A 57667-nucleotide genomic window follows, 5' to 3' on the forward strand; every position below is an offset into this window, starting at 1 on the left:
TTCCATTTAGTTGGTTGTGCTTGGTTGTACTTTCCATTTGTAGGCAAAATGGCAAAAAAAAGTGTCCATATAGAATACTGTATACTTCTCTAAAAAGTGAATGCAGTTTTTTATAAACTTGTATGCTGTTGCCATCTTAAATTGTATCAGAAGTGAAATAAGAAAATGAATACTTGATCTCACAGATAAAAATGTTGGTTTGAGATTTCATCTGGTAGACATTGTTGGGTTGCTCTGGCTTGCTGCTTCTATCACTTTTGTTTGTTGCTTGAGATGCTTTCACATTTGTTGGTTTTAATATTAAGTAGAAATTAGCAACAGGATGCCTCTCCACTGAGAGACTGTCTCAGGAAGGAGATGTAAACTGAGGAGACAAATATTTTGAAGCTTTTTAGTCAAAAAGAAGGATTTGTTGGCAGCTGATACAAGAAGACACTGAGGAAAATAACAAAGTTTGCTTGCGGTTTCCTTTTAAATCTAAAAATTAGTTGTCTTCGCCTGTTGATTCATGTTTTCCCCATTACAAACAGTGGCACCAAATGGTTTGTTTTGATGAATTAGTGGACAATGGCAAAAATTACTTGTACAGCAATTCTGCAGTGCGCTACCAGTGAGAATTTGAAGGGGAAAAATGGCAGGGATATATGTGTGTGTGTGTGTGTGTGTATGTACACATACCTTATTTTTAAATTTAAGTTTTAATACCATATTGGTATTTTTATGATTATTACATTTCTAGAGATTTATAATTCCACAGTGCACAAAATTCAGGATTGAGTACAAGTTGAAAACACCCCATGAGGTGATTATTTATTTTTGCTTTATGATCTAACTAGCATTTGTGGCAAAACTTGTGCAAAATGGGAGTTGCATATTTCCTGAAACTCCAGCACAATTCCCTGTGTCATCTTGACGAGGGAAATGCTAGAAACAAAAAAATCATCGGTTTCAACAGGATATGTTATTCTGGATGACTGTGTTTTTGTCATGTATAAACATGTCTTGTTGAAGGAGAACATTAGTGGTGGTGGTTTTTTTTCCAGAGCTCAGAAAGACTTTGCTAGTTTACCTTGTTATTGTAATTTCTCTCTGTTCTTCGCAGTAAATCCTTTGCATTCCCTTTCCTTTGTTAACTGGAGGACTCATCAAATGGCTGAAGAACAAGTAGAGTTATTTCTGAAACACCGAGTTTTCTTTTCATGATACAAGATAATGAGGAGAAGCTTGCAGCTGAGGAGGGAATTGGTGAGACAGCGCAAGGGGGTTCCCTCTTCAGTGGTAATTACTCTTGTCTCAACACATCCTAACTACTGAGTCTCCAAACCTAGTTTAGGTCTTGCACTATCCTGTGTCTAATGCTTGCACAGCATGGGGCTTACTGTTTCAAAACCAACAGTTATTTCTTCTGGAAAATGGCAATCTGGCTAAAAATCAACCACTTCGGAACTGAAATATTGTTTAATTGCAGTAGCAGGAACATCAAAAGTTATCCAAAAACGTCGTATCCAAAAACGCACCATGTCTCAATGGCGGCTCAGATAAGTCTAACTTTCATAGAGATGTCAGTCACTGTTCTTATCCAGAGCTCCTTTCTTCATAAAGGTATTTTGTCTTTTGGCACTACTGCCTGGAGAGCAGTTCCGTATGGATGTTGAGCAGAGTTTTAGACCTAGGAGTATTTGCCTTTAGCCAGTTTCAATGCTCAAGTGTTTTGAGAAGCACTTAAGCTATTCTTTCATCCTGCTTGCTCACTGTACAGCAGCTGTACAGTGAAATAGCCATGTGAGAAGATGGAATCTTCAGTGGCAGTATTATGCATTCCTGTCTGAGTGCTGGGGTGTGCTGTCTCCAGATTGTTATCCTGCTACTGGTTTTGTGGCTGTGCTATTAGTCATATTGAGAGAACTAATGCTGTTTTTTCATACGTTTTGCTTTCTGGTCTGACGCACGGGATAGCCACCTAAGCAGTTCTGCTGGCAGAGATGAGGGGGCAGTAGCTAGCTGGGGGAAAGAAAAAGAGGAAAGCAGGGAGGATGGGAATAGCGTAAGCTGTCCCTGAATACTTGTTTTATGAAACCATACTTTAAAACAATGCATCTCCATACAGAAATAATCTGAGAGATAACTCTCTGTTCTGCCAGAAACCAACTGAAACAAGCTACTTCTTTTTACCCTGAACAAGAAATAAGATACCATCTCCCAGTGAACTTGAAGGGAATTTGGTTTGAATAATCCTATAAGCTCTTAAATAGCTTTTAATGACTCAGCAGTTTTATTATATTTATCTTCACTTCTCTCCTGGAATGATCTGTACTCTATGCTGAACTGTGCCTCTAGTTCAGCTTCCTCTTGGACCTGGGAGGATTGGATGACCTGCAATGGTCTGCATTTGGGTAACATTTAAAGGTCCCAGTTGACACAGGGCCACTGTGTACTGAACTTACATACTGAGACATGACTTGCTCAAGAGCTTTTCAGAGTTATTTTGTACACCTTCTCCTTAGCCCCAACCTGTCTAACCAGTTAGTTCCAATCTATGTTACTGTATTGGATAAGTATTTTTTGCTTTTTCAAAAATTGTTAAATTTTATAAAAATCTTTGAAGTTGGTTTACTTGAAGTTTTGCTTCAAGTAGAATACTTTTATTGATACAATTTTTTTCTTGTGTATGGGGTCTTTAACTGGTGTTTTCCTCAGCTTCTGTACTCTGAAGACTTTTGAAAACCATGGAAACCTATTCCACACATAGCAGACCAATTCAAAGTGAAGTTATCCTACCTTGTTATTTTATTACTTCTAATTTTAATATGGTACAGGTATCCATATGTCATGAATATGGGAGTAAGAGAGTTTTTGCAAATAATTTGTCTCAAAGAATAATGATTGTCCATTATGATATACTGCATGTGGAACGAAGGTACATTATTTACCTTATTTACTGGGATGAAGTGCAATTTTACTCTATCACCTGCAGGTTTAAATTATAAGTAATTTTGTTTATATTAATGCAATTACTGTAGAGTAAAACTAATGAGTGTGGAAGGAACCAGTTAATGGATATTCTATATGTGAAGAGCCCTTTATTTTAGCTGAAAGAGTGGAGTATCAAAATATATACAATAATTTTAAGAGAGAAGTGCAGAGTAATGCTCAGAAATTGTATGTGATTTTTTTTTTTTTTCAGTGAAATTAATGATCTTTCTGGCACCCCTTTGTTTATATGTCTTTTAACCTGGCAAGTTTATTTTCAGATTGGGTTTGGGTTTGGGCAGTTTAGTTTTTTTAATAAAAATAATATATAGATACAGATGTAGAAAGTGTGTGGCATTCTTACCTTTCAGCAATACTTTGGAATATTTGAGTGAAAGAAAAAAATATTTTATAGTTTCTTATGAAAATATTTCTATTGTGTGAGCTTTACTTAAACGATATCAGATTGAGTTTACAGAATCGTGGCTATGCATAGCTCATTGCAGAGCGTGTTGACATGTCCATATTAGCTTTAACTGGCTAGCTTAAGGATCAATAGTGACAGCACAGGCAGTGTTACTCGTCTGAGCTACTCAAGGAGGCAGGCCACCAAAGAAGAATGTGCTGTTGTGGCATTGCTATTGAATTAGCTCCACTAAGTCTAATTCATATGTATCTGTTAATCAGACCTATTGCTATATAGGGAAACATACTGAGAAAAAAAAAAGGAAGCCAGTTACTGAGGCAGTGTTTTGTCAGCTGATTTTAATCTAACAATTTTAACACAGCCACTTCAAGAGAGTAGCTATCTAATCTTGTGGCTGAGCATCCATAAGCCCAACTCAAATGAATACAACTAAAATGGATGGAAAGAATGGATGATCAGAAATGAGCCTGTAAAGTGATGCATTGGTAAATGTCATACTCCTGCAGAAGTTACAATGAAAGATGTGTGAAGTGATGCTGTAGTTTCTTGTCAAGTAGAAAAATACTAGGATGTAGAAAGTAGAGTAATAAGAATTTGAGATGATATGGACCATATTTGGGGACATAATGTATGTATGAATAATGTTTGCTTATAGTAACATTTGTTTATTATTTCAGTGACAGATTCCGAGTATACTCAAAAATGTTTGCAGCAGCTCTGAGTGTGATTGATTAATTTGTGTATTTCCTCTTTATTAGTTGCTCATTTTCTACTTTAAAACATTTTGCTACTTTTTTATTTATGTATTTATTTATGTACTATTTATGTACTGCTTTATTTACAAGCAGGTTGCAATAGGTTGCAAGGTAACTCGTGTTGTTTTAACTGCTTAAGTGTCTGAAATGCTTTAATTGCTCTTTTTCCTTTTATAAGTGAATTTTTAAAAGATTGAGTTCACTAAAGCTAACTCAAAGCTGTGCCATAAAACAAGGCAGCAACTTGCAATGGAGTATAAGTTATTTTTTAATTAAGAAGTATTAAAAAGCTTTGATTAAAGCAAACCATATTTTAGCACTAGAGGCATCAGCTTAGCAGCTCTTTGAATAGTGTCATATTTTAAAATTGTAAGTTTTTTTAACCATACCTTCAGAGAGTTTAGAAGTTGTTGGGCTTGCAGGCTGTTTGATTTTGATTTTCTTTTTTTTTCAGTTACACTGTAAAGTGTAAATTTATTCAGCCACTGTGTCCTACAAAGTACTGTTAACCTAAGATTAGTATTTAATATTTTTTAAATAATTCTAAACCATCTAAAATCTTGAAAAGGTTTCTTTATTTTTTTTTATTCACATTTCAGTGAGGGGAAGACTGAGCAGATTACCTCTGTGTACTGTTTAGAGCAGCAACTCTCAGCCAAGACAAAACCTGTTTTTATCATGAAATTGAATTAAATAATAAAATGGTTTTTCTATCTATCTTCTGGGCTGTAAAATGAAATTAATGTCATTAACGTCTGTACTTTGTTCTTACGGGATGAAAAACAATTCATAAGTGGAATAAGTATTCACCTGCATCAAAGAGCTGGTGCTTTTAACACTAATTTCGAGCATCCATCTGCTGTAATGCCCCAGCATGTTCTAGATGATAATGCACCATAAGCTTGTTCCCAGCAGTACAGCTTTACAAAGTATTAGAATAAGGGTAGCATTTGTTTTGTTCTGCAAGCATGCATGAACTTAACTTTTCAATAATCAAGATAGACAAATGGGAAGAAATGGCAACTATTGTCACCAAAGTCTATCTGCGTAACAAAATGAAGATGTAATTGCATCCAGTACTGAATTTTTACCACTAGCTTGAAGAAAGTTAGCATGACTAACAGTAGTGGTGAAAATGAATGAAAAGATACAATATTTTAACGGTGTGACTGACTCATTGGAAAAGGCTTTTTTTTCCCCCCTACATACTACATTGATTATTAAAGCAGTTGAGAAGACAGGATGACTATTTGTGTGTGATCTTTATACTATACTTTGGAGAAAGTATTGATATGTAATTCTTTATTCGCTACTTTTTCTGTATTTCATGGCCTTTACTTGTATTACACAATGTGTCTTGTACAAGGTGGAATAAACTGATTTTGTCAGAAGCGTTTGCTGGTTTTGTTTCAGAGAGCTGGGAGATTTTATAAGGTACATTCACAGCAAGTACTTTGGTAATTGAATGTTATGACATCTTTACCTCATAGAAATTAGCAGGAAAGATCCTATGAGTTAATAAGGATTGAATTGTTAGAAAGACAGTAATTCTGAATTCATAGGGCAACAGCATATGTTAGAAATGAGAAATGTGATTTTGGAGTTATAAGAGCTGTAGAGCTATCATTTGAATTATTTTTAAGAGGCATAAATATGTACGTCGTCTAGACAGTGCTACTTTTGCGCTGGCAAGGACAGCTGCAAGTAAATGCTAATACAAGAGCCAATTCCAAAACAGAGAGGGGGAAAAATGGAAAAAGCCAAAGATGAAGAATATGCTGGAGGCCTCAAATGTTAGTTCACAGAGTGTTTTGGAAGAGTCATCCAGAGGTCTTTCTACAGGGGAAAAAATGAGTATTGAAGTAATCCAGAACTACTTTTTAAATAACATTATAGTGCTTGCCTGTCTTCTCAAATTTTTCCTACCTAACAATCGGATTATCTGTGTATACCTTACAGTTCCTGCTATGAGACTCAGCTTGGGTTTGGAAATGTAGCCTGAGTGTTACATCCTCATCTTTGTATATGAGCTGGGAATAACTACATGTTTAAATTCTGGAATGCAAAATCCTCCTTTTGTTTGTTGCTTTAATTCCTTTTCCTTGAACTATTTTTACTCATCTGTCCATTACTATAAAACTTTTTGATCTTACTCTTTGCTCACTTGTACTTGCCCCTTTTCCCCTCTTTTCGTTTTCTTATACTTTCTCCATTTTTTTCCTCTTCGTTATTGTTGCTTCTCTCGCTCTTTTTCTCCATGTATATACAATAAAATCAGACATCGGATTTTTGGTGCTTCTCATATAACTTTATGTTGTTTGTCCTGTTAATATACCTCAAATAATTATAGATTCATTAATTGCTGCTTGAATTAGAATGCTGGACATATCTGCACTGTTGCTTATATTGAAATGGTATGATAAAATGAAATCTTTTAAAATATTGCTCTTACGTTGTGTGGAAATTTGAAATTTTGAGTACCCAGTTAGTCTGTGGCATTTATTAATAAAATTCATAATCAATCATATGCTTATGCAATTAGCAGTTCATCTGTGTAGGCCATCAGGTCAAAGCCTGAAGGGCATGCCCCTTTCACTGAGCTGCTAATACTATAGAAAAAAGAGAAATACCCCTGACATCAGTTGTACCTTCCTAAACTGACTTTACTAATAACCCAAATGATTGTGGAATTGTGGCTGAGCATGCCATTTTGAATCAAAGCAATGCGTTGCTGTATGCCATGTATTACTTAGTCCCTTTGCAAAGCACGAGGAATTCCAACAGTCCTGAAGTCATTCCGTAATCCAGATCCATGATCATTCCATCCGGAGTCGCCAGTAGCTCAGGCCAAACAGTGGCATTTGCCACTGGTCTGTGTGGAAAACAGTTGGTAGCTGCGGGGAGAGTTTGCGGAGGAATTTGGGATGAGTGCAGACAGGGACTAGAGGGCTTGAAGGCTTCTTGTGCTTCCTCAAATCCAATGGTGTAAAAGCACGTTCTGGCAAGGGCTGGTGCTCCACTGCAAACGTGCATTATTCTACAGCTTTATGTTGTTGAGTTAGGACTAATCATCTTGTTCGTATACAGCTGCGAAAAGGAAAGCTTTAAACATACACTAGGTTTATATGCATGAATGTCTGTGTTCCTTTAATTCCTTAGAGCTTTAAAAACACAAGAGAATTAAACTGATTGTTTGAAAAACTGAAGAAGAAAAAAAGAGAAAGTTAAGTTTTAATATTAGATAATTTTCTTTCAACTGGACTTCTGCAAGAACAAAATTTATTGTTGTTGTTTGAAATGTTTCTGCGATGCCAGCCATTTAAATTCAAATTAAAAAATGCCTCGGGGTTGCATTGGAAGTGAATGAATTACACTGGCAGCTAGTATTAGTATTACTATTACTTCTTTGTGTTGTAGCAGTACCTAGCAATAAACCAAATATTTATACACATACATCACAGTACATTCTTGGTGACTGCAACTTTGGCATTTAAAAACCAAATAAGGTGGAGCATAAGAATATGTGTTTGCCTGGCAGCTGCATGTGATTTCTCCTGGTGGATACACTAAAGAATTCTCATCGCTGCCCTGAATTCTTTTGTACTTGGCAGTATACAAATATTTGAGTCAAAATCATCCTTGTTCTGAGAGAGTTAGTCTAAGGTATACTACAGAGTTGCAGAGTGCATAGCGTTACAGTTTTTCGGTGTTCCTTATTTTTACTTTTATTTCGTTATTTGGGGTTTTGCTGCTTTCTTATTAAAGTAATTTAGTAGATCAAAGTTGAGGATAGTTGACCATCTTACGAGCCTATGATTTATCAGTGGATTGACAACTTTACACCCTTGTAGATGCTTGGGTCTCCTCAAGAATATTTCCACTCTTGTTTATGCGAAGAATGTGTTTGATAAACTGAAATGTCATGCTTTTGACAGCCAGATTTAAAGAATTATATTTGGGTATTACATGAAAGGAATTCAGTGGGTTTAAAGCTTTCAGGGTCTTTTCAACTGGACTGGCTCCTTCTCTTGTTGATAGCATGTTAGCATTTCATGTTAATATTTATTTTCACATAAACAGAACATTTGAGGCAACTGATAATTGTTAATAACCAGACAAATGAAACCTACCAGGTGGCAAATTTTTGTTGAGACTGTCCTAAATGTAATGCTTTGTAGAACCATGTTTTGTGGCCAAGATTTTAACCTATCCACAGCATATGTTTTTATAGAAAGCTTCACTTTTCACCTAATGCAGATTTTAAACCTTTTACTGATGCTCAGTAGTAGTAATAATAATAATAATAATAATACAATGGTATTTGTGAAAATATGCACTAATGTATATGAGAATGCATTTTACATACATGTCTGCATATCTTTAAGGAAAAATCTGTCCTTGTGGCAGCTAGATAAATGAATATTATTGTACTACATGCAGTAGGGAATTATGCTGTGGACATTGTCATTCCTGCACTGATATCAAATCTGGGTGGAACTAAAAAAGGAGCATATCTTTATTCTTGAGTGCAAGTCACTCAAGAAGTTTTTGTTTGGTTTTGTGCAGAGATTGCACCTTTGTCACTGGTGGCCGGTAAAGATTACAGTACAGCTACTACTTTCTTAAGATATCAAGGTGAATAGTACAAGCAGATTAGACAGCTACTAATTGACCAAAGCCCTCTCTGCTGTTGGACAGTTTGCTGTAAGTGACAAGAGGTTGATCTCTTAAAGAGCTTATATCTCTCGGCAAGAAATGAAAACTGATCTTCTAGATGTTCCAGGTGGGTCTATGGACATATGTGTCTTTACCAGGTAAGGTAAATGTTTGCCCACATAGAAGCAAATAACTCGTCAGACTTTCAGAAAGGCAGTTCTCAAAGCTTCATTTGAACAAGGCTCCAAATACTTTTCCTATACCTGATCTATTAACTGGCAGGCAGTGTTAGTAAGTAAGTAATAATGACTGAAGTTTATTAGATTATTTTATTCTGTCCTCTACTGTGTGCCATCCTTCTTTGAGTTTCTCTCTGCAGAGTCTGTAGTACAAAAAAACTTGGGGGAGGGATGAAAGAGCTGATGCAACACAACAATTGGTAATACGTATTTTGAGTATATTGTATTTATGATAATTACTGGCTGGTTACATGAACTGACTCGCTGGCTAATGAAGTCAAGGGAAAAATTCTCTCATCTGAGGCAGGTACGTTATCTTTATAGGGATAACATATCTCAAAGAACTCCAGTTACCGTACCAGTGGGCAGCTGTTCTTCTAATTGTAGAAATTAATAGAGTTTTGTTGATTAACAGTAGTTGACTGACTCTTGTCCTTAACTGTGCACTTTTGTCTTCTATCTGATTCACAGTCAAGATGAAATAACCACAACAGTAAATGATCAACACAAGCTGAATAACTTGTCTAAAAACTTCTTTTAATCATGCTTTTAAGAAAGTAAATGCCTAACATTGAGCTTATTTAGATGAACTAGATGTTCTTCGTTGTGTCCTATGATTTTTTTTTTTTTTTTAAATTAATCAGGGTGCTTGGGAAAAAAACTAACACAGCTTCAGAGCCAAGTCATTAACTAAATTCAGATGCTTTTATTTATATTATGTTTAAAATCTGCTGTCTGGACAAGCTTGATAATGTAAACTGTACAAAAGCAAGTTGGGTCACACGTAATCATCAACTTTTCTGTGGTATTTCAAATCCAAGTTGCTTTATGCAATCCTGGTCCCATTTACTAAGCCATCAAAAAGGCTTAGAGAGAATCTTGCAGCATCTTCTATACAGAAAAATATTTAAAGATCTATAAAGTATCTTGCTTCTATGGTAATGGAAGAAAATACAAACTTAGCTTAATTTCTCTCCTAAAAGTATCTTTCCTCCTGACTGTTTCCTTCAAATTATTGAAAAATTGGCTCACGATTATTTCTTCCCAAATTGTTGATTCTTCATGCTGTTCTGTAATATGGCATCTTTTTTCCTTTCATAATTTTTTGTCTTTGTACTGTCCTTGACTGCTTAGTATCTCTTTTGCTAAATTAGACATATCTGCTGATTTCCACACAGTGCCTTATATTAAGTTTATCATCAAGACTTGTTTAATTATACTTAACTGCAGAGGTGGGGTAGAGGTTTCAAAATACAATATAATGAAAACTACTGTGTCAGTAAACTTGCGGAGGAAGAACAGAACTGCTGAGCTCTGCTGGTTTACTGTGGGTTTCCACCGAAAGAAATGCCCAGATGCAGTGTTAATGCTCTCCCACAAAAAACAAATCACTTGGAACTGTGCAGATAACTATGCAGAGGATGGCTCTACAGCCATCTTAGCATTAAGACAGTGTATTTTAAAAGTTAAACAAAATAACAAATAAGCCCTAAAATTTTAATCTGGAAAAATAGTGTTATTGAAACTTAAAAAGGCAAAGAGGAAGCCAGAGCTAATTCAGAGGATATGATTCTTCAGTTTAAGTAGATATTCAATAATATCCGATACAGGAGTAAACGATAGGGAGTGTGTTCCCCCTGAGTAACAGACGGCAAGCTTGTTCTGTGTATATTCTTACACTGATCAATAGGCCGGGTAGACTTGTTTCCAGGAGGAGGACAGGCTTTTGTGAGCCACGCAACACCCAGGCAGCCATTTCCAGATGACACATCTGGCAGGATTGCACTGAAGTTGATCTGGTAGCAGCAAAAGCATTCTTGGTTTCTGAACTCCTTTCTTGCCTCTTGCCCGTGGCCCACTGTAATCTTCAGGTTTGCCAGTGTCTGTGTCCGAGAGAGCAGCGTTCATAGGTGAAGATCATTTTGGAACCTAGGGGTAGCGCAGGGTGTCCAGTGGGGAAATGCGACGTCTCTGAAGGCAGAGCGGGCGAGCCTGCAAGTCTTTTCAGCTGTTCTGGAGAAGTGTATTCAAATTTCCAATATGCCTGTTTACTATAGAAACAAACACGGAATAAAGTACCTTCGTGCTTTTGCTTTTAGAAACATTGGTTTGTAAATGTGCACACATCATTGGTCAGGAGTATAATTTTTTGTAAACTAGTGGAAATCTTTTGCCTCGACAATTTTAAAGAGAAATCATGGAGGGAAGACTTGTCTCTTCCTCAGCAAGAAAAAAAGTAAAGAAAAAACATCTGCAACTTCTGTGTTCGCTAAGTGTTTATTATGTACCCTTTCCTGTTCTTTCTGAGGTTTCATTTTCATTTAGTTCCATTTTTCCTCACATTTTAAAAATAAACCTCTAGTATGTATTTAATTTATTCCCAGTCTGCTGTAATTAAGTTGCAGATAAACATATGGTTACCATAGGGCAAAATGGTATTGAAAGGAAATGCTTTGTAAGAGAGACAACAGTACATGTACTTGGGCCTCGGTAATGCTGGTTTAGCTCTTCTGTAGACATACAGCCTAGATCCAATTATGAAAATACCGATGGTTTGGTAAATTAATAGTGACATAGCAAATAGTGACAAACTGAATCACGTACTGCAGAATCATGGTTGAATCAAGCATGAAAAATAATATTATGGAAATGTTAAAGAAGGAAAATAAATGGCAATGGAAATAGAGTAGGGGCCAAGAGAAGCGATAATAAACTGAAGGATAAAAAGAAAAAAAGAACAAAGCAAAGAAACTTCATCGGCAATTTGCTAACGCTACGTGGGTTTTGAGCTGGCGATGAGTAAGGCTTCCTCCCAGTCCGTTTCAGGTACTGGTGTAGAGCATTGGCTTAACTTTAAGAGGTAGTTGTAAGATTGAATCTTAGCGAAGTGATCCATAACTTTTGAGTTACAGATCTGGTCTGCTAAAAAACACAAGTCTGAAACTAGGTGGATGCAGAGCAATTTTCATTCAAGTCGCCAGTTGTACGTATACTACTGGAGGAAACCAGGCATACCCTGAGTTTGGAAGGAAATTTTGGTAAAGATTTTCTGCAAAGATTTCCCCTGTTCAGAGTGACGTTCATACTGTTATTCCTCAAGTCTGCCCCCAAAATTCTCCTTTCCTCTACTTTCCTCTACTAAAAAGGAAACATGCGTGTTGGTAGTGTCACCTGTGGTTTTAGTTCTAAACGAAGGGAACCGAGCAGTGTGTAAGATGTAATAGGACTGCCACATGGACAAAACTACTTTTTCATTGTGCACTTCTTTTTGTAAACTTGTTCTTTGGTTCTGAGGACACTTGTAGTTTTGTGTAATTTGCATAACACAGATCACCAGCAGGACTGTTTTACTTGAGTAAAATGTTTACTTAGATGGGAAGATGGAAGATGTGTTTATTCTGAGACATAATTACGAGTGGTGAAGTTTCATAAATCCATTTTGCAAATGCAGTGTTTTTATGCCATGTAATTTAGTTGAAGAGGAAAAGTGCATTATCTTTTTTTGGTTTCAGTTCCTTTAATTGCACAAAATGAGAAACTTCATGGTGACTTTTGAGATCCTTTATGCTTTGAACTTTCAGTGTTACTTGAAGATATTATGATTCTAGCCCTTGCAAAGCATTTTAGGCAGTTTTCAGTGTAGACATTAAAAAATATATAGCATGCAAGAAGACATTTATAAAATGCTTCTCTTTTATAATTCTATAATTCATATTTTCTTGTTTAAAAACAGGTTTTGTCGAAGTTTTTCTCCTGCAGTAGTAGATACAGCTTATTTTCATAGCTATAATTTGTTACATATCCCGATTGCTTCAAATTGATATTTATGCTTATCCAAAAATAAAAGCATGCTGCTATCTTCCTAAGCATATGATAATGATCTGATGAAAGTTGACCTCTGATGTGCTAATAATTTTTGTAGCTTTCTGCTTTAACTGAGATTTAGTGAAACACACTGTCTGTTTCCTGAAAAGATTGCCATATTTTACTCTAATTTAAATCATTGACCTTAGGTAACAACACACTTATCTTTCAGGCACAAACCAAACCGTCTTTGTTTGTCTTCACAAAGCCATACAAAGTGGTGATGCAGAAGCTAATAGAACACCCCACTCGAGCATCTTGCCATTAGAACATGTTGGTTTGGACACAGAACTTCGTTTGGTGCTGAGGCTTCAGCAGTACCTGTTTCCTAGCATGGATATTTGGGGTTAGTCCTGAAAGACAATAAATCTGGTCAAGTAGAGCTTGTGCTGATGCTGGGTTTCCTCGTGTTTCTATGTCTGTTACTCAAGTCTGAATCTCATTCTATCAAAGGGCCAATAGGAAAATATTATTTAAGCACACACAGCCCTCCCCAGTGTTGTTAATCCAACAGCTATTGGACTCAGCCATACTTTTTCTTTAAAGCCAAGTATAAAAGTGAATAGAATTTATACATCATTATTTGTTTTTAAAACATCTCTAACATCTTAAGTATGAATACATCTCTGCATGAGAAAAGGCAATAAATGGAGATTTGCATCTTGTGGAATTACTGTAAAATCATACTAGAGTGCAGAAGGTGGAGTTGATCGAGTGGGTTTTGTGCAGTGCTAGCTACTGTTTGAGAAATACAGAAACATTTTGTGTTACGTTAAGTATTTCTAATGTTCCATATGTTATAGTATAGAGGGAAGTTAGAATGAGAGATTTTTTCCTTGGACCTAGGTATTCAAATTATTTGTAGAATGCTACCTCAGCAATTATGTATTGTATTTCTTAGTCTAATTGCACAATTTTGTGGCACTTAGGGACATGGTTTAATGGTGGACTTGGCAGTGTTAGGTTTACGGTTGGACTTGATGACCTTAAAGGATTTTTCCAAAGGATTTTTAAATGATTCTATGAAGATCTATCACAAACTCGTATGATGCACAGAGGCAGATCAAGCAAGGAGTGGAACACTGATTCCCGAAGTATGCTATTATGAGATACTACCATAACTGGGATGCTGATAAACTTTCTTGCTCTAGAAACGAAAATTTTTAAAAATACTGATTTTTAGTGAGATCCCAGTTCTGCGTTGCTCTGAGTTAGGGAATAGCCACAGCATTGCTCCAAATATCAGTAGACAATAATGGTTTAGCTCTGCATAAATGGCTTTCTAAATGTTCCTCTATTGCTGTAGTGGAATTTATTTTAAAAAAAATTACAAAAATAGTTTAAAACTATGAATCATACATATACATAGTAAATGGCTGTACAAGGGAAAAACAGCGGATTGAGGAGTCACTGCATCTTCTAATTCTTGTCCTGTTGGCTCATTATATACTTTAAAGCAAAAGTCCATGTATAAATGTTGAGTGTAATGTCATCAATACTCTACACACCAAATACAGATTTTAGATAATACTGAACTTGTTTCCACAGAAAGATACCAAAGAGAATATGAAATGGCATATAAAGAATACTTTCTTTTTCAACCAAAAAATATATGGCATGGGATAAATTGTTTTTTCTTTCAAAATGTAAATGTTTAAGCCTTACAAATACTGCAGTAGCTTCAAAAGACCTTTGTTTCCAGTATTAAGCTACTGAAGAAACAAAGATTTAAACATGTCATCCTGTAAGATAAACATACTCAGTTAGATTCTGAGGTGTATCACATGAAAGTAAATTCGAAGTAGTTCTCTCAAAGTAAGTTATATAGCGTTCTATATTCACTGTTTTTTTGATATTTTACGAGTCTATACTTTACCTGTGCAACTGGTGCTTCTGAAAAATAAGAAGAAATTCAGTCACTTTACATTTGCATCATTTTGTATATACAAGAATGAATCTTGGCAGACAAAGCTAGTCAATTTAACAATAATTTAATAATTTATGTTGATGTAGGGTAGTTATTTAATGGACTGGTGCTTGTTTATTTGGCCAGATTTAAAGCAGCGGAGGGTGCTCGGTTTGCCCAGAGCTGACATTGTCTTTATAACACTGGAATCATTTAAGTTGGTATGGCAGTCATAACGCTGAGTTTCTTTGGAAAAAATTAAACATTTGTATCCCTCCTGTTCATGTAATGCTTTCTGTTTGGTGGATACTAAACAAACCCCTAAGGAGACACAGTGTAGATTCACTGATTATGCTCATACATTTAAATTTTAATTACTGTCTTTCTTTTTTTACATACTTTTTAAAAGCTCCTTTAAATGAAACTTGAGGTGAAATCTAACATGTAGCATATTGAAAACAAAAAGTCTTTCTGTAGAAATTTTCCCTTTGTGAACCGTTTGTCTTTCTGACTCAGTAATTCCAGTTCATCAGACTGGAAGTCGGTTACTGAATCTTGTGGTACGGCGCTTTCCATAGTCAAACTTCAGACCCTTCAGGCTTTGAGCATAATATTTAATGACACTGGTAGTATTTACAGTATTCTATTAAAAATACTCCAACGCTGCCATTGTGCAGCAAAAACTTCTACATAAAGAACATCAACTTAAGCATGTGACAAACTTGCAGCTTCTGCAGGCAACGGGTTTCTCTTCTCCTTGTATATTCTGAAGGTTCCAGACTTTTCCTGTTGATTTTCAGTTCAAAAGAAGCCTCAAAAAAATGCAAGTTTGAGACGAAACCCTCTCAGAACCGTGGCTATCTTGCACATCTTCATCTGCCTACATTACAGGTTCATCCTTGTATTCAGATTTTTAATGTACATCAATTTATACAGTGCTGCTCTTGGGAGTCGAGCAGTGGAGAGGAAGGAAAGAAGGAAAAATAGGATGCATTTCTTTTTAGATGCAGTAACATTTCTCAGTTAGTTTGTATTGGCAGACTGTTTTGTCTTATCTGTTGAAGTCTGAGGTGCATGTTGGTACCAGAAAAGCTAAATGTCATGGAGAAGTTTTTCATTGACTTAGGGCTTGCCACCGTGCTTTAAAAATGCAGGAAAGTATAAATCCTTGTTATATTTTCATGTTGGTGACAGCTCTCTTACAGGATAAAATATTTTAGTTAATTGAAATGCATTAACAAATATATTGTCCGATATCTAAAAATGCAATTCATCAAAGCAACTTAAAATACATTTCTAGAAAGATAATTGATTGAAAATGTATATGTGACGTTCAGTTTATGGCAGGTTAACGTAGTTTGTGACTCAAGGATAAGTGTTCTTGGTGAAGTTAGCACCAAATATTTTAGCAATGTGCATAAAGACAGATAAATTGTAAGACCAGAGCTAATTTCCAAAAATGAAATTGCTGCATTTAATTTCATTTTGTAGCCTGGTGATTGCTGGTTTTAAGTGTCTGTAGGACTTGATCCTACAGTAATAGTAGAATTATTATTTACGGTAATAGTAAAATTATTCCTTTTGTTGTTATCTGAGTTAGACTACTGTAATTTAAAAATCCGATTGCTGCTGAAACCAGAGAGTGCGGCTGTTGGAGAACACAGCTGCTTCGAGTTCAGACTCTCTCCGGGAGCGCCTGGGGCAGCACGCTGCCATGGCTTCCCGCTTGGTGGCTGCTTAAGGGATTGACCTAAATTTTTGCAGTGGGTAGCAGACTGGTGGCAGTGGGTTTGATTGTTTAATGCTTCTGGAATTTAATCATGTTGTTATGGGTTTTCTACAGTATCTAGAATTTTCACCATTTTTGCAAAGAATTTGTATTTGAATCCCTGAAGTTATGATGGTGGTGTTATTTAAGACCTTGATGCTATACCACCATGTGTATGACTTCAGTGGATGATACTGTGGCCTTAGCTGACCAAAACATACATATAAATCACCCCGAATCAGAGCCTAAACGTAGCATCTTTACTAAATTTAGAAGTAGCTTACACCTGTGGAGGGACCCATAGCAGCATGACTGGCTTTATATACTCTTTATATACAGGCCTTCTTACAGAATGCAAAGTTCAAAATGAGTAGTAAGTGTGAACTATTGTTCCATCTAAGAGCAGAGTAGCCTATTTGCTTCGTAAGTGGGTTAGAAGCAAATTTGTCTGCTTTTAGCATAGCTTCTGCCTTGCCAATTTTGCTTTGCATTCTTAGTCAGGGCCCTTAAGCCGAATAACTTGAAACGTTTTCTTTAGAAGAGTTTTAGTATGCAGAAAATTGCAATGCAGTTTTGAACAGCTGAAGAATAATATATTTTGTTTAAAAATAGACACTCCAAGTGTATTCACTTGTTTGGCTGTGTGTGTGTGTGTAAAATCTGTGATGGGAGAAAGGGAAGACTGTCATGATGGTCATCCCCTTGTGATTTGAGACTATTTCTGTTTTAGACAGAAGTTCCCATAAGATTCCTTGCTTGGACTCCTGAAGGAGCTGGAAAAACAATTTCCGTCCAGAAGTAATAATAGCATGGGCTTTTGGTTTTGATCATGAACTGACATTTAAAAGTCATCTGAGGAAAGATATTTCTTGATTAAAGTCAGGTTTTGCTTAATGCAGTTGTGGCTGATCTTTCCCATCTGGTATCGCGCTACTTGATGCGATACCTTTCAGTTGCCTGGCGTCCGCTTTACGAGATCCCGTAGGAGTTACTGACTTTCCCAAGGGACCTTTCAGTGGATCGGGTCATTCTGTTACCCTGGTTGTGGCTCGGCTTTTCTCTTCCCTGGGGAAAACTTAGAAAAGTTGCACAGCAGAGAATATGAGGTGATAATCCGGTACCCGCCGAGTGTATTTGGAATTGCAGTTCTGTCAGGACTATTGCAGCTCGTGCACAGCCTGCGCCTGGTTTTTCATTTACGTGCCAGATCCTCACGTTTTACCTGCGGGACACAGACGTTACGTTTTATATGTGGAATATGAAAGGTAGATTGTGTGACTGCATTTCATGGTTTTTATTCCCTAAATCGTCAGTGTCCAACATCGCTTGCTTAATCCTGGGTGCGGCAGTTTTGCTTCCTGCTTCTGCCGCGTCATGGCTCCCAGGAGTCACCCTTAGGTGCGAGGGCAGACACCTCCTCACGGGGGTCTGGGCGAGGTGCTGCTTCATGCCGCTGTTATGGCTTCAATTTTAGCATGTAATACACCTGAAGAGAGAGGTAGGTGTTTGTGTTTTGGCTTTTTGTGTGTGTTGTGGATTGCTAAGATATGATCTTTCCTGCTAAGCAGCTGGATTTTGTCCCAAATCCTGTGAATTTCACACAAGATCAGATTCTCACAGCATTCAGACAGATTGTCAAAACCCTGGCATTTATTTACGGCAGAGAATAACGGCTTCCTGTGTGCAGAACTCGCTGACGCAGTCTCTTCCAGGTACAGGGAAGCTTTTAGACAACAGAAAATTACAGACTTTGAGATTTCCTTGAGGTACCTCTTGTTTCTGTACAATGTAAAGTACCACCCACTAGCTAGGGGTAATGGCGTTGATTGTGGCAGCTACACAGCAACTCCCAAACAAGTCCTGGGTGCATTTTACAGCAGTTTGAAAATTGGAACTCTTATCTAGTGCCTCTGATCTATTTTCTCTTGTAATTCCCAAAGGCCTCAGAATGGGCGGATGAAGATAAAACATGACTCAGTGTTCAGCTATGGTATACTTAGCATCTCTTGTAAACGAGGAACTTAAGAATTCTGTTCCCCAGATACAAACTAATCCTCAATTTCTAGTATTTGCAACCTGGAGCTAAGAGATTGCTAGATTCTCTGAGACCTATGATACTGGACAAATGAAGGCACATAATGAATATCAAAGACATGGGTTATTGAGAAGGAAAAACTTGTTTTATTTTGTCATCGGAGGAGCATCAATCCACAGGGAGTCAAGCTGAAAAAAGATCACTGTTCTGCTGGGCTTAGATCAGCCACCTTTTCATGCTGTAACTACCGTGCACTTTGTTGCCCCTTACGTGTCTTTGTTCCCAGGATAGATCGTGGTCTTTATCCCCATGGTAAATACAGTACTAGATACTTTGTAGAAATTAAAACTGGCAAATTCCATGTGTTTTATGTCATTTGGCATTCTGCACAAACCCCCTTCAGTTTGTCATAAATTCCTAAACCAGAGCAAGGTCACATCTGGTAGCAATTTCAGTCTGCCAGATGAGGCGTAATCCTATAAAACCTAACTCATTTTCTCCAGTGCTTTTCAAAGACGAGCTCTCCGGCTCCTTGTCTCTAAGACATACCACTTGCCCTGCGAGCTCTGCAGAATGATTTAGGCTGAGTGTCTTTTCACACGTTATAAACTGCAGGTTTTGGAACACAGCTTTGTATCCAGTACAAAAGACACTGCAAGCAAGTAAGAGTGTTGAAGTCTTCATGACAACAGGCTGCGTCTAGATTCTGTTTTCTTTTGCAATAGCATGTCCCTGCAGGATGCAGTAATTGTGTTCTTTCCCAGTATTTTGATGCATATGGGTCTCCTCATACTCTGTCACCTTACATACTGCATAACTTCAAAAGGATCCATGCATAGCTACTATTCTGCTTTCCTTTTACATGCTTTTAAAACGGTTATAAAGTTATGAGTCTTAGGTAATTCAAGATATACACATTGAAGACTGTAAATTATTAGATGAACTAACAAAGTAATGAACGATGATCAATCTTTGCACACTGTAGTAATTGAAAATAGCTCTAATTCCCAGTAACATGAAAGTTTAATAGTAGTCAGTAGTTTTACATGTTTTATCGTGTTTCCATTGCCCCATTATATTTTGATAATAGTGGTTATTTTGGTATCTCATTTCCTTTATTCCTTCATGCTTTCAAAGCCCTGTTATGGAACGTGGTGATCCACTTTCTCAAAAGGAGTAGCAAAACAGAGCGTACTAGTAAGGGTTTGGTTGATTTTTATGTGAAACTGTGATGTATTATAATGTGTTATTAAATCAAATTAACAGAACTTAGTTGAAAAATATTCTTTCAAGGTTTCCTACGTCTTGCATAAGGACTTTTAAGGCCTGTTTGTACAGGTGCACAATACTGTTTTTTTCTGTGAGGTGACCGATTTAAGTATATCTTGATACCACGTGAATGATACTAAAACAACCAAACCATCAAGACTTAAAAAGCACGTCAGAATTTTAAACAACTCGTATCATTACTCTTAACTATTAAAAAAGCAAGCTAAAAGTGGCAGCATATTAAGATCCACTGCAAACTGGCAAGCACTAGCTAGAAGCCACCTTGTCCACTCTGATTTTTCTGACCTAATTTATACCCTTTTGAACCTGTTTATCCACAGGGCAAATATCCTGATGTTGTGACCCTTCCAGAAGGACTGCGGGGAGATTATATAATTCTAAGGAACCCCAAACTTTCTGGGTAAGCCAATAAATACATTTCTTGGTTTATGCAGATAAAGGATTGTGAAATGCATATTGACTATCTATACATAATCGGTCTGCTTGAACATTAAGTAACTCTTTGCTTTAGAATGCCTCTGAACACAGAGGTTAGATGATGTGTGTTACATTTTAGGGTTATAACCACACATTAAAAACACAAAAAACAAAAAAACCCCCACAAAAATACATGTATAGGCCCTGTGCATGTGGCCTTGTTAGATAAGTCAATCAATGGTGTTGCTTCTGTGTGTACCCACCCTTTTAAAAAGCTAGATGGAAAAAAATAAAGGGCTCTAGCAGGCTTTTTATTTGCATTTTAAGGAAAAAAAAAAACTATACTACCTTGGTTTTGGAAGCTCATGTCACAATGAAGAGTCTAAATTCAAGGTTTAGGAAGTGGAATGCATCTTCCCTCTCATGCATCAGAAAACATGTCAGATTCAACTGGATTTGTTCTCTCTTGGTCTTCTTTCTGCATTACATGACCAGAGCAATGGGCAGAACAGATGCTGAGGCCACCATCCCTCTTACCGAGACAGGGTGGGCCACTGGCAGCCCTCCTCCATGAGATAAGGCAGCTTTTTCCATCCCTGGGCCTGAAGGAAGGAGCTTATCCCTTCTCGCCGGTGTGGAGCCTGGCAGCTACAGCTCATACTTTGTTCTGTGGTAGGAGGTGGTGCAATGGTCACAAACCACTGAAGCAAAGCACAGTTCTTTGGTCTTCCTTCCGTTAAAGAATGGAAAGAAAATTGCAGTTACCATGTTACTGAAAGCAGCTGAAGCTGTATTTTCCCATTGTTTTAGAAGGAAATCAGATGAAGGAGGGGATCATTGCACTGCCATTTATCATTATCATTACGCTACCACACATGCTGGAGTTGTTTAGGCTGCCTGCTAGACATTTCCGGCAGGTTTGGGTTTTTAAATTGAGTAAAAAAAAAAAATCCTTGAGGTTGCATGTTAGACAATTTAATTATCACTGTCAGGAATTCTGTAAGGGCCAAGAAAAGTAACTATTTTGTGAAGGGATCAGACCATTCCCTTCTCCTATTACATCTTTGCTATAACATGCATTAATTTATATGGAAACAACTGGAAATAAAGCATAACTCCCTCCATCGTATTTGTTTGTGGAACTAGCAAATAAACCATTACAGATAGTGCTGTCTCTGTTTAGCCGAATCTGCCATTTAAAACTAAATACTTTAACTCTGGGTTACTGAGATGAATCGTTGTTAGACCATCACAATTAGAAAACAAGCTGCTTTATTTTAGTTTCTCTTCATGTTGACAGGTGCCAAGTTCCATTACACACTCCCTCTCACCCGCAATCATGAAATACAAGAATTTTAAAATCGTTTCAGTGGCTTGGTAGAAAATAGACTTGCATATTAGTTTGCGAAATCCCAGAACAAGCTGTGCACACATTCCCAAAGGATTTTTAACAATGAAGTGGCAAAAGGCTGACAAGTCATATTTAAAGGAAATTTTTACACAGTCACAATTGTTCAAACAACACTGAGAAAGGGAGCTTCCTCCTTGCAGTGACTCGTTATTGTGCCTATCAGCTTTGGATTAGGAAAGCCTTACTTTCAATGAGGAATACTCCTAAAAGCAGGGATTGGAAGGGAATGCAAAATGCAGTAAAGCAGATGGGATGTTATAAAGCAGCAAGTCTACCGTAAATGTTGTTCTAGAGTAATCCCTGTGTACTTGACTAGAAAAACCTCTTCCCCTGCAATGCCAACTGCCTAACCATTCCCTTAGCGTGGTGATCTCATCCCACTGCGAAAGCTGGAAATAGTAATTAGCCGTGAAAAAACCCACCAAAAACACTCTTGAAGGAGTAATAATGGTTAATTAAAAGCAAACAAATGTGGGAATCTAGGCCTTGGATATATTTATCCCTGTGCGTTATTCTAAAAAGGCCATGAACAGTATCATAGGAGTGGACCTTATTCCAAATCCAGAACATCACTATTTTGTACACACTTCTGAAACCATTTTTCTGTTTTCATGCTGTATCTAAGCACAATACCTGACCACAGGGTGCAGAGATGATGTAAGGGGCAGGGGGAGGGAAAGGTGCTCTCTCATGTTCGTTTGTATCTTGCTTTTCACCACTGTTCCATGGAAACTTACCATTCAGAAGAGACAAAGACAAGGGGAGAAAATCCTTGAGGTTGAAAATTTGAATGTACCTGGAAATGAAATAACCACCCTTCCTTGTCAGTAGACTACCAGTTTTCCTTGGTTCAAAAGATAAGTATTTCTGATTCTCAGAGATGGGTACATTGCATCACCTAAGGTGAATTTTGTTCAAGAGCATAATGAGTGTGAACCTCCTGAATCCTGTACTTTCTGCTTTGAAGAAACCTTAGAGACAGTTGCCTAGTTAACACTCGACTAACTTTTCTGTGCACGTGATACAGGTTTGAATTAATGATTGTTTGGAAGATACATATGGATGAAGAAGGGAGAACTACGCCTGTTCTGGACCTTCTGACCAAAGTACCGGAGCAAGGTAACATCATTCACTTCAGAGGCTGTTTCTGAGCTTTCAAGTGGAACGCCTGTCCCCTTTTTTGGCCGACCTCTCTTTAGATAAAATGGAAATCCACCTTGCAGAGCCCAACCAGGCAAACAAATCCCAATTTAGCAAGCAGCTAAGCTTCACCTCCTGTATAATTTAAAAGGGCTTACGAAACAAGTATGTCTTCCTCTTCTCGACGGCAGGTAACCTGTTTTATCCAGAAATGCCATGCTGACAGCTACCTTCAGTAACAGTGCCGCCATTTGAAAATAATGTTCACTGTTAACATTTTTCTTGCAGCCTTGGAGCAGAAGATGGCAGCTATTGAAAATGCCCCCACCCGCTTCCGAAGCATGCTGCTTCTGTTTGGGATTGAGACAGCTATCGAGAATCTGATCAAAGTGGTTGGCTTGGAAAAATGAATACCAGCATTACTTACAACAGGTAGCAATTTCAAAAGTAGTTTTAATTAAGATATTGTGTTACACAGTCTATAATTTTATTGAATATAAACATTAAGTTATTTTCCATTTAGAAACCATACTCATAAAACATGCTATCTGTACAATTATGGCACGTTATATATAAATTGTCATGACATGAAAATAAATACAGCCATTTAAATACAAAAATGCCAAATAAAATAGTTACATGTACAGAGTGATTTCATTATAAATTTATCTTTCTGAATCATTAATGTACCAGAGTGGTTTATCTTCTTAACATTTTCTAGATACCTGGAAAGTGTTAAAAGATCATGCACTGTCAAAATCAAGTCCATAAAAATCCATTTCATTTCACAGCTCTGTAAAAGTACAGTGATTTTAAAAGAGAACAGTAAGAGACTCCTAGAACAAAGAGTTAAACAGCTTTCTCATTAAATTAGGGTGAACTAGACAATGTGAAGATTTCAAAGACATATTATGCTAAAAAAAAAAAAAGGGTAACTGTATGATGTAACTTTTTCCCCTAGTGTAAGTGTTGAGTAGAGACAGCATTAAACTGAACAAGAAAGGACCATTACACTTCTGTAGAGAGATGGACGAGTTAACTACTGCTCGCTGCAGCACTTCGCTTTCATTTCCTACTTCTAGGGGGAAAGTGTAGTAGGTAACACATTACGAAAGCATCACATTTCATACGTTCATCCCTGAAGAAACAAAACAGATGAGACAGATGTCTTGTGACCTTCCTTCACTTCCATCAGATGTACCACTAGCTCAACTGTGAACTCTCAGCAGTTTTCAAGAGTCCCTGCTCTGCACCAGCTATGACAACTACACCACCCCATCCAAACCAAACCCATACAACTCTAAGTCACGTCCTTCTGGGGTAGGGAGCAACAGTTGTTGTTCCTGGAATCAAGGGGCCAAAAATATGAACTGTGGACCCTCAAGTAATATTAAGAGACTACTTTTTCAACTCCACAGCTGCTCTAACCATGCGAGCAGTACAACTGCCTGCTCCGTCTGTATGTTGTAACGAAGTATTTTATAGCAATGGTGAAATAGCTGGAGAAATCAAGAACTAAACCAACAGTATGTTTATAATACCATAGTTTTAATAATCCACTATTTGATCACTGAAATAGTCTTCTACTGTTCTGGTAGGTCAGGAAAAACTGACAGACCAGATTGGTTTCTGTCAGAATCTACAGCTGAGCAATGCCAGAGATTAAGTTTTGATGAACAGCAAGTCTATAGTAAAAGATCTTCTCTGATATAAGGCAGACTAATTTCAAGTTTGGAATCCAGCAGACAGGCAAAATTCATTGCTGCTTTATCCATTGACATGTTACTGGTTTAGCTAGTTTTGTGTAACCTTTAGTTTATTTCATCTTTAGCTCCTTCTTGCGTGAAAATGAAACTGTTTGATCAAGCACATACATTTCTATTTGCATATGAAATGTGTGTAAAGTTACAGCATAAAAACCTGAAAACTTTCCAGCTGTGGATAGTCCATCCTTCCTCCTTTTCATTGGAAAGAAGGGCTTATTGCACTGTTGTAGTATCGCATTTCCGCGAGAGCAGCCCACAACCCTATCCCAGAAAGGCCTGCAGTCACCTGGAAGTGGAATACATGAGACTGCTAACACGGGTCACCGCCCACGGCAAAGCTCTACTGCTGTGTGAGTGGTGGTGCGCTGCATTTCGTATTTCTTCCTTGAGTTGTGCCAATATGCAGGTTTTGCCTTTTGAATTTCAGGTAAAATGGAACAATTCAAACATTACATTGAGATCCCAATATAAATATATTTTTTTAAATGTTAACCTACACTATTTCAAAAAACATTACCAGTAAGCACACACTGTATCCAGGTAACAGCAGTTCACTGTAGCTTGAATAACTTCTCTCTGCACATTTCAGGGTGTGTCATCCCCAGGTGTATGGGAGAAGTGTTTTGAATATATCCTCAGTCTCCAGCTCAGGATCTTCCTTCAGGATGGCTTTTACTGCAACATCTCACAGCTGCACATGCTAACGTTTACAAAGTAAAGCCATCATTAGATTGCTGAAGTAGTGGTACAAGCTTAGCTCCAGCACTCATCATGAGAAAGTGACCCCCTGCAGCTTCAGAAAATCAGACACTGTCACCTTTTTTGCATCACTTAAAAAGAATGAGCCTGAATGCAGCTGTCATGCTACGCAGTATTGGGGTATCAGTGAAATAATACCAACGTTTGACACAATCTGAAAGACCTGAAATAATCTGTAAAACTCAGAATATATTATTCTTATAGCTCAATTTAAATTAGGTAAGAGCGAGCTGTGGTTTCACCTTCAATAGCAGCATATAATGTATAGAAAATAAAAGACCAGAACGTCAGATGAGTTAAGCCCAGCTATCACATAAAATCCAAAGATGCTTACCTTTAACCCTTTTCACTTAGTTTCAGAAGCTATAGGTAGACACAAGGTGATCACAAAACTTCTGGAGGCAGTCTGGTGTTCTTAATCTCATGCATTAGTACTTAAAAGTACTTCTGCACTAACACGGTAGTTCCATAGATCAGTACCACTTGAGTAGCCACCTCAGTTGTATTTTCAGCGGACTTAATGCTAAAGTTTTAGGTTTTGTCAGAGCATTCCCTCTTCCTAGTAGGTGTGAGTCAGACTCAAAGCACAAGCTCCAAGGCAATTCTCTTGTTAGTAGTAACTGGGCTTTCTATGTTAGTGCAATACTTCAGGAAACTTTTAATTCTGTGCTCTTTCAATTCTAAGGAAGTAGAGACTTTTAGTATTTATTCGATCTGTCCTCTAGTTCCAAGGTATGGCACATTATCTGTTCTGTCATATTAAATACATTCATTAAGGTTATAGAGCAGATGTGTGTTTTAGTGCTACTCCATGTCTTTGAAAAGGCATACCAATTAGAAATAATTTCTTAAAGCAAAAACATTCACAGCTGAAAAATGCACTGAACACAATAGAAAAAAAAAAAACACCAAAATTGTATTCCATTAACTTTTCACTTTCTAATGTGTTCGAATAAAAATAACCTTAAGGAAACGGTTACACTTTATGGAGAACTAATGTACAGTCTTCATTTTCCTTGAAGAGATTGGACATAACTGGGTCATCTTTGGCCTGTACATTCTTCAAATAATAGTTTACTATCTTGCCATCAAGTTTGTACTGATGAGGAATGCTTTCATATGGTTTTAGATCGAGGTCCAGGACAGAAACAGAAAAGGTGAACCTTGATTTGGACGTTAGTACCACAGGTCTTTGCTCAGAGCTGGAAAACAAAACCGTATTGCACATCTGAGTCACTGAAGCTAATGTTTTTCATTTGTGTATCCCGAGTCCCCTTACAAAAGTGACTCTAATTTTTACCTTAGAACTTTCATGAGAGCCTAAGACAATAAACTTCAGCTAATGTAGCCTTTAGGAAACTATAGCTCCAGATTAACTACTCTTAAAGAGAACTTGCTGGCGCCTCTTCCAGACATTTTCCTTTCAGCTTCCACACAGCTTAAGTCAAAGCATTACTCTCAGTTACTGTGTCTTTGTATTTAGTAAGTCCAATCTGTTTCTAGGCGATACGCATACAAAGCAATAGCCTCATTCACTAGCAGAAGCAGAAAGAATCACTGCAACTTCTATTTAGGTTCAAGGTGATACAAATTTAGTATCAGAACTACTGTCCAAGCATACTGAAGGATGGAGGACTTATTTATAATAAGTCAACCGCTGCACAAGTCATCTCCCTCATGAACATTTCATTCAAGAACTACAGGGAAAACGCAGAAAACAATATTCTCGAAAAATAACAAGGCTTTGGTAAAGCAAACTCCCCCATGTAAGAGCAGACAATATTGTGGTAAAACCTCTTGCTTTACAGTGAAAGATGTCACCTCTTGATTATTGTCTTGTTTTTACCGATGCACTTAATAAAGACTTCTGTTTTCTAATTAGGTGGTTAAAGGCAACTCATCTTGAAAAATCTCTCATAGGAGGACACCAAGGCAGAAAAATTATACCTAGTATTGTACCTAGTTAAAACCATGTACATCTACTACGAACAGTAAATTCAAATGTCAAGAAAGGAGTAAATATAAAACCTTAACCCTTTTTATCAACTTAAAACTCTTCAGAAACAGATCTCTGTCCTAAACGTCTTAAATCAGAACTCTACCTCACTAATATGCTCACAGCCAAGTATTTGGACAGCCCCCAAAAAACCTCCCACTTTTTTCAAGTTACTTGAATTGACTGAACTGTGCAAATGCATCTTCAATTTCTAAATGAGTAGGAGTCATTCAAAAGCAGGTCTCTCTCACCATTCATCTTGTAGACAGGGGGAAAGGGCAATCATGATGGAGCAGTCTTTAGCAGTCATTGCTATTCTGTACTGCTGCACCTATACAACATAAAAACAACACGAATTTTCTACTATATTTGTATTTGCCTTAGTAAAGCATGCTGTTCTTTATAAAAGGCATTAGTATTCTCAGTGTTATCAGTATGCTGGTATTTTAAGAGCTGGAAATTATCTCTATAACAGATTGTTAGCAGGAGCAAGTGGTTTTACAGCATCCTGTAAGAATCATGTTTATTTCCTACAGATAGTTTTCTTGAAGGCCAAAACAGCACCAGTTCATGCAAATACTTCCTCAGTCTAGAAAGGAAATAACCAGCTTCATTTTCCTCTCCAGAACTGGTGCTAAACATGTTTGGTTTTAAGTGCTTCTGCCATCAAGATACACCCTGGCACAATCAAGAACTTTAAATGTACAGACACCTGACGAGCCAGCGGTGATGCTAACACGCTATCCATCTGTTTCCGTTAGACAGGTGTTTATTAAAATTGACAGACTAAATAAGCTTCAACAACATGCACAGGAGAAGTACCTTTGTTAACGCAAATGCTACTGTCCCATCATCTTCAGTTGAAAGATCCAGCAGCTTCTCATGAAATGCTTCATTGTAAGGTCCATCTATCTGTAATGTACTTCTAAATAAATTTTAAAAGAAGATTTACAGACAGCCAAGATGATTTACTGATTTTCAGTGAGATCTTTCTTCAGCAGCCCAGATACTCAGAAAAAAAAAACCAATAACACCGATAAACATGGCAACAGGTTAATACTCAGTGGTCTTAACACCGTGACCAGCCCCTATTATTCTCATATCACTTAAGATACGCTGTTTAGGGTTTGGGGTTGTTTTGTTTTGTTTTTTAAAGATGAATCATCCTTAATGCCCTGCCACCTGTGTATCACTATAAGGACAGTATTTTTTGCAAAAATGGGTAAATTTCAAAATTTGTAATAGTTTGCAGGAGCTCCCAGAAGCCTTGCTGAAAACACTGGGGGTATACGCTTACCTACCCCCAGCTTCGTAACGTGTGCTAACCAGGGGATGGTTTATTTGGCCTCCTTCCATCCCAAGTTAAATACCTGAACTCCTGCTGAGAAGCTGAACCCATAAAAGGGGGTTTGCAGCACACAAACACCACACAGATGAAAGAATGCATTTTCAAGTTATTTGTTTAATGTATAAATATACAAGTAAGCCACGCTGCAAGTGATTTAAGCAGAACTGAAGGCCAACCCATTGCCCATAGGACAACCCTTCAGTTCCAACGGGAGTCCAAGGGAGCTGAAGGAGCACAAGCAGCAACGTCTTGCAAGCGAAGCCAGTGTGCCCTCGTGTGAGCAACGGCAGAATTACAGGCAAACGACAGCCTGAGAATCCAAGCCAAGGTTTTTATAACAATTATTATTACAACTTCTTGCTTTTTGAGAACAAATATACTGGGCATTGCAAGCTGCTACTTTTTCACCAGGCAAGAAATACCGTAAGATTCTAGTGCCTCAAGTATGATTTGATCACTTGTGATGGGGGTTGCAATGTGGCATTTGGAGCTACTCTCATCACACAGCAAGGGCAGGCTGGACAACAGCAAATACGGGGCCATTACCCACTCACACCTTCTGTGAGATCTTGCAGGCACAGGCTGGATTGTTGCTGAATACCAAATTCAGGGGTTTATTGGGCAATTCTTCTGCAGACATAGTCCTAGCTCTGCAGGTACTGAAGGCAGGAGAAACCAACTATCCATTTTACTGTATCTTTCCTCAAATATACAACCTCCGCTATTAAGGAACGGGGCATTTTCTGTCTTACCCTGTAATGAATTTCCCATCCTCGTTACTTAAAAATTCAGGTCAAAGTGACTGACATCAAAACTTCTAACAATAAAACTCATCTTTTATGTTATCTGGCATTTCAAGTTAGAAATTCAGAATATACAATACCACGAAGGAAGGTTGTATACAACATAACAAGAGAGAACAAACGGTTGTGTCTGCATACCTACTTAAACATAACTGAAAAGAAAAGCCATCAAGTCTTACCTCTCTTCAGGAAATTCCTCTAAGTACTGTTCAACTCTGCTGTACAAAGGATAGAGTCCTTCAATATCCAGCATGTCAAGCATCTGAGCCTGAAGGGTTTTATAAAGGAGACAACCCCTCGGTAAGCCAGAGCTTTCCAATTTATGTTTACCTAGAAGAAAATGTATTTTCAAATAAGGCAGATGTGAGTGTCATCTTTGTTTCATTTTGCCATTACATGTGCTTGTTCACAAAGCAAATCCAAATACTCTTCAGACCAATCACGGGGAGTGGGGGAACCCAAAACACTTCAGTTTCCAAACACTAATGTGCCAGGTGCATGTACTTACCTGCACATTTAAACAGCACATATTTGACTGCAGAATAAAACACCTGGTATACAACTCTACAAATTACTCAAAATAAAACAAAACAAACAAAAAAACAAAACAAAAAACCCCACCAAAACCACACACTTCCATTGCAATCTACTTGTTTGAGTCTACAAGAGAAATTTTTCATACGTGTTTGAAGCCACCACAAATTCACTTTCAACAAGTATGAACTGTTCGCAGAAAGTAATTTAGCATTTCAGATATTGGCTCTTTTTAATATAGTATAAACAGATATGCTATCATTTCTGTAAGATAGCTCTTTCTCCAAACAATACAACAAAAGCAACCAGCAGTGAAAAAGATCTTCATCAAAAGCAGAGTAAGAAACATGCTGTTTCTATAATTAGAATGACTAGCAGCATCTTGAATAATTAGAGCTTTACAAAACTTATGCACTGAGGAATTAACATGATTTACAGTTTTCCAACTCTCACTTCCCATTTCTTTTCCCTCCAGTATTCATACCTTTCTCTTTACCAGGAGTGGAATAGTAGAAGAAGAAAAAATGAGCTACACCCTAGCTGGTGAGGGCTGACAGGAGGAGCAGGGAAAGGCAAGAAACAGGTGTTATGTAAAAAAACCCACCAAAGCAGCCAGACTTCATCACATACAACACAGTAATTCCCCACTCATTTGAAATACCTATGATGGTTATCAGCTCAAACTAGTATTTTCTTCCATTTTTCCTCTACTACTTTCTGAATTTATTTTTATCCCTGTCATTAGGTACAGTGCTAAAAGTGCTCACTACAAGGTCGTATTAAAAACAATTATCTAGCATTATGCAGCTCAGAACTCATTTAAAAAATGTCACTAGAACTCCACTGTTTCCATTCTCATATCGGTATTAAACAGCAAATGAGAAGCAAAGATCTGAATCGTTATGTGATAACAATTATTGAGAGTGCTCAAGAAATTATTTCTTACCATTTCTTACTAGCTCCTTATTAAAAGCACTTGCTTCACAGTAGCTTCTTCCTTGTGAAATGGGAACTGTCTTCATATCACCTGCCCTGCAGGCATCAGTACTACTTAGTAGCGTCATAGTTATAATGTGGATTAGTTCTTTAACAATTGTCCTTGTACAGTGTGGCCCACTGACCAACCCGTTGGAAGGAAAAAAGAAAGGCTTTAAGTGACGAGCAAGTTCGTTCCAGTCAGAGACACAGTCCTGGTCATCTTTACAGCCATAAATTAGTTCCCCATTCTGCAAATGAGAAAAAGAGATTCAGGCATGTCATGAAATCCAGTTATTCGTACTTAGTTAATCAAAGCATCAGATTTAAAGACACATAGCACAGAAAAGTCTATTAGTCTAACAGTCTGCATACAAATACACACATTCCCAATCTCTTACAAATTTGCCCTCAAGTTTAATCGGATACCACAGGTGACAACTTTTGAGTTGGGACCAAAAAGCCCATTTAAGTCAAGTGCTACTTTCCCAACTTAATCACCTGTAAATAATCAGAATAATAAAAGTGAATAATAATAAAAGCACATTTTCCCATCGCTTCTTTCTGAATAATGTCAATAGTGAAAAAGCACCATGTGAAACAACTTTCTTTTAAAAGCCAAACTGGAAAACAGAAGGCTATAAAAAGGGACAGAAAAGGTGTGATAGTTACCTGTACTAACAGAAAAAATAGGCCAGTTCATACAAGTTTAAGTAATTCACATAGTTGCTTTAATACTGGAAACAAGTTGTAAAGAATCTTATTTCCTAGAATAAATCTGAAAATCTGCATAAGCCATCAGTTACTGCTTTGTATTTTTCCTACACTACTTCCATAGAAAATGTAACTCTTTACTTCCTCGGTGAGGCATGCTGTGCATTTGGCTTGTATGAACGCCGCAACAGTAATTTCTAAAAATATTTGGAGCAACATGCAAAGTTCTCTACCTTCTTCCTCCTGAAGAAGCACGTAACGTTTTAAAACTTTGGTCATCTTTAAAAGTCCTTTTCTATTAGTTGTTCCTTGGCAATTCTTTCAGACTAAGTAGTTCTGGGAAAGTATTACTTACCTGTCCTAATTAAAATCTAATTTGAAATCTAACTAAGAATTTTCCCATTTTCTTCTCTTGGTGGGGTCCAATAGCGATGGTGCTCATTAGGTAGGTTTGAAGTAGGATCTTGATTGTTCAGATGCTGAAGTCAAATTGTTTAAAAGCCAAGGCAAAAAAAGCAAGCAGACAGATTTGATTGTTTACCTTAAATATTTTCAAGTTGTTCTGTGCCTCCTGTAATAAGCTCTTCAAAGCAAAGTGCATTCTCTGTTTATTTCTGGGGGGGGGAAAAAAAAAAAAAAACAAAACAAGAATGTTTTATCACAGCCTTTAGATGTTTACACCCATGCCTGGAGGACGCTGTGGAATCAGAATTGGGCACCTGAAGTGAACACACCCATTAAGCTGTTACTCATGCTGAAGTCACTGCAAAGACAAAGTGAAAGTGACTACTGCAATTAGAACTTCAAATCTGAGTAAACTAAACAGCTCTTAGGTTTAATGTTATGTAGCAAAAGGCACTAGTACACACTAATAAGCAACTCTGATTCCTGAAATAGGTGTAAAGAAGTATACAGCACCAAAAATATTCACTGTGAAAGCAGGCATTGATCATCCTTAACACTACAGTGAAAGTCAAAGTATCTGAGAAAATCTGTAACACAGATTTTTTGGCAAAAACACAGAATCAAGTCACACACTTCCTTACCCTGAGAAGAGGTCCAATGGGCAATATTTACTTGGTCGCTTCCATTTTCCGTTCGCTACCTGTTGAAAACCCACACCACTGCTGTTAATCACCTTCTGGAATAAGTACTCTCAGTTATTTTAATAGTCAGGTGTGTGGCACTAACATCCTGTCTTCAGAAGCCCCACGACATTTTAAACCCTTTGAATGTACAATTTATGACTGCTAGGGGTCTTCCCCGTCATATTTAGCTCAAGTCACTCAAATTGCATTCAGAAATGGAAAGCATGGAGAAAGGTCACATTAAATTACAGTAAGACACAGTTATACAATTTCAGACACAACGGACATTAGTTAAATGAATTCCATGTGTGTTATGCTGTTATAAGTTACGGAATGCCACCACGCATTTGGCAAGCTGAACTTGAAAGGCAATTTGACGCTGGAGTTTACCCAATCAACAGCATTAATAGTCCTCAAAGTCTAATCTTGTATTTCTTTGCTTTCAGCTTCCCACAGAACTTGTTCCATCTCTCACTAAACAGACTCACACCCAGCAACTCAGATGTGTATCCACCTACTATCTTTAGTCATAGCAGAGATTTAAGCAACAACATGCAAGTTTCAACAGGAAAGCAAGACTGGAATAGCAAATAAAGCACAGTGCAGTCAAAGGAAAGCAGGATGACTCCTAAGGAAAAAAAAAAAAAAAATTACCTTTAGATGCTGATGCATACAGTAACGACACACCTTGTGCTTTATCTCCTGTGAAACATGGCTGGAAAAAGGAATGAAGCCACACTTTGGCTAAAACAAACACACAAACAAAAAAAGATTATTAATATAAATGTATTTCTTTACAGAAATATGCAAATCTTTCCAGTTAAAGGAAAATAATTAAAAAAAAAAAAAAAAAAAACAGTCAACATCCAACACTTAAAAACTCAATATATGTCACTGTGTATTATTCCCAATTATTTTAAAGTCCTCACTTAAGAAATAAGGACACACAAAACTGCTGTGGCCTACAAAAGGCCTAGTAATACCTGGGAATTTCCCGAGTTTTGAAAGATCAGGAATTGGAAGGGGGAAGGGGCTATTTCATCCTATGGGTCACAGTGAAAGCGGTGAGCTCTGCCTTATCCCACTGCTGCATTCCTTGGAAACTGCTCTCGTCAATATGTACTTAAAAAATGCAAAGAAAACCCCCAGAAGGATCTTCTCCTATTCAATACCTTAATCTCTATGCAGAGGATTGGCCGGTGTTCCACAAAACGATAGGTCTGCAGCCTGGTAAGATTAGGAAGGCACACTGCATAACCACTAAGAGTGTCCATATCTTTATCACAGCGAGACTCTGGGGAAAACAAAAAAAAACCCAACACAGACAAGAAAATTAGATGCGTGGGTGTTTATTTTACTCTGTAGTTATCTTGTTCACCAGGTGGGGGGGTGGGAGCAAACTCCGACAGGACACAGTATAGCAGGCTTTAGCCAATTATGCACCTGCATAAATTTGCGCTCCCCAATATCAACACCTGTTTTCAGTTTCCTCAAAACTGTCACAGGCATACAGAGTGCCTCCGGAGCTGCTTTCCATCTCATTCCAACAAAGATACCCGTGAGAGGCCTGCCACAGCAGAGGAGTACGTTCAACTGGCCGACAAGAGGTAGAGAGACTACTGTACTCAAAGATGTGATCTCATGTTTGCATACTAAAATTGCAGGAACTACCGTCCCTCAGTCTAGTCAAGAGGAATCTGTGAAAACTGGCAGGAATATTATAAATTGTTCAGAAGAAAGTGTAAATCTAAACAGAACCTGCAAGTGGCTTCGCTGAACTCCTTAGTCTGTGCGTAGTGCTTTTTCAAGGTTTAAACATTTGCCCAAGGTTTGAGATCAAGATGCGCTGTATTAAAAAACAAAACTGGTAAGAAGCAATCAGCTGAAGAACCACTTCTCAATGAGAACTAGTCTCTTCCTAGCCATTCCAGTATTTACATCAAAATAATAAATAGGTGAAAAGGAACATGGAAGGAACAAAAGTCAGCTTCCCCCTCCTCCCAAGCTCACAACTTGGAACAAGAATTTCCTCTGCTATGACCACCCTTGAAAAATAGCATTTTTTAATATAGTCCAGATTAACAGTCCTGAGAAAAAACAAAGTAGCAAAATGGTTTCAGACTAAGATTAAGAGGCATTACAAAGATAAATGTCTTTAAATAACCTCCCTCCCACACGCATCCTTTGGGGAAAGGTAACAGGACAAAGAAAGGTCTGTGAGATTTTAATTCAAATTTAGTAATAACATACACTCTGGATTTTCAGATATCTGTATCACTAAAGAGACATACAGAATACGTGTGTTCAGTTACAGCTTCCACAGCTAACAAAAATGTCCATTCTGAAAATATACCGCTGGGGGGGTGGGATCATCTCAGAATCGGAAGCCTCATTAGGCATCAGCCTACAATTACATGCTGTACTTCACTAGGATGAGCAAGACGACACCTTCTTTCTCCAATAAAATGCTGAGGTTTGTTTTCTTTTTCTAAACTTATGCAAAAGTACATCCATGTTCAGCTGAAAGCCACTTGCCAAATCAGACAGACCCAGAAATCTGAAGTATTAGAGAAGGTCCTTTGTAAGTTAGACAGGCTTATTCTGAAAGGTAATATTAAAGGAAATTCTTTCCTTGAGGTTTAAAAAAAAAAAAATCCTGTTAAAAACGAACAGTGAGATTTGCTGTTGTAAAGCAAGAAATACCACTTGGACAACTCCTCACAACCACATTTCTTCCTCTAAAGAAATCCCCAAGAGCTGTGGACACACAAAATTTAACTTTAAGAAATAAAACGAAATTCTATCATTCACTTTTACCAGAGTATCATTGATTTTGTAACTTTTATTAGACACTATTTACTTTCCTTGCTAGTTCCACAGTGCCAGAAACCGTTTCTCAAAAAGGTGAGGACAAGTCAGCAATAGAGAGTGTCCTGTGCTCATTATATGTAAATTAATTCAATTTTTTCCTGGATCAAAGGCATCAAAGCACTGGCTATAGTCACCAAAGAATTTAATACCACATTTTTCTTCAAGGAATTCTGCTAAAGCAGGAGTTTCTGGACATTCTCAAGGAATTTGAGAACACAAAATGAACACACCATGAGGGACACCGTCTCTTTGCCCATTTTAGAGCTTCCACCTTACTGTACTTTTAGCCATACATGAAGAACAATGCAGCCAAGTGTTGCTGACTAAGAATGATGACACCAAATTCTGTAGCACTTCACACTGAATGCGTCAGAGATTGCAAACCTCGAGTCTTGCAGCATGTTCCAAAGGGTTTCACAAGGTCGCACACTTGGCCCCTTCAATCCCTAGAAAAGCGTCCTTGCACTTCACTGCTGGATAGGGACCCCAGAGCACCATGTAAGAGCTGGGAGAAATCAGGCACAACCCCATATCCCAGAGAAGCTCATTAAACTTTAAAGGCAGCACAGCCTGTAACACTTGCAACCCCTTGCAATGAGACACGCCGGCTATCAGGAAAAGAGACGTGAGAAGCTGGAACATTAAGTTGCAGACTGCTTGAGTGCTATGACTCACAGGACGCGAGGTGCTTAGCCCCAAGTGAAATACGAACACTGAAAACAAGACAATTTATTGGGGAGTTTCTGAAACTATCTTCCTTCCAAAGCTCTGCTGCACAGTCCAGGAGAAGAAACTGATGGAATCGAAACAATTATTTCAGAATGCATCTCCCACCTCCCTCACTGACTTTGTAAAGGACTTCACAGCAAGGTAAAAGCTTGCTCAAGAATTAACAGACGCAGGCTTACAGAGGATCCCTTTCCCCAATTTGATCGAACTAACAACAGATGCAACTTCTAATTCTAGAACACACCCATTTTTTCAAAACAAATTTTCAACTTGTCATTGTCTAAATATGGAAAAAAGTTTCCGCATATTCTGAGGTATGATGGTATGATGCTTTTTTACTTTATAATAAAGCAAAATGCTTTACAGCTTGAGGAAGGCCCCCTTTTTAATGCTATCCCTGGCACTTACCTGGCCTCTCTGGCTGAATTTTTAAACAGAGCTGTCTTACGAAGTCTAAAGGCAGTTGAATAATTTCCTATTAAAAAAAAAAAGGAAAATATATATTTCAACACAAAAATTAATATCCAGTTTGAGGGTCTTAAAATGGAATACTGAAGTTCAGTGGATGTTAACAACAGTATACTAAACTATACAGTCAGCAGCTTCTCCCTCTGATTAACTGTCTATATGAAGACCTGTACATGAAATCACATGCAATACTTACTCCACTACGAAAACCAAAACCTGATTTAAATAAACGCATGAGAAAGAGCATTTTCAGTGAAAGTTTGATGTGCATGAAGAAACCTGCATCATTTTGTCCTTTTCACAAATGAAAAAGTCCCATTTCATCCCGTCCTATGCCTCACATCCCACCCTTCCAAGGCAGAACTGTGTAACTCAAGCTCCAGGCAAGGTGTAACTTTTCCACTCAGGTATCTGATGTTCAGTTAACTAGATCTGGCCGCCCTGAAGAACAGGGTGAGTGGCAAGGAAAAAAGGTTACCTCTGACTGCACAGAAACCTAGACAATTCACATGAACCAGATTTCTCCCCTTGTTTTGCAGTTAGTCTAAAAATCTCTCTCACACCTCTCACCTTACACGGGGCAAAGAAATGACCACTCTTCTCATTAGTAGCTTGAAATAGCTCAAAACCACAGAGTACAATCCAATCACCTCATCAGCACAGAGGAGGATCTTTGTTCTGATCCAAATGCTTCTTGTGTGTGTACCTCGCTCGAGAATATCTCCAAACCCTATTAATTCCTTTTACTGCCATTCAGTGTTCCCCAAAACACTTCAGTGTGTACAGTGGATAAGCCATTTATTTTAAGAATAGAATATTTACCCCATGGTGAACATAGTTCTCCCCAAAGAACTGCTTCATGACATGTTTTCCAAAGTCTACGATGTTTTGCAGATGGTGTAGTATTTCCTCTGAAGTCTGGAAGACAGAAACATGGTAATTTAACTATGAAATAATGATAAACAACACTCAAGAATACATACACATACTAGTCAATGATTTAGCAAAGTAGCTTAACTGCTGTACAGAGTTTGGTAGGTCAGTGCACGTTGAAATTAAACAGACACGTGAAACGTCTGCTACATTTGTTTCCCTACTACTGTCTGAGAGGCTGGGATAACCAGGAAAACAGTCAGAAGAGATGATTCTTCTTCTTAAGTTTCAGGGGAAAAAGGACAGAGAAAATAAAAAGGTGGAAGAGGGGGAGATTACTCAAGATCTGCTCTGTCTTTGACCGTTATTCTTAAAACAGCTCAAAGAACTGTAATAGTCAAAGGAGATGACTTTTGAAGGCATGCTTACCAACAGGTGAAGTGCAGGAGAGGCTTTGAGTGTTATAAAATACTTCACCTGGAGATTTGGAAGAGAATGGCATAAAAGACTGAGCCACATGACAAACCTCTGCATGAACAGGTACAGAATTTGCCAAATCCTGCCCCAGACAATGAAAAAATCTTACTATAATGTCATCTTCCGTTAACTTTATGTTGTATGTCATAAAGAAACATAAGTTTTTCTGTAAGTTCTTCTATAAGACAAAAGTGCCAAGCTAGATAGAAACGAAGCTTAATGAGTACTGGAAGCAGGACAGCGACATCAGCGCAGTCTGACTTTGACAGATCTCTGCTCATTAAAGAGGTAGCAGAGAAGATTTACAACAATATTATCCCGTTCCCAGCACTCTGGCACACTCTGGTTCTCTGCACAGTATTCTGTTGTTACGACAGACAATCTCCAAGCTCCTGTGTCCTTTTGTAACACAAAGCTTTTCTGGAAAGACACTACTTTGCCTACCACTGTGCACTGTGAAGCACTGAACCATATAGATTTACTCCTGGGACTGAGTAACAGTGGAGGAAGAGAAAGTGCAACACATGTCCAAGTCAGAAAATCAGAGAGGAAAAAAAACACAAGCGGGAGAAAAAAAAAATAAACAGAGCAGAGTAAGAGAAAATAAAATGCTAGGAGGACAACGCTCACATAATGACAAAGTCTACAGAAAGGAGGAAAGACCACACCCAACACAAATTAAAAATGTTTATAGGTAAAAGGAGATTGTCACTAACCAAGCAATTTTACTAACTTTGTTTTATAATACCATCATAATAGGTAGATTTTTTTTTTCCACCCGGAAGGGTTTGTTACCTAACAAACTTACACAAGTTGTGGCGGACTAAGAAAGTTAGTTTGTTACTGTAACACAGGTCTGCTAAGACTGCATACCAAGTTTAATATTCTTCCTCTAGCAGGATTCATTTTCCAGACTGAAGCAGCAATACACAATACTGCAATATGCAATAATGCTTTACAGAAAGAAAAGTCACTACAGTAATACACATTACTACACACTTACTTCAGTAACATACCATACTATATACTGTTACTTCAGTATGCAGAGCGCTAACCAAAAAACCCAATTCTTTGCAGCAAGTAGGAAAACCACAATTTTTCCGAAGCACTTGCATAGCATTTCCATCATTCTATAAAGGCCAGGGCAGCACTTATTCTTTAAAACGCTTGGAATATTGTCTGTGGAGTTGTTTCTCAGAATGGCTCTCCCTGAGGCTCTCTCCTTTTAAGAGAGCCAAAATAAGCTTAGAGTCTCTTCACAACAGGCAATCTTCCACTGCTTGAGTCTTAGAACAAAACACACACTATGATGCCTGAATAACTTTCTCAATTGCAGTCATCTGGTCTAAAGAAGTGTATTTAAGAAAAAATAATTAATAGGCAACATGATGTGCGAGCAGGCCACCCACGTGGGCATGCAAAAGGCTATTTTACAGCAGCGTTGCTCAATCTGCACTCCCAGGAAGGCCAGTGCCACCATCAGTAGTGCCGAACACACCAAGATCCATCAGAGGACTGCCGGCAGCCCGAGCCCCTTCACTCCTCTCGAGCAGAGGAGACCACCGCCGGGGAAATCCCCGCTCCCCATCCCTCTACTCTCACCCTGAGCAGACTGCAAACACACTGCATCCATCCTCCCTCAGGTTGCATTTGCTCCAGGCGGGGGAAGAAGAAGTTGCTTTGCAGAGGGGAAACCCCCTGGCAATTTAAAACATCAGTAGTCATAGTAAGTATCTTCCTCACCTGATGAAGTGGGAAACAGCAATTCTGAGCACATGCTATAGCAAAAACTTCAATTTATATACAGATTTCTGCCCTTTTAATGACAATGTAATCCTTTAACTTACACAAATTCTGAATGGTGAGAAGGAATGTTACATCATCTCATACAGTAACAGAAATCTCAGCTAATTCCCACTTACAGATTATTCTGACCTAGTTTGCTGACGTGCACAGTACCCACAGGCTGTTTGGTTTTTTTTTTTAAACATATGTATATACACACACATATTACGAATAAGCATTTTGGAAGATCAGGACATTCACTACTAGTATTACTACTATAAGGAAAGACTCACCAGTTAAAAAGATCAATACAACTTTAAAATTACAAATCAAGCTTATGACACCTGCTCACCTTCTTTTTAGAACAAGTATATTTGATATACTCTAAACAAGAAACAAAAACAACAAACAGGCTACTGGAGCATCACCTTTCAACATTAACAAAACACCAAGATGAAAAGCTTTTGAAAGACCCAACATTACTGACATTTAGCAAAACACTAAAACTCATCAAGTAGGTTCTATACAATAAAAAGGCAAAAAATTCATTCATGCAGAAGACACATATACTAAAATCAATAGCAATACGCAATTAAAATCATTCCGTGAGTCCTGACACTTGACTTTCTACTCAAGAAATGCAAGCCCCAGAGTTACATTTTTGATTATGAGTATTTTTCATTAAAACACTGAATTGTAACAATAAGATTACTATTTGCAATAACACCACCTTGTTTAACTACTAGATTATCTAGTCCCAAATTCATAACGCACTATAAATATAAAGCAGCGTCCAGACTTCTTTACCTTTTCCAATGGAGTTAAGCAGAAGAGACTGAGACGCATTTGTCCACATCTGAATTTCAGTATGGGTCTTACTAGAAAATACTTTGCTTCAACTGCCACTTTCAGAGTTGTTGACATTGGATGAGCTACAATGTCATGCACAAATATGTAACATTTTATATCCTAACTCATTTTGCACTAGTCAGGAATACAGATTAGACCTAAAAAACATTTTCTCCTGTACAGCTGTCATGTTGCTACATCCAAGTTTGTCCCAAAACTCTGATTCTCCAGGACTCGTTTACGGATCTCAAGATAAAATATTTAGTCTGTTATTCTGCTCCAAGAAAAACGGATCCTTTTAAAAAAAAAAAAAAACATCAATCACCAGAATAATTAAATATATTCAAATTACATAATCTACTTAAAGAGCAAAGCCAAAAAGAATTGTGTATCACAAAGTCCACACAATCACAATACAAAGCAAATACAGAATCCTGGAGCTGGCCCCAAGCCAGCTCTCCTCAAAACGTAGCACTTCTACATGTGACAGGGGAGTTTGCTCTTACAGTGTGCATTTATCAATCCAGAGCGTGAACTTAGAGAGACACTGCTTAAAATGCTTTCAGCAGTACGCTCCGCCACTGCGTGCATCCACAAATAGCCTTTTTGCTGTTACAATAGTGAGAAGAGAAGCGTGTCTGTCTGGGGCAACTCTGAATGGGAGTTTTGCTAACAGTTTCTAAAAAGCAAACTCTTGATGCTTCATCAGCTACAGCCCACAGGAATACCTACTGCAATCTATCCCTATGCTGGTAGGAGTCTGAGCAATTTTATTAATCTGATTACACAGAGAAAAAAACATTCAAGAACCTGACCAGCGTTCAAATACTAACAGAACACCATGCCCAGGAGATTTTTTTTCTTGTGTTTTGCTATCCCAATCCAAAAACCTATATGCATGCCAAAGCAGTCCACAGAAGTATTATCAACTTCAACGCTGTGGTGGGTAACTGTGAGAAGTCACTTCCTGGCTTCCTTTGCGACTCCGTCATACTTTGTCAATTTTTTAAACACAATTGCTATGCAACAATCTCTTTGCACTAAAAAAAAAAAAAAAAAAAAAAAAAAGAGAGAGAGAGAAAAGGAAAAAAAAAAGCTGGTACTCAGTGTTTTGTTTTCTTAAATAAATGGCAATAGACTGACTTTTTACTTAAACTTCTGGTCTAATTCTCCTCTGCTAAATTAAAAATTGAGATAGGCACTGTTTTCCTTTCTTTTAATCCACTGGGTTCTTCCCTGTTCTCTTAAAAACTCTAAACATTATTATCTTGGACTACTACAGAAGCACAGGATACATTTTTGAAATCCTGCCACTATAAGCAGATCAAAAACTTACTTGAATCACACTTTAGTTTTACCAGACTTTTTTTCAAGTAAAATAGTAGCAGAAAGGCCATCAAATAACTTGTACGTACACTGTGTTCATGGGTTTTTACCCTCCTCTGCTTTCCTCTGATCTACTTTAGAGACTTCTCCTCTTTTGTCCCTTGTTAAACTGGACGCATTTTGCATTCATCTTCCTGATTTAAAGCAGAACGCCCTTCCTATACATTTACTTTACATTCATCCTTGTTTCTTTTTTCCTAAAACTAAGCACTCTCCCCCAGCTCTCAGTACAGCCGTAACGCTTTTTATATTTCTTTCTCACCAGAACAGTCTGCCACTGAACCTTACAGAGCCGTGGCTCAGAAGCTGCCATAACTCAAGCCATTCCCTGTATCTCTCGGCTAACACACTCTAAAGACCACTCATGAGGTTGAGGAAATGGCAGAATTTGAACCTCCCGCCTCTTGTGCTCTCTTTTTTTTTTCCCCTTGGAACACCATGCTGACACTGCATTTTTACCCTCCACCTTTGATTCTAGATAATTTTTTATCCCTGTTAAAGCAAATCGCTTCAGTTCCTTTCAGCAGAAAAACCTGCCACAGTCCGAGAAACCGGTAGACCGTGTCCCACCATGTTCTTTTTGCAACAGACAGCATACTAAACTCACTCGGTGACAAAGGCTATTCTGTGACTATTTCATATTTTTGTCCAAATTCCATGGCTTTTTAGCTACTGAATAGGTAGTCAACAGCAGACCTTTATCATGATGCCACTCCTGTGCTGTTCCTCTTCTGTCCCACCTAGCAACAGTCAGTAAAATGTTCATTTCTTCCTCAGCATCACCACACTCTCCTACGTTGATATGCCACATGAACACTTTCTCCGTTGCCACAGCTATCCTTACAGAAAGCCGTACTTTCTACACATGGCAGTCTTATAATCTGTCCCACACAAAGGTCTTGGTATCAGCAGTCACATAATCTTAGTTACGTAAGAAGACCTCAAATTTCCTCCTGTTGCCAAAACTCCTGAAACACAGGCCCATTTCAAAACATCCCCCTATTCTTACTCCTATCAGCCACAGTTCTTTCACAGGTTTTCTGTTTCTCTTCAGACTGGTTATTAGCTTACCTGGGAGCTTTTATCAACAGTACATATTGAATCTTACCTTATTCTGGTTTGGGGGGGACTTCAAGAACCGCAGCACCACACAGCGCTAAAGAAAGATAGGAAAGAATATGGTTTCATTAGCATTTAAGTACATCATAATTTCTGAACAGCACAATTGTCTGATTCCCCAATCTACCTCATCTGAGAAATTAAAAAAAAAAAAAAAAAGGCAAAATAGGCATTTTAGATGGTTATCTCACTCAGCTTGAAATCAAATACATCAACGTCTGTTCCCAGATTTGCCATCACTTTAACAAGGCGGGCATTCTGTGCTTCCAGTCACCAAGTGTAACAGGGGAAATACTCCCTTAACTTATAGCACTGGTCTGAAAATCTGGTAAAACACAGCATCAAACAAACAAACAGAAAAACACCCTATCATTTTTGCACCAAAAGTCTTTGGGAAAAAAAAAAAGGAAGACCCACTTAGATATCATCTGCTTACAGTATCAGCACAGCATTACAAAACATTAAGGAGACACTTATCAGTTACCAGCAGTAGCTACAGAGCTCTACTTATAAACATTAAAACCTGCTACTTCTAAACTTCCAAAAAGTAAACATCTAACACAAGGGCAAATGCAGCAGGTTTTTAAATATTTTACCTTAAAAAAAAAAAAACACCCACACTAATTTTTGTCATTTTTACAATTTCTATCAAATTTTGTAACAATTCAAAAACCTTCATATTTTCAAAGTACACAAATTCTAAAAACATCCTCAGCCTTTATTTTTAAGAGTTCAGATAAAAATCTTTTGTAGATGTCCTAAGTAAATTAAGCCTTTCTCCTTAAGCCTAAGAGTGCCTTCCACCACAGAAGTCACCTGAAATCTCTTTCTCTCAATAAAATCTTTCTGAAACTAACCATTACACTTGGTAAATAGACTTTTATACTAAAATCAAATTTTGACATAGTATTAAGGAACCTGCAGCCTTACTAGGCGAGGCAACACATAGCCCTGCCTCAGATTAGTCAGTCTAAATACTTGATCTTCAAGATATTTACTCCCACTGATGTACTTCAGCCTATTCAGATAAGATATGGATAAAAACAATTGGGCACCACAGTAGGTAAAGACAAACAGCTGTTTTCTGGAGTTACCTCTTAGTCACTGTGTCTCCATTTGGACCTTTCCTAGACGCACAGAAAGGCACTGCATTCTACTTAAAGCACTACCAAAAAAGTACTAACACTCAGATTCCCTGACAAAGATAACGCAGACAAAATGTCACAGTTACAACTTCAGGTTTATGGAATCTAAGCTTTTCCCCTACCAAATGACTTCCCATTAAAAAACCTCCCATAGCACGACAGCACCAGATACATTCCATATTTCAGGGCTAAAAAGCTGTCTCTGAACAGTGCTGAGTGGGAGAAAGCTGCAGTTATCTTTAATTACTAACATGTAGAGAAAGAGCAGGAGAAGAAAAGCAAAACAGATGACAATGTGTAATCCAAAATACTAACAAAACAAGATCTGGATTTAGACATTGCTAGTGAAACCCAGACACAGCCCCTTCAACATCTAAAAAGTCTCAAGCCAGCATAAATCTCATAGTTCACCTACGTCTGGAAACCACTCTCAGATAAAAGGATACTTTGCTGAATTTTGATTCAACTTGTCCTGCAAGATCTAAACAGCATGAGTGTCACAACAACAACAAACTAAATAAATTGAACACTAATTATAATTACCTGGATTTTACAAGATTGCTAGGTGACACTTACTCTTTTTCTCCCATTATGACTTATCTGTGGATAACAGAGCTCAGGTCTGATGAGCCTGTATGCTCTGTGTATGCAGTATGTTATTTTTACAGTGTTTCAGCTGTTGAAATATTTTAAAAGTTCATAAACAAGTGGATCAGTGATGGAGTGATCTGATCATCACTTCTCATCAATTCAGTTACTTGATTCTGTAGTATTTCAAGGCTGTTGTAGACGTTATCTATTAATCAGCTCCCAGCCAAGCTTCCAACCACCACTCTGGAAAATCCGATTGCTCTCACAGGACTCACTACGGTATTTTTTCAATACCAAATCACTTCTGAAGAGGCATGCTAGGATAAAATGACCAAAACGATGTATGGCAAAAGAAGAACACACTGCTTGTCTAAAGATGTCAAGAGGAAACAGAGCAAAGTTCAAACAAAACTTGTCAGTCACAGGTGCACTTCAACCAGTCGGCCCGCACTGGTGTGCCTTTGTAACCCTATTAGATGATCGGGGGGGGACAGGACCCAACCCAAAACCAAAACACTTTTTTGGGGGGACATTTTCAGCTAGATCCATCCCTTTGTGCAATTCAACACACGGTTACATAAATGTACTGCCACAGTACAAAGGTTAACCCATCAGATGTCAAAAATGCCAACTGCTTCAGAATTATTACCACTGAAAATATTTCTCCACATTTTTAATGCTATTCCATTACTGATTCTTTACTTGGAAATATTGTGGGTGGTTGTTACCATGAGTTTTTTTGTCATTTATCTTAAATGCCTTAGATTTTTTTATACTTACAGATTGAACATCAAAGATGTAACATCCTTATCTGCATGCAAAAGAATGGCCCAAATCCAGAAGAGAACAGATTTCTTAAGAGGTTGTCACTACTGCTTAGCACTTTGAGAATCGGATCAACTAGATCCTAATGCTCCCTAAATTTCATTCTCCACATGCACCTCTGTAAACCCTTCCACTGCTTAAGACCACTTCCATCAATGCACTATTACCGAAGTGTTTAGTTAATTGGATAATAGTCCCATATAGACAAAAAGATGAAAAAAAACAGGCTGCAAAATCAGGCAGAGAAAAAAAAAGAAACAATGCATGGAGGTAGGCAAATGTAACACATGAAACATTAAGAGGCTTCCCATCTTTTGAAGACGCAAGACAAGCTAGAAAAATAGTGAATTCAAAGGAAGAATTGCCTACAATTTTTTTTTAAATCCGGCAACCCTTTCTCTGCAAGTACGTTCAATAACCAGTTAGCGACGAAAGACTAAAAAAAAAAACCAAACCCAAAAAAAGCCATCAGAATATCAAACATGACTGCTCTTACTCTCCAAATACAGAATTTAAGTGCGACTCTCACATGAGAGCACAGCAGTTTGATAACAAATAATGTTCTTACTGGCATCCAGGCCCATACTAGGGCTACAACAAAAAACATTTCCAATTGTTACAGAAAACTCAAAACAAACGATAGCAACAAGGATACCGAAACTCGTGTCTCAAAACACGTTCGCAGTCGCTGGGCTGCCGAGATGATGTAATCAGGAGCCAATGTTCTGGAGGAACACTATCTCAAGACACAGTGTTTTCAGAATCCAGACTTAAGCTTAAGGTCCCACCAAGAAAGGCCAACGCTTCTTTAGAACCCTATCATGAAACAATTGTTTGGGTTAAATCATAACTGGAAGTTAATGGTTACCAATAAAAAGACAAGAAGCCGTGGGAGGGGCTGCAAAAATGTACTCAAAGAGGTCACTGGCATCACAGAAACACACGGGTGCATACACACAACTCTTGTCCTAATGTATCTTGGGAAAAAATAGTTTGCCTGTCTTAGTCCCCATGAAGGTTATCTGCAAGAATTTTTCTTCTCCACAGCAGTTACTACAGCTATTATTTTAATTATACTTAGTGAAATCCAAAACCAAAGTAATCCTTGGTAGTTAGGCCAAAATATGACTGGCATCAATCCACGTACTTTGGATTAGGCAGTAGCATTATGAAACCAGGATAAAAGCTTACATTTATTTCTTTACAGCTTGATGTTTGGTATCGGCCTTATATTTCCCCAAAATGTCTTCTAAACTTCATTGTCATAAGATAAAGCTACCATGTAGGCTTCCTGAACTGGAGAGTTTTCACAAGTTAAACACAATCGGGGCAAATCTATAATCTTGATATTCCCCTTCAGAGGAAAGCCTCGTTTGCAACACTGAGGTTTTTTTTCAAGTTTCCGTCTCTTGCTACATTATTAACAAAATCTGTGTAAGAGCTGGTGCCAGTGAAAGAAATAGGAAAAAAACAAGCTCAAATGCTAGAAAAATTGTTTAGAAGTACAGAAAGATGTGTTTTCCTTCTGCTGTTACCACCTCAGCTCGCATGGTTTTAAAATAAGCTTCTGTGTGAAAATATGAAGAATTAGCCTGTCCAAACACAAAGCCTGGGAAACATCACTTCAGCTTCTGCTTTTCCAAATAAGCAGGTTCACGTCATTTGTTATTACTCTATTATTATTCTAAACAGCATGCGTTAAGTGTTTTTGTCTAGAGGCAAAGCGCTACTCTAACATCTAGTTCTGCATCTGCCCAGTGTAACTAGAAAAGATTCTTATCTAGTTGATTACCAACTTGTGTTCACATATGCAAGATCTACTGGTAGAAACGAAGGCACTTTGGTAAGCAACCTTTCAAGTCCCAAAAGGAAATCCACCCCTCTTGCCACCTCCCTCATCTCCCTCACTCCACACCGTCTCATAAATTGTGGTATCTAAAAACTCACCAGTATTTTTGCAAGCACCGTACACAATTTTACATCACAAAGTTACCTACCTGTCTACAATACTCTGTTGTCAGTACATTTATTTTGAAAAGACACATGATATACAAGCAGAACAAGAAAACCCACATTTGTTTTAAAGGTGTCCATATGAAAGTCAAGAGCTTCCAGTCGTAAACAACACGGGGGAAAATACTCTCAAAGACTGGTAACAAATCTCTCCCTACTATTATTACTATCCTATTTGTTGCAACCAATTACACACACCACCACCAACTACTACCTAAGGAGATAAGATATGAAGTCAACTACTTTTAGAGAGAATGGTGCCTGAAAAGGCTCTTGAATTTCTTTATACAGTAAAAACTGGTTGCTTAATTCATTGTCTTTTGCTGACCCTAAAGAGCTATCAAGAACTTACCGAACACAGCTCTAAGTACGCCAAACCTTTTACCACCATTGTAGTTATTCAACACAACCTAATCATAGTGGATTTACAACTGTGTACAGCAATGACACCTACAAAAAGTGCATTCTATCTAAATTTCAATCAAAGGGAGGGAGAGGGGTTAAATTACACCAAATTGCTATTCAAGCCCTACTTGAACACAGTGATATGCAAATACTAATTAACGACAGTTTCAATGGTACTAAATATGAACTACAGAACTATTTTGCTGATATTAAGCTATTTCTGCAGTAGTACATTGGAGCTGCATGCAGTATATGCTAACTAAAAAAAAATTATTCTGACATTTTTTATTCCAAATTTACATTCCACAACCTCTTCAATTCCAACTCTAGTTTGAGGGATTTAAACAGAAAGCAGTGGTTTTCTATTCAGAAAATGCAATTTCTGGGAAGGAGGCAAATGGACAAAGAGGTGTCATTCACATCTCAGAAAAGACAGAGAGAGGAGAGCTCCTTCTTCTGAGAACTAATAAAACTCAGTAAAAATGTGCCCACTATGCTGCCCAGGCACTTCAATCAAAGCTTACCTTTATGATACTCAGCACAAGACGGTTTTAAATGTCTCCTCACCCAGGGTGTCAGCGTGCTGTGCAATGTGAAGGGATGTAGGAGATTAAAACAAACTAAGCCCCGGAAAATTTTGCAGCTTTTAAATGAAGTGCACATGGTAATATTGTGTACAAGCGTTGTTTTCCAACCCAGTTTTGTTCTGTATAAGGTGGATAAGATCACAAAAAACAAACTGAGGAAAGCTACATTTCCTGCCAGTATAGAGGAAGTTTAGCAACTGCTCACACAAAGTGCAAGGAAGCGTTCGAAAATCGGAACAATACTCTTTTATTTAGCATAGGAGTCCCTTAAGAACAATCTTTTTATTTCTTTACACGAATAAAGAATTTCTGGCATAGCACTTGGCTTGACACCACTCAATATCTTAAACCATTATTTGGAAGCAAACACCACCACAATACTTGTTTTCTTTAGCATAGAGCTCACAGCTTGCATCAGACTTCAGGTACTCATTCCACTTTTTTTCCTGCTTGCTTATGATCTAAACTCCCACGATACTTAAGTGCTAACTCATGTTCCACTTTATAGATAAGCTTTGTATAACCTTGCAATATGCAGATGGTATCAATTCCGAGAGAATTTTATGATTGCACTAGCCATGAGTGAGAAGGAAATGTTTGCCCTTCAGCTAAGCCATCTAATCACAGTACCTGAAACAATATCAAGCGATGCACCCACAGGTACTAGGTGGAAACGCATACCAGAGAGAGAACAGAATGAATAAACCTATTGATGCCTGGCCCTCAGCATACATTACTACAGTCTGGGTAACACGGTAGATGTCCCTGACACCCTAGCTGTTAAAAACAAGCAAGAAAAAACCCAGTCCTTAACATATAACAGTGTATCAAATACCTCATCCGTCTCTCAAACAGGTGAGTTATACCAACAAGAACATGGAAACACGTACTAAGCTTCCTTCCTTTAAACTGCTCTAAACCTCCAGCTATCAGCAACATACACTTCCCAGCATTAAGCTGCCTAGTCAGCTTCTGTTATGTTGGGGAAACAAGGCGTTTCAGGAAAATATTAATAGGGAGGGGAGGAAATAAAAAGTGAAAACAGTAAGAGGGATTAGAATGAAGTTAAGTAATAAAATGGAGAGTTAGAACAAGTTAGTAATTCCAAGTATCCTGAACACATCAGCTAGAAGAAACCTAAGCAAGTCTTGCGCAACTGTTCAGTCGAATGCAGTGTCTCTTGTTCCTTCCCAAGCAAAACCAGGAGGTCAGAACACGGTTACTGTGTATCTCAGAAATAATACACTGAGGCAAAGAAAACACCCACTGAAAAGTTGGCAAGGAGGAAAGAACTGAAGGAGTGAATAAAATAGGCTGTTAGACTGACCACTCCTATATAGCTTACGGGTCAGCCAAGTACTTCCACCAAAGCAACCAACCCACTACTGCTGCTGACTGAGGGAAGATACATGCGCAGCACAGAAAAGGCAAAGTGTAGTCTTATGAACTCCACCATCACTGCATTTAACAAACACTTCTAACAGACCAAAAAAAGACAGTTTTAGATAACGACTTGATCTCATCAACTGCAAAAAGAAACTCATTCGAGTTTGAGCTAGCACCCAAACAGAAAAAACAAGACTGTTTTTAATCAAGTCTAACTACCTCTCGATCTTGTCTGCAAAACTGGGATTTGTTTTACATTTTCATTGCATATAGCCTTCAGCATTCTCAAAAGTCACTCAAAAAAAGAACAAAAAAAACCAGGCGTAAAGTGGAGTTTGAATTTCCAACGAAAGTCACCAGAGGACAAGTCTGCTCCAGCACTCTATTATTAGCAAACTAAGATGACACCTCTGGCAAAAAGTATTCTGGGGGGAGAAGAGGAGAGTGGTGATGCTGCTGCTGCAGTTAAAGTATCACTGTCATATTACATTAGAGTACCAGATCTAAGATACGCAGTGTTTCTGTCTCCCATCTCCTTCCACACACATGCTGCATCTTCCCATTTGCATCAACAGAACCTAAGGCACTAATACGATAAGAAAAGTTTTAACTGCCGCATTTCTGTTCTTTCTCCTCTCTTCATTCAGCCCCGCTACTCAGCGCCACCTTCCCTTTCACTTTATGGAAGATACTACTACACCACACTGCATTCAGAGCATCTTTTCAGTGCAGAAACTTGGTGAAGCCAAGGAAAAAGTAAATTTAACTACACTAGTGCAATATGGAATTTAAATCCCAATATGGAATTAAAATTCTACATATATGTTGAATCAAGCTGTTGAGGGTTTTTTTGGATCAAAAAAAGCTTTGCAGCTAATCCACAGAACTGGAAGTGCTTCCAACTTTTAATTCTTCGTTTATAGTAAAAGCTTTGTAGATTGCACTCAAGTAGAGTTAGTCCAATTAGTTATGACATATACAATCGCAGTTGTACCAGTTTAGCCAAAGAATCAATTACAAACAAATACAAAACTATAAAGAACCAATTACAAACAAATACAAAACTATCTTCTTTTTTTTCCAGTGACCATAGATGAGTATTTAAAGACCAGTTAACCAAAGCTAACGCAAGGAAACGTACAGTTTCCTACAGGTGCCACAAAGGGTCCCGAATTCCAACTCAAACTGATCATTGCCTCCTGTTCCTAAAAACTTAATTATTGTTTACAGCAAGGCAGACATCTCCTTTCTTTCCCACTGATGACACACCCTGATCGCATACTTGGCTTTTAAACTGGTTTTTATAGCTGCTTGCTTCAGTAAATTTGGGCAGAAGCTCCTCTACTTGCTAACAACAAATAAATATTAAAAAAAATTAATAAAAAGCAATTACAACTAGGAAAAAAGGAACAAAGCAATATATTATGTTTAATCATCTATCTGTTTTCTTGCCCTTTTTCTAAGTAGGCAAAGGGTGTGCAGGTGTGGGTTTTTTGCTAGACAATGTTTAGATATGTGTACCCCCGAAAGAACACAATGCTGGAGAAACCAGGTCAAAGAAATGCCCTACAAACTAGCAAAAAAGCACAAGAGGTTTTAATGGCCCTTAATCCCCATTAAAGTTCATGCTGGAATCTCAGTCCAACTCACTCACATGTGAGTTTTGCTTCCTCCAGAAAATTCTACAGAACCAGATACAAAACTCCTCCCCATACTACATCACATTGCCTTGGTGAATCTTCTCCCTATATTTCATCACATAGCCTTGGTGAATCTTTTGGATACATCCAGAGCATGAAATCCATCAGAAATAAGAATTAGCATAGGTTTGGAATTTAAATAGAAGAATCTTCCCAAGGATACAAAAACGTTGAAGTCCAAGTCTTACCAAAACGATGTCTTTCCCATTAGCGAAAATAAAACTCAATAAATACAAGTTGCATGTTACCTTTTCTGATAATTTCATACTGTGAAAGAACCAAGACACCATAACTTGGCCGTATTTTAAATCAGAGCAATATTCAGAGAAGGCCATTGTTAATAAGCTATTGTATTTATACTCGCAAGGAACAGCAACTAGTTTTTCAGTATTTTTCCCCTACCTGAAGACTCAGGTACCTACTCAGGTATCATACCTGAAGATACAGGAGTCAGCAGTCTGTTCTATACTTCCTTGAAGTCAAGACATTCATAGATGTTAATTAACTATTCCACAGACATTTAAAGAAAAAAAAAAAACAAACAGAACACAACTGAACAAAATCTGCTTTATAGTCAGGGATCTGGAATTTGTCAGGAATGACTTGGAAGTTTTGGGGGCAATGCTTTACTTACACTAATTTCAATAGGACAAACCAGACTCAGCCAACTCCACATTGAAAAACAATGGAAGAAGAAACAGGACACGCAGGTTTTTGAACTTGTACAAAATTACATCATCAGAAAAAGTGCCTTAAGAAGGTTTTCTCACCAAGACAGCAATTAATCATCAGCATCACTCCCTTTTTGCCAAACAAGACCAAATAGGAAAGCTGCAGCAAGCTAGTAATTCTGACCATAAGCTTTTCACTCTTTTCAGCAAAAAACCCTGTGTCTAAACATACAATCTTGTTAATGGTCCTCTCTCAAAGTAAGTTTATTACGACAAAATTTTCCACTAAGAACAATTTGTCATTATTCTTAAAAACAAACCAACCAACCAACCACAGGAAAACTATTTCATATTGCAAAAGCACTATTAGGAACAATTATCTAGCCTGATTTGACACAAAGCAGCCCTTCACAAGTAGAATTATTTTATTCCAAAAATCAAAACCAAATCCATCTCCCCCATATGCAGAAAGTGTCTTTCTGCACACACTTTGCAGCCATCATAATGCAGCTGCCAGCAGAAGCAGCTACAGATACAGTGAAATCAAAGACCACCGTTAAAACGCAAGACACCCTCTCTCCTAGCAACCTCTGCTCTCTACAGTCCCCTACAAAGCCAGAGCAAGGATCAGGAAGGATGCCTGCGAAAGTAGCACTGTGATACCCGCCACCTTTACCCATATGTCTCGAAGAAAAAGGAAAAAAAAAAAAAAAAAAAAAAAAAAATCACAGAGAAGAGCCAGATATTCACCTATTACAGGCACCAACTTCAGGAATCTTCTGCATGTTTGAGTCAATCTGACTTGACTCCCTCACCCAGTCTCCCTAGCTCTGCTTCATTTACTGTCTCCATCTACCTTCCCTCCTCCTCTTCTATTTCATAAGCTTACATATGCTCTCTAGACAGTTTACGCATTTATTAATTAAGTCCCACACCAAAACCCAAGTCAGACCTCCAAGCTCTCCAAAGACAAGAAGCAGATTACTACTAACAATCAAGGCATCTGAAGATACAAACCACAACCTTTTGCAAGCACACACCAAGGTTCCTCTAGACCATTTCATTGAATAAAAAACAAGCTGGGGAAAAAAACCCTCCTCTTCTTGTACCACCTCCCAGAAGTCACCCTGAACACAAGCTTGATGTTCAAACATATTTTAAAATGAAGCATTTGGTTACCATAATATCCAAACATGCAAAAAATAAAAATAAGTAGAAATCAACTGCAGTGACGCACAGGAGGCATGTACATGCTTTATCTCATAAAGCAAAAACTGGAGATTGCAAGCATATGTTCCAACAGTGAAAGGAAATACAAGTCATTATTTCTAGAGTTGCTTACACTACTTTCTACAAGCATCTCCTGAAGCCTTTTGAAAGGAAGTGTTAAGTGTCTCTGTAAGACCAAACAACTGATTAAAACGCAGAACTACAAATGAGGACTTCCAGCTCACTTCTGAAAAACTAGGTATCTCCACCTTAGAAAGAGTCAACAGCTAGAAGATAACTGTTCTATAGCAGTTCCTCTGAACCCTCTCTTACTGCTCAAGAGTAGAGAGGAGGAGGGAAAGCGTGGTTTAGCCCTCTTTTTAAATCAGCAGCCAAATTCAATGTGGAAGGAGCGACACTCCAATAAAAATGCAGGGAGTAAGAAACATCCTTTCAAAACCGCCTGGCTGTCTGTGATGGTGCTTGGTTGGGGTTTTCTAGAGCTGTACCTGTACTGCAGCACTTTATGCATCTCTGAGACGGCAACTAGAACAAGCAACCACAATTCACTGGATAGCGTGAAGGGTGGCAAATAAGTTATTTGAAGACGATACTGTGATTTAATCCAATATTCAAAATTGCAACCTATGAACAAGGATCATACAGACACTGCCTGAATGAACCTGCAGTTTTTGTGTACTTCAGAGCGATCTTTCCGACCATCTCAAGTGCTGTCTTCAGGAAACAAACGGAGTTGCCAGTTGTGTTTCTCACTAAAATCACGAGGTAGGAAAGCTGTCTTTGTTCATTTTCTACGAGAAGCATTTCAGCAGGCTGCAAGACTATACAATTCAGTTTCAATTTGGATTAAGTTAATCACAGCTGCAATAAAAACCAACAGGAAAAGCTTTATCAACAGAGAAATTTGTACCATAATATTGTATGTCTTCCAGAATTTTAGATTCATCAGAACTGAAACTTTAAAAAGCCAGGAAAGCAGAAGTTTGCGTATGCACCAAGCAACCATACCGCTCCAGAGATAACAGTGGTAACTGGAAATGCTCGGCAGGCATTCCATCTTTATTCATCAGATCACTTCCTAAATGCTGGAGAACTAATTAAAGTAACTCTGTAAAACTATCGCTGTAAGAAGAGATGCATTGACTAGACCACGCCCTGCCTAAGTCCTCTCTTCTTAACTGCATGAAGAAGGAACAGAGATGCACTTGCAGTGATTTCAGCCACTCATTTCAGTACGGCATTCCGCAGGCTGTAGGAGCGCAGGCACACAGGGAGACTCGTCACAGTTGTGTTCTGCAGGATTAGTAACCGGTAAGTGGAAACAGCACATCAAGCAGCACTTTACAACACTTTCACCAAAACAGCAGAGCATGTTCCACAGAACACCGACGTCTGACTGTCAGACAAACCTTTGTCTATATGCCACCATTCAAAGGCACTGGAAAAAACGGTTGCGTGTTGCCTGCGTCTAGGGCTTATCAGCTCATCGCTAGCAGAGCTATTAGTTGGGCATGTGACTTTTCTATGACCAAGTTTTTAATTTTGGTACTGTACTAACTCGGGATTAACAGTGTGTTACGTTCACGTCTTAAAGGGAAAGACACAGGGAATAGAGTAAACCAAAGAAATAAGCATAGCCTTAAACACACGAGAGCACCACGAACTGATGATGCACGCCTTGTTCCTCTTACTCTTCACCCTCAATCCAGACACACTGCACCCAACCAAGAACAAGAGCGTCCATCCAGGCTGCCTGCCCAACCCACCCCAAACACCCTGTGCTTGATACATGAACCTGCACAGTACCTGTTATCAATGCTTCGAAGAGCGGTCCAGAGGGCAGGAGTTGAAACAAAACCCCCTGGATCTTACTTCATAAAGGGCAAAGAAGCTGATACCCTCTTCTCCAGAAGGACAGGGATAATTTTTTTTGTTTGTTTTGTTTTTTAAAACTTCTCAGACCTTCCAGAAGAAGCAAGGAAGAGAGGTTCAGACCTACAGAGATAGGGACAAGCTTCCTCCCCACATTCCAAAACGCCACTACACATCAAAAGGGAGAACGTGGAAACAACAAGCACACACACAGTTCCACCCTGGCCTCTCACTTACAACCCCGGCACTTGTATCTGAGCATCCATGTCTCCCTTGTCACAACCAAATCACTGTCCCTCCCACTAGCATTTATACACAAAAACCACGGACTGAAGAGATACAGAATGAAGCAAGGACAGTTAAAATGAAATTCACTGTCTTCTGTTCTGTTCACACAAACCTGAGAATGACTTGACATCAGATCACAAGAATGATGATTAATCATGCAAGTATGTCCTGTTTGTAAGAGGTACAAGGTAACAATTAGCATCTAAACAGTATTTTATACGCTCCAATTTTAAAAGACTTCTCCAGTAGACACAAAGCTCTAAGACAGAAGCTTTACTAGTTCAAAGCTGTCTATAAAGGAAAAATCATACCTATTTCAGTTTTACTTTCTTAAAGTTTTAGCATCTTGTTAAAAAGAGAACTGACACACTCAGCAACTATTCTGAATCTCTGGCAGACTTCCTCACTTTCCAGGTCTTTAAAGATATCACGATTACATCACTATTAATCCATTATGTATTCTAATCCCTATCATTCAATGACCAAGTATTTTTTAATCTGTCTTTTTCAAAGCTAAAATTTAGACAGGAAACAAAATCATGCTCTTCCTTCTTGTAGTAAAAATATATTTCAAAAAATATTTTATATAAAGAAAGAGAAGAAAGAAACAAGAGCCACACAAGTGCCCCTCCTAAAGTTTGGAGAGCACTGTAAGATTTCCAGCATTTTCTCAGACTTGATATTTGTTAACATTTTTTACACCTAGTTTACGCTTATAATCCAGAAAACAGACATCAAAAGAATCCGGTGTTTTCAGTCATTCATTTAGACATTATTGAAAAAATGGTTCTCAGGATTCAACTCTTATGGTAGATTTTTTTCTACATAAAGCCTACATTTTATCATTTTGGCTTTACTGGTTTTAGGTCTATGAAATATCAAGAACATCCTGCAGCAAATCCATACCAGAACTTAAACCGAAACACAAATATATTTTTAAGGCAAAAAATAGCCGCAAGTACTTTTTAGAAGAAGAATAAACTCTTTCAAGGGACACGTATCTCCCTATATTAAGTAAATAATATACATGCAAGTGGGGCAAGAATACAGTAACAGCAGCCAAATGAATGCGTGCTTTTTAAACTGACATAGAATCTGCTTGATTGGATTTAACTTCATTTAATCGTTCCTGCTCACCAAAATGCTGAATCTATTTCAGTTCTTTTTTTAAACTAAAAAACCAAACCAATCAAAACAAAGCAAAACAAAAAAACCCCAACCAAAACCCCCCAAAGGGTAAATCCAACCGGCCCACTCACACAGAGGTCTACGGCCAAGCCAGAAACCGGAATTATGTCCTGGAGTCCCAACTCGGCACTGCAGCGAGTGTTCAAACTCTTGTCGAGAAGAGAGTCAGTGACAAAAGGAAAAACATTCCTCTCCAGATTTCTTTACTCTGTCACACGTACGATAGAAAAGGGAATGACAGAAAAGGGTATTATGATAGAAAATGGAAATTTTTAGTACTTTTCCTAGCAGCTCGCGTTCCCACCAACAGCTGCCCGGTCACCAGCTGCTTTCCCTTCACTACTGCTC

The 57667-nt window shown here is 38.1% G+C and overlaps 2 protein-coding genes across 2 annotated transcripts; one reads left to right on the top strand and one right to left on the bottom strand.

The window, feature by feature from the left end:
- Positions 1–18401: 18401 nt before the first annotated feature.
- CENPP (centromere protein P) lies at positions 18402–23339 on the top strand. Its single transcript, XM_009581536.1, is given in 4 exon segments — positions 18402–18449; positions 20231–20310; positions 22766–22857; positions 23167–23339. Coding segments are annotated over 4 exon segments (393 nt in total).
- Positions 23340–26025: 2686 nt separating this feature from the next.
- On the bottom strand, positions 26026–48383 carry IPPK (inositol 1,3,4,5,6-pentakisphosphate 2-kinase). Its single transcript, XM_009581537.1, has 13 exons — positions 48345–48383; positions 43408–43455; positions 37752–37847; positions 36870–36936; positions 34034–34155; positions 33516–33605; positions 32820–32878; positions 32315–32387; positions 31031–31310; positions 29730–29880; positions 28222–28324; positions 27651–27730; positions 26026–26605 (listed from the first exon to the last, which is right to left on the bottom strand). Exons 1-13 carry the CDS (start codon positions 48381–48383, stop codon positions 26380–26382), a joined length of 1434 nt encoding a protein of 477 aa, XP_009579832.1. The 3' UTR covers positions 26026–26379.
- Positions 48384–57667: the final 9284 nt, after the last annotated feature.

Source organism: Fulmarus glacialis, unplaced genomic scaffold (assembly GCF_000690835.1).
Source record: "Fulmarus glacialis isolate BGI_N327 unplaced genomic scaffold, ASM69083v1 scaffold12277, whole genome shotgun sequence".
Lineage (NCBI taxonomy): Eukaryota > Metazoa > Chordata > Aves > Procellariiformes > Procellariidae > Fulmarus > Fulmarus glacialis.

Excerpts from the sequence above, each read along its gene's own strand:
- IPPK (XM_009581537.1), bottom strand. The coding sequence starts at position 48,383 with ATGGTGGTAAAAGGTTTGGCGTACTTAGAGCTGTGTTCG. Across the intron at positions 34,156-36,869 it reads AATTCAGCCAGAGAGGCCAG|AGTCTCGCTGTGATAAAGAT; the intron begins GTAAGTGCCAGG and ends TGTTTTCCCCAG. Across the intron at positions 33,606-34,033 it reads TCCTCTGCATAGAGATTAAG|CCAAAGTGTGGCTTCATTCC; the intron begins GTATTGAATAGG and ends TGTTTGTTTTAG.